The following is a 63,066-nucleotide window of genomic DNA, read 5'->3' on the forward strand; positions in this document are numbered from 1 at the left end:
TTCTGAACTGTTTTCCAAAGTGGCCACAGCATTTTATATTGCCAGCAGCAGTGCAAGAGGGTTGCAATGTCTCCACATCCTGGAGGACACTTGTCTTATCTTTTGGTTTCCAGCTCTAGTAGGTGTGAAGGTTTTGATTTGCATTTCCCTTGGGGGCACTCATTAAAAATGCAGATTCCTAACCCACTCCCAAGGCAGTCTGATTCAGTGAGTCTGGGATGAGGCCCAGGAAAATCAGGGGGGTGGTCTTTCTTTTCTGATAATTAGGTTAACTTCTCATTCAAGCCCCAGTGTCCTCCTGGTGGCACATTTCATCACAACGGAACATGTACAATTAGATGAAGCTGAGGCCAAAGAAGGCAGAAATGGAAGAGCAGCATCTCTGATCCGACGACCATCACTGTAAAAAAGGACTTTCAGTGACCCATGCCAATTAATCATTTGCTGTTTGTGTTGTTTTTCTGTTACTTACAACTGGACACATCCTGGCTGACACACAACCTCAGAGCTGAGAGAGATGAAGCCAGTTATGGGTCCTGAAGCCAAAAAAACTCAGCCTCTGTGTACTGGTGCCGAATTGAATCTCAGAGACAGGGTTTTAAGTGAAGTAGAAGAGAATAGCTTGGGACTTCCCTGGTGGCACAGTGGTTAAGAATCTGCCTGCCAATGCAGGGGACACAGGTTTGAGCCCTGGTCCTGGAAGATCCCACATGCCCCGGAGCAATGAAGCCCGTGCGCCACAACTACTGAGCCTGCGCTCTAGAACAAAGGAGCCACAACTACTGAGCCCACATGCCACAACTACTGAAGCCTGCGCACCCTAGAGCCCATACTTTGCAACAGGAGAAGCCACTGCAATGAGAAGCCCGCGCACTGCAAGGAAGAGTAGCTCCGCTCGCTGCAACCAGAGAAAGCCTGCACACAGCAACGAAGACCCAATACACCCAATAAATAAATATAAATAAATAAATTTTAAAAAAGAAAAGAATAGCTTTATTGCTTTCCCAGGCAAAGGGGAACCCAGTGGGCTCGTGCCCCTCAAAACTGTGTGTCCCTACCTGGGGGGATTTGGTGAGGAGTTTGTTTGAGGTCAGGGTTGCTGATAACAATCAGGGTGTGTGCAGGGCCTGCACTCCTTTAATCTGGCCTCAGGGGGTCTCCAGATGAGCTTCTCAAGGTTAGCAAACAGTGATCTTCTCTGGAATAAAGAATGCTAACATATTCCATTTGTTAGGGGTTTTAATTCTGTAAAGAGCTCAAATATATTGTTATGTGTATCCGTTGAGGGGGAACCAGGACCTGCCCCAAGGCTGCACTAATGTTCTTGGCTGCCCCTCCCTTGTCTCTGCATCACCTCCCTTCCCTGATTAGCAATTGTTCAAATCTGCCCTTTGGAACTCAGGGAAGGTCATGGAGGCTGGAGTCTATCCCTACAAACAAGAAATGGGAAGTCTAGACTTCTAGGGAAGTCTAGAATGCATAGCTTTTGAGGAAAGTGAAAGCAAGAAGGAAGAGAGAAGAGCTCTAATCTATAGCAATTGCATGGTGAAAAGGAACAGAAGCAAAGGGGGGAAATGTAGGGCCTTCAAGACAAAATTGTAGATCTCCCACCTAGAGTAATGAAAATAAAAACAAAAATAAACAAATGGGACCTAATTAAACTTAAAAGCTTGTACACAGCAAAGGAAACAGTAAATAAAAAAGAAAGACAACTCACAGAATGAGAGAAAATATTTGCAAACGAATCAACTGACAAGGGATTAATCTCTAAAATATACAAACAGTTCATGCAGCTTAATATCAAAAACAAACAAACAGGGTCTTCCCTGGTGGTGCAGCGGTTAAGAATCTGCCTGCCAATTCAGGGGACACGGGTTTGAGCCCTGGTCTGGAAGATCCCACATGCCGCGGAGCAACTGGGCCCGTGAGCCACAACTCCTGAGCCTGAGCGTCTGGAGCTTGTGCTCCACAACAAGAGAGGCTGCGACAATGAGAGGCCCGCGCACTGCGATGAAGAGTGGCTCCCTCTCGCCGCAACTAGAGGAAGCCCAAGCGCAGCAATGACAACCCAATGCAGCCCCCCCAACCAAAAAAAAAGATTGAATGGAGACCGTCTAAAGATTCTTAGAGCGCTCTCTATTCAGTTCTCTCTTCTTGGGACACTGTCCATTGAATTCTAGCCTTTTCAGCCTGCCTGAATTCCCAACTCTATCTCCTCAAGCCAGTGAGAACTCAGAGCTCTGCTTGGGTTTACCTTCCCTGCACTGCAAACTGGAAACTCCTTCCAGGCAGTCAGCTGGGCCAATTGTAGGGCTCACCTTGTTTCTCCCCTTTCGAGGACCGCTACATTACACTTATCTCCAGAGACTGAAAATAATTCTTTCATATACTTTGTCCAGTTTTTCACTTACTTCAAGCAGGAGCTGGTACCACATCTTGGCTGGAAATTATCATGGGGATCTCTTAATTCCGTCTTTACAAACACAAGCTAGTAAATAAGAATCGTAATAATTACTGGAGGGATTTTTCTTGAGAAAAGCCATTCCAGCATTCACTGAATGTGGACAGTGTGATTCCTGGATCATTTTTGTTTTCAACACAGTTCAACGGTTTCCATTTTTTCCCCCTTTGTCCCCTTTTATTTCACTGGAATTATTTTTAATAATCAATTATGTTAGCCTCATAGAATGAGCTAGGAAGAGTTCTCTCCTCTACATGCCAGGTGCATGGCTGGGAGCCGAGGTTCTGGAATTCCTCTGTGGACAAGTTAATAAGAATCTGCTACACTATGCCACAAATAGCAAATACACCCCAGCATCTCAGCAATGTAACACAACACAGTCATGGCCAAAACACTTGCAAAACTGTTGCAGATCAGAGAAGCTATCTTGCATCCAAGTTGCAATTGTGGGTTCCAGCGTTGCCGAGGGGAGAGAAGAGTGTGCAGGGAGGTGACCACCGATCGTTCTTAAATGTCCCAGTCTGGAAATGACATGGTCAATCTAGTCTCAGCCCATCTATTTACCAGGCGTGGTTCTGATGCACTGTTTGAAATGAGTCCCATGAGTCCAGCCTGAATTTGGTTCAGTTCCCCCAGACGCAGGCTTTAAGACAAGGATTTCAGTACAAGAGGTTGATTTGTTGTGTCATCCTCAGAGGGCACTAGGAGAGAAGGGAAGGAAGCCATAAGAAAGCATTATTTTTTTTAAATTTTTATTTATTTTTGGCTGCATTGGGTCTTCGTTGCTGCACGGGTTTTCTCTAGTTGCGGCGAGCGGGGGCTATTCTTCGTTGAGGTGCGCGGGCTTCTTATTGCGGTGGCTTCTCTTTTTGCAGAGCACAGGCTCTAGGTGTGCGGGCTTCAGTAGTTGCAGCACACGGGCTCAGTGGTTGCAGCACGCGGGCCCTAGAGCGTGAGGGCTTCAGTAGTTGTGGCTCGCGGGCTCTAGAGCACAGGCTCAGTAGTTGTGGCACACAGGCTTAGTTGCTCCATGGCATATGGAATCTTCCCGGACCAGGGATCGAACCGTGTCCCCTGCATTGGCAGGCGGATTCTTAACCACTGTGCCACTAGGGAAACCCCAAGAAAGCATTATTGGCATTATTGAGCAGGTGGCTTTTTCCTCTTGCTAACTTCTAAGAGCTCTGAAACATGCCTCAGAGTTGTCTAAGTCAAGAGCAGAGAGAGTTGGGGTATTACCCACCAACTCATTGAGATTTACCTCGTAAATCTCATCCATAAGAAGTACAACACGTGGTAGACAGAATAGCATCCCCCCTAAAGATGCCCATGTCCTAATCCCCAGGACTTATGAATACTTTATGCTACATGGAAAAGCAGGAAGTAAGGTTGCAGGTAGACATAAGGCCCCTAATCCGCTGATCTGAAAATTGTGAGATTAGACGGCATTATTCAGGTGGGCCCAATGTAATCACCGAGTCCTTTAAACGTGGAAGAGGGAGGGAATTCCCTGGTGGTCCAGTGGTTAGGGCTCCGTTCTTCCACTTCAGGGGGCACGGGTTCGATCCCTGGTCATGGAACTAAGATCCCACAAGCCGTGCAGCGTGACCAAAAAAAAATTAAATGTGGAAGAGGGAGGAAGAAGAGTCAGTGTTTGAGCAAATGCAGGGTGAGAAACCCTTAGTCCTTGCTGGCTTTGCAGAAGGAGGGAGGGAGCTCCCAGCCAAAGATTGCAGGCAGCTTCTAGAAGCTGGAAAAGACAAGAAAGCAGATTCTCCCTGCTAACCTCCAGAAAGGAAGGCGGCCCTACTGACACCTTGATTTCAGGCCCATGAGACCCATTTTGGACTTCCAACTTCCAGAACTGTAAGATAATACATTTGTGTTGTCTTAAGCTACTAAGATTGTGGTAATTTGCTACAGCATCAATAGGAAACTAATACACATGCCTAGAAATAATGTGTTTGTTTGTTTTAATTTAGGGACTTCCCTGGTGGTCCAGCGGGAACCAACTGGACTGTGGAGTTAAGACTCCACACTCCCAATGCAGGGGGCCCAGGGTTCGATCCCTGGTCAGGGAACTAGATCCCACGTGCTGCCACTAAGACCCAGCGCAGCCAAATAAATAAATAAATATTTAGAAAAAAAAAGTTATATGAAGAAAATCATAAACCTTTACTGAAGGACATTTTTAAAGTACCCGAAGAGGGGAGGGAGGGTGGGGGAGGATGGATTGGGAGTTTGGGGCTAGCAGATGCAAATTATTATATATAGAATGGGTAAACGAGATCCTACTGTAGAGCACAGGAAGCTATATTCAATATCCTGTAATAAACCACAATGGAAAAGAATATGAATAAAAAAATATATATGTATAAAATCACTTTCCTGTACACTGGAAACCAACACCACATTGTAAATCAACTTTACTTCAATAAAATATATTTTGAAAACATAAAGTACCTGAATAAATAATTGGTTCACGAATCAATGAACACATAGATAGCTAGACAGACACACACATACCTATATGTATTGTATATACATACATATATGTATATATGTACTTTCCCAACCAAAATTACAAACTGATTCAAAACTGTATCTGGGAAATAAAATACACAGTAGTAGAGAAAAATATATTGAAAAAAGACAATGTCCTAAGGTACATCAAACAGATTATCAAACTATAGTAACTGAAAAAAAAAAAACCTGTAGTAACTGAAACAGTGGCAAGGAACAAAAATAAGTTCAATGGGACACATGATGCAATGTATGACTTTATTAAGGGGATGTCATGGGGGAGCTGAGGCGGGGCTGAGACCATCAACAGATGAAAAAAGATGGTCTATAGCCTATGGTGGGATGGGTCCTAGAGTCTAAGGCAGTCTCAGAATCTGCCTCAGGATCTCGAAGACCTCCGTACAGGAGGGAGATGGGAATTCACCAAAGGGAAAAACAGAAACGGGTGGGGCCTGAGAGAAACCAGCAGACCGCATGTCTCAGTTGCCTGATCTCTGCAAACTGGGACAGGGTGGGGTGGGGGGGAGGCAGTGACCCTCAGAGGGCTGGGCAGGGAGACGAGGGCTTCTCACAGATCCAGGAGTTTTCTGTGCTACATTTGCCATCATTCCAGCCATCGTTGTACAATTCCACACAGTCCTCATTTTCGTGGTTGTTGGGTTCCCCTTTTTTCCAGAAGCTGTGAACCCCATGAGAGCTCTGAGCCCCCTACTCCTCCCAGAGCCCACCCCCAGGCCCCCCCTTTGGAGGAGCTGGTCCCTGGGCTTTGGCAGCAAATTGCCAAGAACCAGCCAGAGGGTGGTGAGGAGTTTGGAGGCAGGGTTTTGGAAATGTGGGTTAGGGTTAGAATCCACCTCCATTAGCATCAGCTCTGGTAAAGTTAAAATGCAGATTCTTGGGCCATTACCCAGACTTACAGAATCTGAGGCCCCCACCACTACCACTCCCACCCCCAGAATGAAGGCAGGACTCTGCATCTTCACCAAGCTCCTCAGGTGATACTTTCCAGTCCCAGAGTCTGAGCAACCCTGCTTTGAAGGAGGGGCGTCCCTGCCCACACCCTCGGGCCATTGTCACTGGGAGGTCACCTGAGTTGGAGGGGGCTGTTGTCCACCCATTTCCAGGAACCCTCATTGTGGTGGTCACTGAGGCCAATCCAGGTGGGTTTATTATATCTGACATACCAAATCTTCAGGAATTTCTGGGGGTGGGGGTGGGGAGAGGGGTATTAGGAGGAAGATCCCTGAATGCCACGCATCCCATGTCTGCCCACGTTCCCATGGTCCCCTGCCTCCCGTGGAAGTTCCTTTCACAGTCTAGCCTATAGCCCCTACTCCAGTTGTATGTGTTCACGTGTGCGTGGAGGCTGTGGATGTGTGTTAATATACATACATGTGTGGATATGTGTTAACTTGTGTCTCAGTTGACATACATTATGTGTGGTCTCGAGGGTACTCTAAATTCCTTTTCTGTCCAGACATGGGCTCCTCTCAAACATGTTCTTCTCTCACTTGACCTTCCCGAGTCCATTATGCTTCCTCCTCCAGGAAGTCTTCCCTGACTGCCTCTCACCTCTCACCCCCATCTGCTCCCTGGACCCCCATCTCTCAGAGGGCAGAGGAGTGCAGCAGAAAGCTCTTTGTTGACCAGTCATATGGCCCAGCCCCAAGGGGAACCTTGCCCGGCCCACCTGCTCCTCAAGACTTTTGATGATCACCAGCTGGGCCCCAATGTCCTTACAGGAGGAGACAGCAGATTTCCAGTCACTCTGGGTCCAGGAGAATAAGTAGCAGCTCCCCTGGAAGAATTCCCAATTCCAAGGACAGGGACGGCACAGGCCAGCTGGGAAGGAGGAATGGGGTTGGGACAGAGAGGTCACTTGGCTCCTAGGCCCCAGACACCTGCCTCAGACCTTGGGAACCTAGGGCCAGCCCCTGTGTTCAGCTGTCAGCTCAGTCCCCAAGAAATCCATGAGAAAGAACCCAGCTCTGCCCTGCCCTCCTCAGTGTGGCAGCCACAGAAGGTGGGTCCCAGCCCCACCCACAATCCTGTGATTTCCTCTTGACTTTGACATGGGACCCTTACCCAGGGTGGCATTCATCCAGGTCAGGTGCTGCAGGATCTCCTCCAGGTTTGATTGCATCTGGCCCTGTGCAACATCAACTGGAGGGAGAGGACCTCAATTATTAAGCACCTACTGTGTGCTTGGTGCAGAGAGGGCCCCATGAGAACATTATGTATGGATCTCACAGGAACCTGAAGAGCCCATGACACAAAGAAACTGAGGCTTAGAGAGTGACTTGCCCAGCTTCACCAGCCCCCAGGACCTCTTGCAGGGCTCCAATCCACTCCCCCACTCCTGCCCTCTCTCCTTCACCCCTGGTGGTGATGGATGTTCCAAGGTCATGCTCCCTCAGAGCCCCATCCCCTCTCTGACTCCGGAACCCGGCGTCCAGCCCCTCATCCAGGCTGTTGTTCTCCACGTGGTGGTCCCCCAAATCTCTCTGCAGGAACTGGATCCTGGAAACTACAACAGAGCAGAGAATTCTCCCTTTATGAGCTCCAACTCTATCCCTGACCCGGTGCCAAGTCCGGTTTCAAGGTCTCAGGGAAACTAAGCTCCCCATAGAGGAGGATGTACTGCATTTCACGTGAGGAAACAGGATCAGAGAGGGGGAGTAACTGGCCCATGGTCACACAGAAGGTGACACGGAGCCCAAACACCCCAGCCCTAGTAGGTCTGGGGAATGTGGAAAAGGGCAAAGACCATCCCAGAGAGAAAACCCAAAGGGACCCAGGACTCCAAACCCCCAGATGCTGACTCACCTTGAACCAGGGTGGTCAGCTGGAGCATGAAGAAAGCCAGTGAGATGAAGAGCAGCAGGGGAAGCAGAGGGTTCTGGGTCAGACACCCTGCAGGACCAGCAGATGGGCAGAGCTTGGGGCTCAGGGGCAGACCCTGTCCCACGCCACCCCCAACCACCCCCTTCCCCAGTCGCCTGCTCCTGAACCAGCCGCTCTGGTACCTGGTGAACTCCTCAAACTGCGTAGGAGTCCAGGGTGTCTCTCAGCCAATGTCTGGCCCCCAAATGTCTCCTCCTCTGAATAGGACAGAGCACATGCAATTGAACTTGGAAGCCTGCTGAGCCCTCTCTCAGAACTGCAAGCTGAAGGCCAGGCCCCAGCACCTTCAGAACACTGGGGCCCTGTCATCCCCACCATCACCCCAGACTGGGGGTCCAGCCTCACCGGAGCCACCCGGTTCCTTGGGGTTACACATCTCTGCCATCCTCCTTTCCTCTCTGTCCCTCTTTCTAACTCCTCTCTGAACTATGGTTTTTATAACCCCACGTATTTCCCTCTGTAGCCCTTCCTCAGATCTGTTCTTTCTCAACTCAGGAAGAATGAGGAACAGGATGCGGATAACACTTCCCCTCAGAAAAATCCGGGGAGGGATAAAGCGCCTGACACAACTGAGAGGTCAGTTAGGATCGGGTAGAAGCTGTGCAGTCAATTTTGGTGCCAGAAGGCACTGTTCCAACCCCTATCCAGTCCTGGGACCTTCAGCCTCACATTCTCAGAGCCTCAGTTTCCTCAACTGTGAAATGGGACAATTACCCTGCCTCACACTGTAATTGTAAGGTTTAATACAGCGCACTAGTAATGGTTATAAATTGCCTATTCTAATGATGAATACTCAGAAATAACAGCACTTAAGCATGTGCCCACTGTTCCCCTTGGTGTGTGTTCTCCCTCACTGTAGCAAGTAATAAGCCCGGATTTGTTAACCACAGGTGTGTTCCTAGTGGTCTAACAGTTCTCATAACAGCCCTATGAGATAGGTAGTTATTATCCTGCTTTACTGATGAGGAAACTGAGAAACAGAGAGGGCAAGCAGTTGCCTGAGGTCACATAGCTCAAAAGCAGTGGGGCTGGGAGTTGACCCATGAGTCCCTGCTTAACCACTACACAAAGCAGTTACTTTTTTCTCCTTTGTAGTTACTAAGTATTTTGTAGAGTCACTTTGAAACTTTGTGTATTGAGCTTCCAATTTATTTCTGTATGGACCCTGGTCTCCTATCTGATGCAATTGGGTGTATGTTACAATCTTTTTTTTTTTTAATCTAAAGTGAGTTTCTTGGGACTGCTCTGGTGGCACAGTGGTTAAGAATCCGCCTGCCAATGCAGGGGACACAGGTTCAAGCCCTGGTCCAGGAATATGTCACATGCCACAACTAAGCCCGTGTGCCACAACTACTGAGCCTGCGTGCCACAGCTACCGAAGCCTGCCTGCCTAGAGCCCATGCTCTGCAACAAGAGAAGCCACCACAATGAGAAGCCTGTGCACTGCAACCAAGAGTGACCCCCCTCACCACACTAGAGAAAACCTGTGTGCAGCAACATAGACCCAATGCAACTAAAAATAAATAAATAGAACAAATAAATTTATTTTAAAAAATAAATAAATAGAGTCTCTTGTAGACAGCATATAATTGGATCATCTTTTTATTCATTCTGTCAGTCTCTACCTTTTAATTGGAGAATTTAACTCTTTTATATTTAATGTAATTACTGATAAGGTAGGGCTTCTATCTGCCATTTTGCTATTTGTTTTTCATATGTCTTATTTCTTTTTCATTCCTCAGTTCCTTTGTTACTACTTTTTTCATGTTAAATAGATATTTTCTTCTTTTTTTTTAAATTGAAGTATAGTGATTTACAATGTTGTATTAGTTTCTGGTGTACATCAAAGTTATTCAGTACATATATATTCTTTTTTCATATTCTTTTCCATTACAGTTTATTACAAGATATTGAGTGTACTTCCCTGTGCTATACAGTAAATCGTTGTTGTTTATCTATTTTATATATAGTAGTTTTTTATATAGTAGTTCATCGTCTCCAGCATTTTTATTTATTTGTTTGTTTGTTTGTTTGTTTGTTTTTGGCTGCATTGGCTTTTCATTGCTGCACACAAGCTTTCTCTAGTTGTGGTGAGCAGGGGCTACTCTTTGTTGTGGTACACAGGCTTCTCATTGTGGTGGCTTCTCTTGTTGCAGAGCACGGGCTCTAGGATGCTCAGGCTTCACTAGTTGTGGCCCACGGGTCTTGTTGCTCCGTGGCATAAGGGATCTTCCCTGACCAGGGCTCAAACCCATGTCCCCTGCATTGGTAGGCAGATTCTTAACCACTGCACCACCAGGGTAGCCCTCCAGCATATATTTTTTTGTAACTTTTAAAATTTATTTTTTAAATTATTTATTTATTTATTTATTTATTTAATTTATTTATTTTGGCTGCACCAGATCTTAGTTGCAGCATGTGGGATCTTCATTGCGACATGTATTGCAGAATCAGTTCCCCGACCAGGGATTAAATCCGGGCCCCCTGAATTGGGAGCTCAGAGTCTTACCCACTAGACCACTAAGGAGAACCCCTGTAAATTTTTAATGGTGGCTATTCTGACTGGTGTGAGGTGGTACCTCATTGTAGTTTTGATTTGCATTTCTCTAATAACTAGCAATGTTGAGCATATTTTCATGTGCCTATTGGCCATCTGTGCATCTTCTTTGGAGGAATGTCTATTTAGTTCTTCTGCCCATTTTTTTTAATTCTCTTGTTCTTTTATTTAACCAGTTTTTTAAAATAGATCTTTATTAGAGTATAATTGCTTCACAATACTGTGTTAGTTTCTGTTGTACACCAAAGTGAATCAGCCATATGCATACATATGCCTCCATATCCCCTCCCTCTTGAGCTTCCCTCTCATCCTCCCTATCCCACCCCTCTCGGTCATCATCGCAAACACCAGGCTGATCTCCCTGTGCTATGCTGCTGCTTCCAACTAGCTAAATATTTTACATTCAGTAGTGTATATATGTCGATGCTACTCTCACTTTGCCCCAGCTTCCCCCTCCCACCCCGTGTCCTCAAGTCCATTCTCTATGTCTACATCTTTATTCCTGCCCTGCAACTAGTTTCATCAGTACAGTTTTTTTGTTTTTTTTTTTAGATTCCATATATATGCGTTAGCATACAGCATTTGTTTTTCTCTTTCTGACTTACTTCACTCTGTATGACAGACTCTACGTCCATCCACCTCACTACAAATAACTCAAAAATATAGAAAGCTTCACGAATTTTCGTGTCATCCTTGCACAGTGGCCATGCTAATCTTCTCTGTATCATTCTAATTTTAGTACATGTGCTGCCAAAGCGAGCACTTCTGCCCATTTTTTGATTGGGTTGTTTTGTTGTTGTTGTTGTTTTTGAGTTGTATGAGCTGTTTGTATATTTTGGAACTTAAGCCCTTGTTGGTCGTATCATTTACAAATATTTTCTTCCTAGTTGTAGGTTGTATTTTCGTTTTGTTTATGGTTTCCTTAGCTGTGCAAAAGTTTATAAGTTTGATTAGGTCCCATTTGTTTATTTTTGCTTTTATTTCTTTTGCTTTGGTAGACTGACCTACAAAAACATTGGTACAATTTATGTCAGAGAATGTTTTGCCTATGCTCTCTTCTAGGAGTTTTATGGTGTCATGTCTTATATTTACGTTTTTAAGCCATTTTGAGTTCATTTTTGTGTAGGGTGTAAGGGTGTGTTCTAACTTCATTGATTTACATGTGGCTGTCCAGCTTTCCCAACACCACTTGCTGAAGAGACTGTCTTTTCTTCAATGTATATTCTTGCCTCCTTTGTCAAACAGTAATTGACCGTAGGTGTGTGGGTTTATTTCTGGGCTCTCTATTCTGTTCCATTGATCCATTTGTCTGTTTCTGTGCTAATACCATGTTGTTTTGATTACTGTAGCTTTGTAGTATTGTCTGAAGTCTGGAAGGGTTATGCCTCCAGCTTTGTTCTTTTTCCTCAAGATTGCTTTGGCAATTCTGGTTTTTTTAAGGTTTCATATAAAATTTAGGATTATTTGTACTAGTTCTGTGGAAAATGTCATGGGTAATATGAGAGGGATCACACTAAATCTGTAGGTTGCTTTGGGTAGTATGGCCATTTTAATCAATATTAATTCTTCCAATCCAAGAGCATGGGATATCTTTCTACCTCTTTGAATCATTTTCAATTTCCTTTTTCAATGTTTTATAGTTCTCAGCTTATAAGTCTTTCACTTCCTTGGTCAGGTTAATTCCTAAGTACTTCATTTTATTTTGTTGTTGTTGTTGCAGTTTAAAAAGAGATTTTTAAAAATTTTCCTTCTTGATATTTCATTGTTAGTGTAAAGAAATACAACAGATTTCTGTATGTTAATCATGTATCCTGCTATCTTGCTGAATATGTTTATCAGTTCTAGTAGTTTTTGTGTGGAGTCTTTAGGGTTTTCTATTAAATAGATATTTTCTAGTGTATCATTTAAAATCTCTTGTTTCTTTTACTATATATTTTTGACTTATTTTCTTAGTGGTTGCCCTGGGGTTTACTATTAACATTGTTAATTTATAACAATCTAGTTCAGAGTAATATCAACTTAATTTTAATAATATACAAAACTTTGCTCCTATTTAGTTCAATTTCTGCCTCCTTTTGTGCAGCTATTATCACAAATTACATCTTTATACACATGGGCCCATCAACTTAGATTTCTAATGATTGCATTACACAGTTGTCTTTTAAATCAGATGGAGGAAAAAAGGAGTTGCAAACCAAAAATACATGTATACTGTCTTTTATATTTACCTGTGTAGTTACCTTTGTTGGTGCTTTTTATTTCTTCATGTGGATTTGAGTTACTATCTAGTGTTCTTTCATTTCATCCTGAAATACTCCTTTCATTTCTTTTATTGTGGGAAAATACACGTAACATAGATTTTACCATCCAAACCATACAGTTCAGTAGCATTTAGTACATTCATAATGTTGTGAATTTTGTGCAACCATCACCAATATCTAGTTCCAGAACATTTTCATCACCGCAAAAGGAAACCCCATACCCATTAAGCAGTCACTCCCCATTTCCTCCTCCCCCCCCAGAGCCAGAAACCACTAATCTACTTTCTGTCTCTATGGATTTCCCTATTCTGGATTTACCTATTTCATATATATGGAATCATACAACACCCTTTGGTGTCTGGCTTCTTTTGCTTAGCATAATGTTTTCAAAGCTCATGCATGATGTGACATTTATCAGTACTGTATTCCTGTCTATGGTGGAATAAAGTAGTTTTGCTGGATATAGAATCTTTGATTGACAGGTTTTTTTCTTTCAGCATTTCAAATATGTCTTCCCACTGCCTTCTGGCCTCCACAGTTTCTGATGAGAAATACACTGTTAATCTAATTGAGGATCACTTGTACAAAGTGAGACATTTTTCTCTTGCTGTGTTCAAGATTCCCTTTGTCTTTGAACAGTTTGGTTATTATGTGTCTAAGTGTGGATCTCTTTGAATTTATCCTCCTTGGAGTTCATTTAGCTTCTGGATATGTAGCCTAACATTTTCATCAGATGTTGGGTGTTTTCAACTGTTATTTCTTCAAATACTCTTTCTGCCCCTTTCTGTCCTTATTCTCCTTCTGACACTCCCATTATGCATATGTTGGTATGCTTGCTGGTGTTCCACATGTCTCTGATGCTCTGTTAATTTTTTTTCTGTTCCTCAGACTGGATAATCTCAATGGATCCATTTTCATTTTTTGCTGATACTTCCTTCTACCTACTCAAGTCAATAGCAATTTTCCCTCTAGTAAAATTTTCATTTCAGTTATTGTACTTTTATTGATTGATTTTTTGGCTGCATTGGGTCTTCATTGCTGTACGTGGGCTTTCTCTAGTTGCAGCGAGCAGGGGCTACCCTTCCTTGTGGTGCACAGGCTTCTCATTGAGGTGGCTTCTCTTGTTTCAGAGCTCAGGCTCTAGGTACACGGGCTTTGGTAGTTGTGGCACCCAAGCTCAGTAGTTGTGGTGCACGGGCTTAGTTGCTCTGTGGTATGTGGGATCTTCCCATACCAGAGCTCAAACCCATGTCCCCTGCATTGGCAGGTGGATTCTTAACCAGTGTGCCACAAGGGAAGTCCCTGTACTTTTTAACCCCAGAATGGTCTACATTGTTCCTTTTTATAATTTCTATCTCTGATATCCTCTAGTTAGTGATACATTATTCTCATACTTCTCTAGTTTATTAAATATGATTTACTTTTGCTCATTGATCACTTTAAAAACAGCTGATTTGAAGTCTTTGTCTAGTAACCAATATCTGGACTTTCTCAGGGACAGTTTCTATTCACTTTTTTCATGTGTACGGGTAATATTTTCTTGTTTCTTTGTATGTCTCATAACTTTTTGTTGAAAACTGGACCTTTCAAATGCAAGCATGCCTCAGTTTATGGTGCTTCACTTTATTAGGCTTTGCAATAATGCATTTTTTGACCATTGAAGGTTTTGGGCAACTCTAAGTTGTCAGATGATGATTAGTAATTTTTAGCAATAAAGTATTTTTTTTCATTTTAACATCTTTATTGGAGTATAATTGCTTTACAATGGAATGAAGTATTTTTAATTAAGGTATGTACAGTGTTTTTTTAGACATAATGCTATTGCACACTTAATAGACTACAATATAGTGTAAACATAACTTTTATATGCACTGGGAAACCAAAAAAGTTATGTGGCTTGCTTTATTTCAATATTTGCTTTATTGTGCTAGTCTGGAACCAAACCCAAAATGTCTCTGAGGTACGCCTTGTAATATAACATGGCAACTATGGAAAGCAGATTCTACCTCCTCCTGAAGGTTTGTTACCATTGCTGTTTTTCCATAGTAGTTGTTTTTTTGTTTATTTAATGACTTTTCTGAACTAATTCTGCAAAGTCTCTATTCTCTGTCATGTACGGTGACTAAAATCTCTACTTAGTTTGGTGCTGAGCTAATGACTGAACAGACTTCCCTGAAAACCTGAAACTAAAAGTCCCCCATTCTTCACCCAAGATCTCTGTGTGCTTAAGACACAACTTCAACACTCAGCCAGGAAGATTAAAACTCTGCTTTCCCCTCCCCTTCCTGCCTTCTCAGAGCCTCAAAGTCGGCCAGAATTAAGAGCTTAGCACCTTTTCAGGTATTTCCTGGGTGTGCACACAACCCTCCACATACATGTGGCCTTCCAGATTCCCGGGGTATGTTGGAACTTGTCAAAGTCCCTAAGGACATCTCATTCCTTAACGTTTCCTTTTAAGACTTTTTGGTTAAGCTATTATTTACCCCCAACTGTTACCCGTCACCTCAGGCAGCTGTGTTGTTAAAGCATTTGACAGGTGTTCCCTGCTGAGAGGATTTTAGCATTGGGCAAGTTCAAGTGAGGTCAATTAAAGACAAGCTTTTTGAGTGTGGTCTTCTGGGGAACCACTAGACAGATCAGATAATTTGCTCTTCCTTGGGAATGAGGCTTTGTAAGAGCTCCCGCTCTATTCTTTTCCTTCAGTACCAGGAATGTGGGCTGTTATTTTTTAAGGCTATTTCTTTTTTAAAAAATATTTTTCTCTTTCTTTCTTTCTTTCTTTCTTTCTGGCTGCGTTGGGTCTTCGTTGCTGTGTGCGGGCTTTCTCTAGTTGCGGTGAATGGGGGCAACTCTTCATTGTGGTGCGAGGGCTTCTCATTGCGGTGGCTTCTCTTGTTGCAGAGCACGGGCTCTAGGCACGCGGGCTTCAGTAGTCGCGGCACACGGGCTCAGTAGTTGTGGCTCAAGAGCTCTAGACCACAGGCTCAGTAGTTGTGGCACACGGGCTTAGTTGCTCTGCAGCATGTGGGATCTTCCTGGACCAGGGCTCGAACCTGTGTCCCCTGCACTGGCAGGCGGATTCTTTACCACTGTGCCACCAGGGAAGTCCCAAGGCTATTTCTTTTCTTTTTAATTTATTTTATTGAAGTATACTTGATTTACAATGTTGTGTTAATTTCTACTGTACAGCAAAGTGATTCAATTATACATATATATACATTCTTTTTCATATTCTTTTCCATTATGGTTTATCACAGGATATTGAATATAGTTCCCTGTGCTATACAGTAGGACCTTGTTGTTTACCCATTTTATATATGATAGTTTGCATCTGCTAACCCCAAACTCCCAATCCATTCCCCCCGAACCCCACCCCTTGGCAACCACAAGTCAGTTTTCTATGTCTGTGAGTCTGTAAGGCTATTTCTGAGTTGGAGAGTGGGGAATGGGACTAGGGTACGTTAAAATTCCACCAAGCTCGTTGTTCTTTACTGAGATTCAGTCATTTCTCTTTACTCCCTGAATTACTGTAAGCTTTTGGTTGATTGCCAGAGTTCAAAAAGTGTTGATTCTGACAAATTCAGCGGTTTTTTCATTGTTTTTATGGAAAGGCAAATTTTACTCTGCCGTTTTTGCTGACGTTCCTTTTTTCTCTTTCTGTTTTTTGATGCTTCAATTTTCTTTGATTTGGCCAGTGGAAGCCTTTCATGCTGGCTTCTGTATCCTTTTGACATGTGCCTATCAGTTTTTTGCTGAGTAGACTTTCCTTGTCTGAACCCTGGAATCAACCATTTTTCCAAAGAGCACTGATTGCTTTTAAGCAGAGAATGGCATTAGAAACCAAGACCTGAGTATTAAGTATGCTCATTATTATTGGGGTGTCACTGATCCCAGGACTTCTGAGTAGGCAGATGAGAAAACACACACAGACACACACACACATTTATTTCTCTATATATTTTGAAAACCATGAATTCACACAAACATCTCCGATTAAATACAATAAGGTTCATTCTCACTTTCCCTTCATTCACTTTTTTTTTTTTTTTTGCCACACAGCTTGCGGCATCTCAGTTCCCCAAGCAGGGATTGAACCCTGGGCATGGCAGTGAAAGCCTGTAATCCTAACCACTAGCCCACCGGAGGACTCCCACTCCATTCATCTTTGTAACACTCTTTTCTGATGGTGGGAAACCTGGTTCCCATTATCCTTCATGATTTATTTATTTCATCAATCCCCCTATATATAACCAATCTCATTTTCCCATCACTATCCCCTATGGCAGCGGTCCCCAATCTTTTTTTGGCACCGGGGACCAGTTTTGTGGAAGATGATTTTTCTACGGACCGGGGTGGGGGTCGGGGGATGGTTCAGGTGGTAATGCAAGCAATGGGGAGCGGCAGATGAAGATTGTCTCACTGGCCTGCCACTCACCTCCTGTCGTGCAGCCCAGTTCCTCACAGGCCATGAACGGGGTGTTGGGGGCCCCTGCCCTATGCTATGTAGATGCCCTCCTCACTGCCCTTGGACACTGACCCTCTCCCTCCAGCTAGACAGACCCCCATGTTGTTGTCCTGCTTACATCACTTGGGCTCTGACATCATCCCATACCAGCCATCCCTCCACGAGGATGCTCTCCTCACCAAGTCTGGACTCCAGCACTCTGGTGCCCACCATTTGGAATGCTTATTCTCGTCATCTAAGAACTGTATGATTTACCCTGTCCCCTAAACACCTCTCCATCTATGCAAACCTATCCACACCCAGAGCTGATGTCTGCCTGCCCCCTTGGTACAGAAGCTAAAACTGCTCTTGCCTCACCTATGAAGGGCTCTTTTTTTTAAAAATTGTTTCTTAATTTTTTGGTCACGCCACTTGGCAGGTGGGAACTTTGTTCCCCGACCAGGGATCGAACCTGTGCCCCCTGCAGTGGAAGCTCAGAGTCTTAACCACTGGACCACCAGGGAAGTCCCTGAAGGGCTCATTTTTATGTCTGAAACCCAGCTCATCAAGGCTTCCTTGCATTCATTCTTGACTAGTCCTATTGAAAAGAGGTTTTTCTAGTTATCACCATGGAAGGGAGGGTCTTTGGGGGACTTCTACATTCTCAACAGAAATGGAAATCCTGCCAGCACTCCTTCACCACTTACTTTGTGCTAAAGCCAGGAGGGTGTGGAGTGGGAACTGGTAGTTTTGCATCTCTTAATTAGGAAGTCCGACAGAGAGGGGGGGGGGGCCAGATTAAGGTTCAAAATTTTATCTGTCTACCAGCTGTCTCACCCTGAATGTAACCTTCTAGACCAAGAATTGGCAAATGTTTTCTGAAAAGGGACAGATAGCAAGTATTTTTCGGCCCTGTGGGTCGATCAGTCTCTGACACCGCTCCTCCGCTCTGCCCCTGTAACATGAAAGCACCCGGACAATATGTCAGTGAATGGGTGGGGCTGAGTTTCACTAAACTATTTATAAAAACAACTGGGAGCCAGCTGTTCACAGGGAGGAGACTGAATCTATTTTCTTCACTGCTACATCCCCAAAGTCAAGAACACTGCCTGGCAGGTAGTGGGCACTCCAACAATGATAATAAACGAGTTATTATCACTTGTATATTCTTTTTTTTCTCTCTCTTTTTTTTAAAGTTTTTTCGGCCACGCCAGGCAGCTTGTGGGATCTTAATTCCCCGACCAGGGATTGAACCCACTCCCCCTACAGTGGAAGCATGGAGCCTTAACCCCTGGACCACCAGGGAAATCCCTCCCTTGTATATTCTTTTTTTTTTTTTTTTGCGTTACGCGGGCCTCTCACTGTTGTGGCCTCTCCCGTTGCAGAGCACAGGCTCCGGACGCGCAGGCTCAGCGGCCATGGCTCACGGGCCCAGCCGCTCCGCGGCATGTGGGATCTTCCCGGACCGGGTCACGAACCCGCGTCCCCTGCATCGGCAGGTGGACTCTCAATCACTGCGCCACCAGGGAAGCCCCCTTGTATATTCTTGATGGAAAAGTAATGACACAACCAGAGTGACTAGTGCTGGTGGATGGTTGAACAGAGAATGGGAGATCCAACTGTGCGGCATGTTCAAGGTCTTTCGGAGGGGGTTTTGTTCCTTAAAGAAAGGAGGAGGGGGCTTCCCTGGTGGCGCAGTGGTTGAGAGTCCGCCTGCCGGTGCAGGGGACACGGGTTTGTGCCCTGGTCCGGGAGGATCCCGCATACCGCGGAGCGGCTGGGCCCGTGAGCTATGGCCGCTGAGCCTGCGCGTCCGGAGCCTGTGCTCCGACACGGGAGAGGCCACAACAGTGAGAGGCCCGCGTACCGCAAAAAAAAAAAAAAAAAGAAAGAAAGAAAGAAAGAAAGGAGGAGGGGGACTTCCCTGGCAATCTAGTGGTTAAGACTCCGTGCTTCCCGTGCAGGGGGTGAGGGTTCGATCCCTGGTCAGGGAAGTAGATCCCACCTGCCGCCTGCCCAGCACGGCCAAAAAAATAAAAGAAGAAGAAGACAAAAAAAGAAAGGAGGAGGGAAAGAACTTTTATCGGGCATCTGTTTGGTGCCAAGAGACCCGACTCTTCTCATGACAGCCCTGTGCAGTGGGTTTGTATCATCGACGGGATGTTTGTGTCCCCCTCCGCCACATTCCTATCTTGAAACCTAATCCCTAAGGGGATGATATTCTGAAGTGGGCATTTGGGAAGTGATTAGCTCGTGAATGGCATTAGTGCTCTTATAAAAGAGACCCCAGAGAGGTCTCTCACCCCTTCTGCCATGTGAAGACACAGCCAGAATATGGTCTTCTGTGAATCAGGAGGCGGGTCCTCACCAGACACCAAATCTCCCCACACGTTGACCTTAGACTTCCAGCCTCCAGAACTGTGAGAAATAAATGTTGGTTGTTTAAACCCCCCTGTCTATGGCATTGTGTTATCGCAGCCTGAAAGGACTAAGACGCTCTGTGTCCCCATTTCACATATGGGGAAAACTGAGGCTCAGGAGTTGAGGAGACACGCTCACGGCCTCACAACTGGAGGCAGATCTGGGGAGGTGGTGGCTTTCCCACCTCCAAGACACATCAACAGAGCTGGAACACCAACCCCTCAGGAAGATGAAACAAAGATACTTTCTCTTGGATGGGCTGTTCCTACTACTGTTCTTTATAAACCCCTCTGCCTGGTGTTCAATACTTCATGATTGGATCCTGGACCGGCCATCCCATTTTTCCTCCTGGGGCTCTAAAGTCCTGCTGAAAAACTTTCAGTTCCTCTAGGAAGGAAGCCACATTCTCTTTCACTTCCTGACCTTTGCACGTGTGGATCACTTGAACTGAAAACGCCCTTTCTCCTACCACCCTGTTCCATCTCCTCTCAAACAACTCATCCTTCAGCATGTAACCTTTCCCCTAGAATGTGACCATCAGAAAGCTCTGGAGTATTTTCCAACATCACCAAGCCACTCTCTCAGTCTCACCCGAATCTGACTGGATGTCCTACAGATTGAACGCAGTCCTGACACTATCCACCTGGAGACAGCATCAGATCTGTTAAAAAAAAAAAAAAAAAAGCAACTGTGTACATGTTAAAGATCTTATTGGCTTTATTCAATGATTCAAGAATTGGGCAGCATCCAGTCTAGCAGGTAGAAAGGAGCCCTGAAGAGCTGTACAAAGCTAGAGGTTTCTTGGTTTGGGGTTTTTTTGTTTTTTATTTTCTATCTTTTGGCCGCACCGCACGGCATGCAGGATCTTAGTTCCCCAATCAGGGATCGAACCCATGCCCCCTGCAATGGAAGCGCAGTCTCTTAACCACTGCACCGCCAGGGAAGTCCCAAGCTAGAGGTTTTATATAGGCAGAAGGGAGTAGGATCAAGGAAGTGGTACCGGCAAAAAAGTGGGTGGGTCATTGTAAGATTATTTTCCTGCAGGGGATGGCAGGGGTCTATCAGACGATTCCTTATTGGCTGGTTTAAGATTCCATTTCTGAGAGAGCTCTAACTGTCGTTAAGCCTGAGTTTGGTGATGTGAGACTCACTATAAGTGACTCCATTTTGGCTCTGTTTTCTTGTTTTTAACAGATCCCACAGGTTAAGGGGTCAGTCCCACAAAACTGTCCTCAACTTCAGACACCAAGTGTAGATCCAGGTCATGCGTACTTCTGACCCACCCACTACAAATCAGGGTTTCCCATGACTCCCTCCTCAAGTCTGATAATTTGTTAGAACTCACAAATCTTAGGGAAACATTTACTTACCAAAACATTTACTGGTTTGTTATAAAGGATATTATAAAGGAGACAGATGAGCAACCAGATGGAGTACATAAAGCAAGGTCCAGAAGGATCCTGCATGGAGGAGCTTCTGTCCCCGTGGAACTGGTGTGCGCCACCCTTACCAACCGCGAAGCTCATCAGATCTCAACAAATGTCTGGTAAACAGATGAGATGAGTGAGGAAATACTGTCTAACTCCATTGCCTAGTTCATCTTCTGTACCACACAGACATATGTAGCTGCCCAGTCCTACATTCCCGCCTGGATTCTCATCTCTCTCTTCCACCGACAAATCGCATCATCTTTTAATACCACCTCCCCCAGGAAGTCTTCCTTGCCTACCCACGTGGAGCCCCCTCCCAAACGAGTTGAGCTGCACAGACTCTGTCTACCTTATAAACTTTGATCTGACAGCAGAAGGACTTCCCCAAAGATCTGCCCCAGGTTATACCCCACCTTCCTCCCTGATTCTCAGACAAGTGCCACCTGCTGCTTTAGAGGTGTCATTGAAATGGGACCCAGGCTGGGCTGGCCTCACAGAAACCTGCCAGCACCAGAATTCCAGAACCTCAGCTAACATACACAGACCAGGAGGAGACCACTGTGGGCTGTGGGCAGGAATCAGGCAATGGACAGCTGGACAGCACCACCCAGTGGTCAAGGAGGCTTCAACACAGGTTTACAGAACAGATACCTTCCTGCCTCCTTGCCTTTGCATTAGCTGGTCCCTCTGCCTGGCATGCTGCCCTTCCTCCTTCTCTCAAGATTTTACCTATTCTTGAGAGTGACTTCACAGTCCTCTGGGTTTGCTCATTTCCTCACCTTGAGCCTTAGCCCCTCCTAGGCACTGCTGCCCTCCAGAGCCCCAGGAAGGAAGGTGTGCCCCATCACACATTCTGCCCTGCAGTAAAGGGTCCTGGGTCAGCCGTTGCTCCAGCCTCATAGACTCCATTCCTGGTGATGTGGATGAGTTGTGCCTCACGTCTTGGAGCAGGAAGACTTCCAGGAACAGAGGCATGCTTCATCCATCTTTGTGGAAAAACCTCTAGGTGTCACCACACTTCTTAGAAAAGGGCTGTTCTCACTCCTGCCTTCACCCCTCCCAAAACCACCAATGGCAGTATCTACTTTTCCTTTGAGAACAGCAGCAGACCCATTACTGTCTTGGCCTCACCCTTGATAAAGGTGGCCACTCCCCACTTCCTGCTTGAACCCTGCTTTCCTGGGACTCCCCTGATGGCTTCACCTGCTGGGTCTCCTCCTTCCTCCCAGCCCGCTATTGCTCCATCTCCTTCCTCTTCTTTTGCCTGACCTTGCAATTTGCCTGTCATTTATGAACCTTTGCAATCCAAATCCCCTTCTGCTGTTGGAAGGACAAGAAAGGAAGAGAACCAGGGATGGACTGATTGTCCAGTTTCTCCAGGATTGCAGCCAGCCTGAGGCTGCAGAGGGCAGCAAAGTCAGAGGGAGACACCGAGACAAGAACTGAGTGAGAAACCACCCAAGATCCAATAGGTCAAAAGTGAAAGCCCGAAGTGGTTATAAATACCAAATGGCCACAAGCTAGGGTACAGGGAGACAAGGGTGAGGCTATAAAACAATCTTGTTCTGATGTTGTTTTAGGTACTAGATCTTGAATTACTTTCCTTTCTAGTGTCTTGTATGATATTTAGTCTGCTCAGGTTTTTGTTTGTTTGTTTTTTGTTTGTTTATTTAGTCTGCGCTGGGTCTTTTTTTTGATATAAATTTATTTATTTTATTTTTGACTCTGTTAGGTCTTCATTTCTGCGTACAGGCTTTCTCCAGTTGCGGTGAGCAGGGGCTACTCTTCATTGCGGTGCGCGGGCTTCTCATTTCGGTGGCTTCTCTTCTTGTGAAGCACGGGCTCTAGGCGTGCGGGTTTCAGTAGTTATGGCACGCAGGCTCAGTAGTTGTGGCGCATGGGCTTAGTTGCTCCGTGGCATGTGGGGTCTTCCCGGATCAGGGCTCGAACCCATGTCCCCTGCATTAGCAGGCATATTCTTAAACACTGCGCCACCAGGGAAGCCCCTGCATGGGTTTTAGTTGCAGCGTGCTGGATCTTTTAATTGCAGCATGCAGACTCTTAGTTGCAGCATGCATGCAGGATCTAGTTCCCCGACCAAGGATCGAACACGGGTCCCCTGCATTGGGAGCACGGACTCTTACTCACTGGACTTCCATGGAAGCCCCAGTTGGCTCGGATTTCAAGCTTCTTCTTGGGTCCCTTTGGATATCTTGTATCACTCTGTGATCTATCTCCAAATTGTTCACTGATTTGCTTGTTTCACCTCTGGCTCCCCTACATAGAAGTTACCTGTTTCTATATAACAAATTGCCACAAACTGAATGGATTAAAACAACACACATTTGTTATCCCAGGTTTTTGCAGGTCAGGAATCTAGCCATGACTTAGTGGATCGTTTGCCTGGGATCTCTCTTGAGGCTGCAATTAGGGGGATGGCCAGGAGGACTAGGGTTTCATCTGAAAGTTGGATAGGGGAAGGATTCACTTCTAACCTCACTCATGTGGGTTTGGGTCAGATTTGTTTCCTGTGGGATGTTGGACTGAGTCTCAGTTCCTAGCTATCTGTTGGTCAAAGGATGCCTTTAGTTATTTACCACATGAGTTTCTCCAACAAGGCAACTTCATCAAAGCCAGCAAGGAAGAGAGTGCCAGCAAGACAGGAGTCAGAATCTTTTGTAACCTAGTTTCCGAATTGGCATTTCTTCATGATGAGATATTCTACTGGAAGTAATTAGAAGCAAATTACTCTTTAGTAGAGGATTACACAAGGCCATGAATACCAAGAGGTAGGGACCATTTTAGAAACGGCTTACCATATCCCACCAGACTATAATTCTGTTAGTGCTGGGACCCTTTTGTTCACATTAACTATCATGTCTCCAGTGTTTTCGAGTGAATGGCATATAGTAGATGCTCAATTAATATCTGTAAAATGAGAGACTAAATGGAGTAAGCTGTATAGTCTAAGAGTAGAATAGCTAAGGAGTGCTTCAACATTTCTTTTATTATGTTCACGGGTTGTTGAAACTAATCAAGGAGCAGTGGGATGGGTGGAATTGTCATGGCAGGTAAAACAAAGGGCAGTGGACTGTAGGGTGAACACAGACAGGGAGAAGTCATTGAACTACAGAAGCCATGGGTCTTCTCATTTACATCACCTTGCAGGGCTCCAGGAAGTGATCAGCAGATATTAGGCTTGGTGAGTGCTATGTACCTGCCAAGATGTATCAGTTAGCATTTGCTGCATAACAAACTTCCCCTCTCCAAAAATTAATGATTCAAAATAAAAACTAGGGCTTCCCTGGTGGTGCAGTGGTTGAGAGTCCGCCTGCTGATGCAGGGGACACGGGTTCATGCCCCGGTTTGGGAAGATCCCACATGCTGTGGAGCAGCTGGGCCCGTGAGCCATCGCCGTTGAGCCTGCGCATCCGGAGCCTGTGCTCCGCAACAGGAGAGGCCACAACAGTAAGAGGCCCACGTACCACAAAATAAATAAATAAATAAATAAAAAGAAAAGCTATTTAGTTCATAATTGTGTGGTTCAGAAATTTGAGTCTGGCTCTGTTGGAAAGTTCTGCTGAGCACAGGTGAGCTCATTCATGAATCTGTGGTCAGCTGGTGGGTCGATTAAGTCTGGCTACTTAGCCAGTGCAGTTTTACAAGATAAGTGAAAATACTTTGACAATGCTCGCATCAAGAGAGGAGGTCTTGATCCCCCTGAATCTGGGTGGGCTTGGACTGCTTCAACAAATAGAGTATAGCAGAAACAATATTATATGAGCTCCAACACTAGATCATAAAAGACCATGCAAGCTGCTTCCTTGTTTGCTGGAAGACTCACTCCCAGAGACTTGAGACGTCATGTAAGGAGTCCAACTACCCTGAAGCTGCCATGTTAGAGATGCCATGTGGAGGGACTACATGGAGACACCCTGAGACTACAGAAAAAAAGAGGGATTCCCCCCCCAAGAGACCCCAATCATTTGAGTGATCCAGCCCAGAAACCAGACATGTGAATAGAAATGCCAGCTCCCAGCCACTCTAGGCACCCCCCAGCCCTTCAAGTCTTCCCAGCTTAAGTCCTAGATGCCATGGAGCAGAACAAGCCATCCTGTTGTGCCCTGTCCAGGCTCCTGACCCACAGAACCCATGAATATATTTTAAATGGTTGTTATTTTATGTTACACAGCAATAGAAAATGGGAACAGATGGACTTACTCATGGCTGGAGGTTGATTGGTTGGTGACTGAGGCCGCAGGGGTGACTGAGTCATGTGCCTCTCATCACCCAGGTTACTGGGCTAAATGGCAGGGTAGGCAGCTCTCTCATCAACCCCCAACAGAAACATCAAAAAACAAGCAGAAACTGTCATAACCAAATTTCTCAACAGTCAAAGGTTTATAGCAACCCTACCCAGTAAAGAGTTTAAGGTATTGATCACAATGGTGCTCAAAGAACTAAGGAGGAAAATGGATGAACAGAGTGAGAAGTTAGGCTTTTTTTTTTTTTTTTTTTTTTAGCTGTGCCACACAGCTTACAGGATCTTAGTTCCCTGACCAGGGATTGAACCTGAGCCTTCAGCAGTGAAAGCGCAGAGTCCTAACCACTGGACTGCCAGGGAATTCCCAGAAGTTAGGCATTAAAAAAAAAAGTTGGAAAATATAAAGAAAAAACAAAGAGAGCTGAAGAGTACAATAACTGAAATTAAAAATACACTTGAGGGGCCTTCCCTGGTGGTGCAGTGGTTGAGAGTCCGCCTGCCGATGCAGGGGACACGGGTTCGTGCCCTGGTCCGGGAAGATCCCACATGCCACGGAGCGGCTGGGCCCGTGAGCCATGGCCACTGAGCCTGCGCGTCCGGAGCCTGTGCTCCGCAACGTGAGAGGCCACAACAGTGAGAAGCCCACGTACCGCAAAAAAAAAAAAAAAAAAAAAAAAAAAATACACTTGAGGGACTTCCCTGGTGGTCCAAGGGTTAAGACTCTGCACTCCTAATGCAGGGGGTCGGGGTTCGATCCCTGGTCATGGAACTAGATCCCATATGCCACAACCAAAAGATCCTGCACACCGCAACGAAGATCCTGCCTGCCGCAAATAAGACCCAGGGCAGCCAAATAAATAAATATTTTTTTAAATACACTTGAAGGAATCAACAGTAGATTAGATGATACAGAAGAATGGATCGGTGAACTGGAAGAAAGAATAGCGGAAATCACTCAATCTGAACAGAAAAAAAGAAAAAAGAATTTTTAAAAATGAGGCCAGTTTAAGAGACCTCTGGAACAACATCAAGCAAACTGACATTCACATTATAGGGGTCCCAGAAGGAGATGAGAGAGAGAGAAAGGGGCGAAGAACATATTCGAAGACATAATAGCTGAAAACTTCCGTAACCTGGGAAAGGAAACAAACATCCAGGTCCAGGAATCACAGAGCGTCCCAATCAGGATCAACCCAAAGAGGACCATAACAAGATATGTTGTAATTAAGATGGCAAAGATTAAAGACAAAGGGAGAATATTAAAAGCAGCAATAGAAAAGCAAGACGTTATGTACAAGAGAACTCCCATAAGGCTATCAGCTGACTCTTCAGCAGAAACTCTGCAGGTCAGAAGAGAGTGGCATGATATATTTTAAGCGATGAAGTGGAAAAACCTACAACCAAGAATACTCTACCCAGCAAGGTTCTCATTCACATTTGAAGGAGAGATCAAAAGTTTTACAGACAGGCAAAACTAAAAAGACTTCAGCACCACCAAACCAGCTTTACAAGAAATGTTAAAGGGACTTCTCTAAGCAGAAAAGAAAAGACCATAACTAAAACTGTGAAATTATGAAAGGAAAAAATCTCATTGTTAAAGGCAAATATACAGTAAACGTAGTAGATCAACCATTTAGAAAGCTAGTAGGGGGTTTCCCTGGTGGCGCAGTGGTTAAGAATCCGCTTGCCAATGCAGGGGACACGGGTTCAAGCCCTGGCCCGGGAAGATCCCACATGCCGCGGAGAAACTAAGCCGGTGCACCGCAAAAAAAAAAAAAAAAAAAAAAGGCAAATGTTAGGTTCTATATATTTTACCACAATTAAAAATTCTCCAAAAAAAAAAAAAGAGCAGACGCTGCTAAGCCTCTTAAGATCTGGGCTCAGAACTAGCCCAGCATCACTTCTGATGCATTCTGTTGGTCAGAATAAGTGATAAAGCCAGCTCAAATTCAAGTGATGGGGAAACAGACTCTACTTCTTTATAGGAGGAGCTACATATATTGTCCCCTTTTTCGTTCTTTATAAGACAGTATCAAGTCTGAGACCATATTAGTCAATATTCCCATCAAACAAATTTTGAGTCCAAAGCTTAGTCCAGAAAAAAATTTTTGATTGTGCTAAAACTTATCCGCTAAATACTGAGAAGGGTCTTTTAATAAATTTAAATATGCAAAATCTGACTCTGAAGAAATGACAACCACCCCCCCAAAAAAAAATCACAGAGGTAGAATTGACAGCTGGTAAAAACTGGACAAAAAGAGTCCAATTAATGAATCAAATGTTTACTGCAAAAATCACATGGAAAAAAATGTTCCTGATAGAAAGGATTTCAATCAAGTAAAAATGAACACTGAAAAAAAATTGGGAACGGTTTAAGTGCACTGAATAGCAAAGTGATCCAGCAATCTAATTGGCTAGATTCAGCTTAGGATTCAAAAGTCTTTTCCAACAGAAATGTGTTGGATTTTTTTTTCCCACTGTGCTTATAAAAATGGAATCAAAGCGTCCCCAGAATAAAACCATCCTTTGTGTGAATACGGCAGAGTAAGGATGAGAGGGTCAGATGCCCTGTGCATCTTCCTAGTGTTTAACTTTATTCCCCAGACACCAGATGCCACTTGTCTCCTAGGCAAGGTCCCAGAAACGATCTGGTCATGACCTCTATCTGGGTGGCCTTGGACCCCACCCAGGTTTGTGCCTCTGCAGACCCCTCTGTCCCCCACCTCCTGTACCAGTCCAGGTTCTCCTGTTCCTTGGAAGTTGTGGGTCACACCAAACTGTTCTTTTCTGAAGGCAAACTCCAAGATTTGTCCTTTATGACGGCTCCTCACTCCTCCGCATGAGGGACCATGGGCAGCCAGCTCAGAGATTGTCCTTTGGTGACTACTTGACCCTCACCACATCCTGGTGTCACTCTTGCCCTCCCGACTTACCCTGCATCCTATCTCTAACATGCCCATAGGGGTCCTCCCCCCGCCTCCCAAGTCCACCCAGGAATCAGAGGACAATGTCTAAGATTCTTTTCAGCTTCATACTCTGCAAATCCAAGGTCACCTTGGATTTGTCAAGGACTATGAAATGGCCAGCACATAAGCTTTAAAAGAAGGAAGGCAAATAGGGACTTCCCTGGCGGTCCAGTGGTTAAGACTCCACCCTTCCACTGCAATAGGGCATGGGTTCGATCCCTGGCCTGGGAACTAAGATCCCACCAAAAAAAAAAAAAAGGGAGGGGGAGGCAAAGATATGCTTTTCTTTTCTTTTTTTTTGGCCCTGCGGCACGTGGGATCTTAGTTCCCCAACCAGGAATGGAACCTGGGCCCTCGGCAGTGAAAGCATGGAGTCCTAACCACTGGACAGCCAGGGAATCAAAGTTATGTTCTTTTTTATATATATATAATTTCATTTTTTTATTTTTGGCTGCATTGGGTCTTTGTTGCTGTGCGTGGGCTTTCTCTAGTTGCGGCGAGCAGGGGCTACTCTTCCTTACGGTGCACGTGCTTCTCATTGCAGTGGCTTCTCTAGTTGCAGAGCATGGGCTTTAGGCACGTGGGCTTCAGGAGTTGTGGCACACAGGCTTAGTTGCTCCGCGGCATGTGGGATCTTCCCGGACCAGGGCTCAAACCCATGTCCCCTGCACTGACAGGCAGATTCTTAACCACTGCGCCACCAGGAAAGTCACAAAGATACGTTCTTTTTTAAAGAATGGGGTATGGGGGTATATGGGCGTGTGGGGGAGAAGGAATTCATTATAACTATTTTTACCACAGAGTTTTTAGAAATACGCTTGGAAGCTTTTCTTAACAGTTCCAAAATTTTAATAGATGCAATGTACAATAGATAGTAAGAGAGAGGGAAGACACAGAGAAGGAGTATAGACAGCGGCAGAGAGGGTGTAGACAGATTCAGAGTAGAGACAGAGACAAAGAGAGAACAGACAGAGGCAAAATGTAGATGGGACAGAGTGTAGACAGAGGCGGAGACGGATGGACAGGGGCAGAAAGCGTGGCTGTATGGCATTCACCGCTCCCCAAACCAGAAGGAGCCCCCTACCTACCTACTATTTAGAAGGTGGAGATCTCAAACCTCAGAAGGTCCTGACACTCCCCACTCTGGGTGCCAGCCTTCCCCGGTTCCATTTCTGTCTCTCCATTTTGAACTTGGGCGGAAGTTGTCCTTTTCTCTAAGTCTTGCCCCCTATCCATAACTGCCTCTACATCTCCCTCCCCAGCCTGAGCGATACCCCCACCCTTCCCTTCCCTGTTAATAACCTTGGGCCCGCCATTCATTCACCCATCAAACATTTATAAGCAGTTCCCATGTGCTGGGCCCCTGCTCAGCAATGCCGGGGAACCCCTGACCTAGGCCCTGCCTTCCCCCGCCCCCATCTATCTAGGAGGGGTGGGGGATGGGAGGGCCATGTAAGCAGTGATAACAGCGTGCTCTGAGTTTGATGGGGGAACATAAGACACTGTCAGCCTCAGACAAGATACCTAACCCGGCCTAGACTAGAGAATGCGACAGGCCTGAGTCTCCGGTGTGACACCCCGACCACCCAAAGCCCCGCCCTCAGCACAGAGCCGGGCTCAAAGAAGATGTGGTTCCGCAGCCTAAGGGATTTCTGGCAACGCCCCTTCTCAGACCCAACCCATTAGCCTCTACCTGATCTGCCCCCGCCCCATCACTGATCTAGGCCACGCCCTTCTCAGCCCCTCCCGTACTTCATTCACTCCACCAGGCCTCAAGCCCCACCGCCCGGGAGGCTAACCTCACATGATCTCGTTGGCCAGAGAGCGTCACTTCACCGCCCTCCTTCAGTGTCATTGGCTCTCTAGGTGTCAATCTTCTTTATAGAGGCCCAAGAGTTACCATGGCCGAGGTTTGAGGGGCAGATAATAATGGCCGTCCCAGGAAGTCTCGTTATTGGGCAAAAAGCCCGGCTCTGGGCGGGGCTTAGAGCCAAACGCTGGCCTGCCTCTGTCTGGGGTTCCTCAGGGACGCAGCCTTCCCTCAGAGACACACCCCTCTCTCCTTTCTATTGGTCCTTCCAAGTGTTGCTCAACAGGACTCCACATTCCGATAGGCAAAGCACCCCGTCCTTCACTGCTTCCCTAATTTCAATTCGCTTCTCTCCTTAAAGGCGGCAACCTTCTGGCCGTAGCCAGGGCCCTCGCCCTCCTTACGGAGTGACCATGGATTGGCCAGACACCCCGTCATTCCTGGCCAGTGGGCGGAGCCATAGCGCCTGGGGGCGGTGAATTGGCTGACTGGGCCTCGGGGGCGGGGCAGCGGCTCCTGTCAGCGGGTGAAATGGCAGCGACAGAGCCGGCGGCGGCCGCGGTCCCGGGGGGCGGCTGAGGGGGCCGGGCCGGGCTGCGGGGCGAGCGACGCGGCGGGGCCCGGGACGGCGGCGCGGCCCGGGACGGCGAGGCTCGGCATGGCTGTGGCAGCGCGCTCTTCGCAGGTAGGTAGGCGGTGCGGGCCGGGCCTCCCGGGCGCCTTCTCAGGCCCGCGACTCCGCGCTGCGGCCCACGGGGGCCGGGCAAGACTGGGACTCGGGCCCCCTCGCCCCGGAACCCGCGCCGGGAGCCCTCGGCACTCCCGGCACGGACCCTGGCCGTCAGCCTCGGGCCCTGGCCCCTGCCCATCCTCGCTCCGACGCTTCCCGACCCCTCAGGGCCCCTCCCACGACTCCTCCGGGCGCCCTCCTCCCCCACGCCGCCCCCTCCCCGGGAGGGCCCCTCAGGCCCGTGACCCCCGCTCACCCTCTTTACTGACCCTCAGGACCCCTTCCCGGACCCTTCAGGGCTCCCCCAGTCCCCACCCCGCAGACCCGGCCCCTACGAGCGCCCCCGCAAGCCCAGGACCTCGCCCTCTCTCTGTCCCGATCCCTCAAGACCCCTTTCGTCTGTAGACCCCTTGCCACACCATCCCTCCCCTCACTTCACATCCTGTCTCTGGGCCCAGACCTGCCCCCGCCCCCAAGGATACCCGTCTTAGAGCCATACCCCTCCCTTCTGACCGCACAGGACCCCTCCCCAGCCTCTGTAGATCCGGATTCCTGCCCGCAGGCCCCACCTCAGCCTGCTGGGCCATCTCCCACCCCCAGCAGCCCCATGCCCAAGGGCACCCCTGAAAGCCACTCCTCAGGGTCATCATCGCACACACTCCCTGATCCTGACCCGTCTTGATCCCTACTTCCTGAAAATCCACCCTCACCTCATGCTCAGGACCTCCCAACAGATGTTCTGAACCCCACTCCTCACCTAAGGGACACCCACCTCTGTGAGGGCCCCACTCACACGCACAAACACACACACACACACACACACACACACACACACACATCCGGGAGGCAACAGAGCAAAACCCATGAACCCCCAACAACTCATACTGATAGACACCCTGGGCCCCTCACACACATTCAGGAGCCCTTCACACACACGCACGGACAGACACCTGGATCCCCAACACACGCAGAAAAACTTAAGACCTCCAACACAGGGCCAGGCAGTTGGGACCTGCCCCCGTCAACGCGCGCGCGCGCGCGCACACACACACACACACACACACACACACACACACAGGGCTCCTCAGCACTTTGGCACCCCTCCTTGGAATTCACCTGCCCAGGTCCTCCTGGAGGCCCCCGCAGCTCCCAGCTCAGGCAGAGACTCAGAGACATGAGCTACCTGCCCGGCCCCAGGCAGCCAGCCTTCCCATCCACACCAGCCTCCCTGAGCCTGTGCCCCTATTGGGGCCCTGGAGGTGGCGGGGTGACCCAGAATCTCCCAGGCCTCTTCCCCTTTATTCATCTCCCTCGCTTTACCCTTCTTCAAAGGGAAGGATGCTCCCTCTCTCGCCTACACCAGTCTCCCCAAAAGAACCACTGGCTGCCCCCTGATTTCTGCCACCCCTGGCAGAGGGGTAGGGGTACCGCCTGCTCCTGGCCCTGGTCCTGAAGCCTGACCAGACTGGTAGGACCAGCATCCTGACCCCACCACGCCCGCTGGCCTCAGATGGCAGGAGCAGCCCCTGACAGCCCCGAGAACTCTTTCACCCACGACCGGCATGTCATGCCAAAATGAAACAGCTTCCTTCGATCCTGGCATTTGAGACCCAGTGGGGCTGGGTTTGGGCCTGCCAGAAGCAGACAGCTCTTTGTTAAGGAATATTTTCAGAAGGGAAAAATGTGCTGAAGAGGCTCGGGTGGAACACGAGTGAGGAGTCGGCTTGGTTTTTTTCCCCTCAGCTGGGCTGGGATGGATCTGGGGGACCCATGTCATCGTGTCTTTCCAGGTGTACTCGCTCTTCCCGCCCTACAGCCCACATCCTCGGGTCCAGCCTGTGTGTTCCCTTGGGCTTCTGTGGTCGACTGCAGGTGGTTTGGTTTGACTGCAGGTTGGGATGAGGCAAGTCAAAGAGGAGGGCAGATCACAGAACTGGCGAGACAGGGCAGCCAGGACCGCAGGGACTGCAAAGGAGCCCCAGGTCCTGCCTGAGGGGAATCCAGATCAGGCCGGCGCTGCCTGTCTGACATAAGCACGCCTGGAAAGCCCCAGAGGAGCAAGCCCAGGCTTCCTTGTGGATATTTACCAGCGGATTCTGGATGGCTCTGGGGAAAAGCGCATCTAGGCTTGGGGCCTCGACTTACCCATCTAGAAAATGGGGAGAGAAATCCCGAAACCAGGACTTTGTACTGCAGGGGAGCCAGAGGAGTTAGGGTGTGGCCCTGAATGTCCCCTGGGCACCAGGTGGAAGGGGTCAGTGGGGTCCAGGAGGGCAGTCGCCCACCTGTGGGTGCTGGCAGAGTCACTGAGCATCCTGGGCCCCTGGTTGGAATTAGCTGATGCCTCAGGGGATAATGGCTGTCTTTCCATGGCTGAGCCAGTTTACATCAGGGCTAAGAGACAGTTGGTTGTGGGATTTGTGGCCCCACAGGGACCTCCCAGGGGGGCAGAGGGCAGTCGGGTGCCTGCTTGCTGGCAGTGCCCACACCCCACGTAGACCTCTGACGCTTTGCAGGGAGAGGTTTGTTCTGCCCACGTGCTGAAGGGAGGACTGAATGAGGAGACTTCTGAAGGTCACAAGGCACACAGGAAACAAAGTCCACGGCCTCCCCAGGGGGGACTTTGTGCACATGCAGTGGGCTCAGAAGCCTCCCCGGGATAGACTGTGGACTCCTTAGGAAAACACGGGAAGGTTCCCGGGAAGGGCTGGTGAAAGACATCAGTGCCCTTTACCCTAGACTGGGGGGCGGGGGCCGGGTCTTTGTGCATGTGCTTTTGATGGGTGCAGGGGGAACGGAGGATTGTGCTCTAGTTTCCTCTTGCAGAATATGGGTGCTGGTTGTTCCGGATGAGGCCTCCACCACGTACTGGGAATCGAGTCAGGGGCTGGGGTGTGAAGGAACGGCAGGGGTGGCTCCTGCCCTGCATCTAAAGACCCTCTCCACGTCAGCAGGCAAGAGCTGAAACCAGGAACGCACACTGATCAGGCCGTGCTGCGCACCAGGCCCTGTATCAAGCCCCATTGATATACTACCTCATTTAATCCCCCCAAACCACCCGGAGGAACCAGCATTCCAGCCCGTGCCCGTACCATCCCATCCTGTGTGGAAGCAGGAGACAGATTAACGGACAGCATGCTGTGGAGCAGAGAAAAGGGCCCGGTGCATCCCCGGGGCATCAGGGAAGGTGGAGCAGAGATGATATACGAGTTGGGAGAGGAGCTCTCTGGGCAGGCATGGCACGGAGGGGTGTTCCAGGCAGCCTAAGTGCTTGGAAGAGGGCCAGGTGGCAGGAGCAAGCATGGTGCACGCAGGGAAGCGTGCCTTGTTTGGTGGGTTTCATCCTGTAGGCCTTCGTGTCCCAAATGCCATCCAAGGGGCACACACCATGGGACACTCCCTGGTCAAAGGGACCAGTATTTGAGGGCTTCCCTGGTGGCGCAGTGGTTGAGAGTCCGCCTGCCGATGTAGGGGACACGGGTTCGTGCCCCGGTCCGGGAGGATCCCGCATGCCGCGGAGCGGCTGGGCCTGTGAGCCATAGCCGCTGAGCCTGCACGTCCGGAGCCTGTGCTCCGCAACGGGAGAGGCCACGACAGTGAGAGGCCCGCGTACCGCAAAAAAAAAAAAAAGGGACCAGTATTTGGAATTGAACTTGGAAAGGCAGCAAACCACCCCACCCCACCCCTCCCCGCCCAGGGACGTCTGCTGCACACATGTTCTAGAAGCCAAACAGAGGGCAAGAGGAAGGTTACTTAGGAGAACTAACAACTCACCGGGGCTGGGGAAGAGATTGATCCCTTCCAGGGAAATTTCAAGAGCCCCACTGGCACTTTTCTTTCATTTCTCAGCGCACCGTGATGTGTTTGTGAGATTGTTCTTTGTTGTTGTTGTTGTTTTTTATCTTTTGGCCACGCCACGCGGCCTGTGGGATCTTAGTTCCCCAACCGAGGACGGAACCCGTGCCCCCTGCATTGGAAGCATGGAGTCTTAACCACTGGACTGCCAGGGAAGTCCCTGTGAGATTGTTTCATTGAGGGCTATCTCCCAGCCCAAGAGTCCCACGAGGGCAGGGCACGTCTCTGTCTGTTCATGGTTGAGTCCTAGGCGAGAACAGGGCACGTAGCAGATGCTCAGTAGACACTTGGTTGATTTTAGGAGCTGACAGCCCTCCCTACTCACCCACTTCTGAAAGAGGGCCTGGATCTCTTCTGTAGAAAGAGGTCAGATCCATCTGCTTGGAGAGCCCCCAAAGGCAGGGCCGACCCACCTCACCCTGGGCCCTGGCCCAGCCAGCCTTTGCAGCAGGAAAGATACCATCTTGGCTTTGAAGAGCCGAGATCCTTTACAAGATGCCACTTCTCTTATCCACCTGTCCCTGGAAGGCTTATGAGGGCTTTAAATTGTTTCCTTTGTCATTCTCAGGGATACTGAAATATAGAGAAATCAGGGATTTGCCAGGAAGGAACCTGTGATGGTGGCAGAAAGTAGCTGCTGACATGCAAGGTAGTAAACTTTTTTTTTTAGGTCAGAAGGGATTCCACAGGTCCTAGGTCAGAAGGGATTCCACAGGTCCTAAGGGATTCCACAGGTCCTTCCACAGCTGATTTTAGCCTGAAGGTACTTGCTGCTGCTGCTGTTACTACCAATAACAATGATTTTAGTTTTATTGCGTTTAATATTTAAACAGGGCCGCCACATAAGGGGTGGGCCTGCTGAGGAGGGGAAGTTTGTTTATTCAGTCCACAAATACCAGATGCCTAATGGTACACTAGACTCTGGGGATCCACTAGTGGGCTAGCCAGCCCCTGCCCTCAGGGAACTTTCCACCCAGGGGGAGATAAATATCATGGGCCAGCTCCTGAACTAAGTACTTGACAGGCTTTAGCTCATCTACTCCTCCCAACAAAACCTGTGAGGTCGGTACTATCATCAGCCCTGTTTTCAGATGAGGAAACTGAGACAAAGCACATTGTACCCAGATCAGAAAGATAGAAAAGTAGGTGAGGAGGGATTTGAACCCAGGCTGCTGGCCCTGAAGTCCTCCCGGGAGGCCAAGAGATCTGGGATCATTTATCCACACATACAGCCATGGAGGAAGGTACATGGATGTGGAAACATCACGAGTGGCACGGAGGAGCGGCTAGAACTGGGGACAAGAGGAGGGCCGGCAGTGACTGCTGAATTCCAGCAGCCGTTCTTGTTACCTGAGGGGCAGCTCGCCCATCAAATGCCCACCCCATGGCCAAGGAAAAGACCCGGAGATGTCAGGCCGTCTCCCCAGGAGTCGGGGTGGTCTGAGTGGCCCAGCTGATTGTCTGGGCAGATGGGGTCACGTGGCATCTTTCAAGGCTTCAGATTTAGAAATGACTCTGGGTCCCCATAATCATTAGAGGTAGAGGATCAGGAGCTGGGCTGGTAGGGGGTGAGGTATGGAGGCGGGGTAGGTAGGAAAGCAAAATTAAAGGAGTCTTGGGGTCTTCTGCCTGCCTCTGAAAGATGGCACACACACACTCACTCACTCTCCCTGTTGAAAAAGAGTAAGTCGTTTACTGAGCGCTCACTGCATTCAGTGTTTTACATAGGTTGTTTCTAAAGTCATTGAATGCAGAGTGACAGCTCAGCTGATCAACTTGGGGCAAAGGCTCTGGAGTCAGAAATCCAAGTGCAGGGAATTCCCTGATGGTCCAGTGGTTAGGACTCTGCACTTTCACTGCTGAGGGCGCGGGTTCAGTCCCTGGTCGGGGAACTAAGATCCTGCAAGCCGCTCAGTGAAAATGAAATGATTTTTTAAAAATACTTTGGTCAGTACTTAAAGAAAAAAAGAAAAAGAAAGAGAAAAGAAATCCAAATGCAAACCTTTCTTCCTCTACGGCCTCGTCAGGAGACCCAGTGAGCAACTCTCTACTCGCTAGGGCACCTCTCACATGTTATAAAACTGTCCTTTACTTTTCTGTCTACCCTGGTACAGAATCTTTTTTTTTTTAATTTTAAAAATAGACTTTAGTTTTCAAAACAGTTTTAGCTTTACAGAAAAATTGAGAAGATCAGGACTTCCCTGGTGGCGCAGTGGTTAAGAATCTGCCTGCCAGTGTAGGGGACACAGGTTCAAGCCTTGGTCCAGGAAGATCCCACATGCCACAGAGCAACTAAGCCTATGCTTCACAACTACTGAGCCTGCGAGCCACAACTACTGAGCCTGCGTGCCAAGAACCTGGTCTCTGCAGCAAGAAAAGCCACCCCAATGAGAGGCCTGCACACCGCCATGAAGGGTAGCCCCCGCTCGCCGCAACTAAAGAAAGCCCACGCATAGCAACGAAGACCCAATGCAGCCAAAAATAAATAAATAGATGTAATCTCTCATCATTTCTTAAAAAAAAAAAGAAAAATTGAGAAGATAGTACAAAACATTCCCACAGACCCCACACTCACAGCCAGTTTCCCCATATTAGTAACATCATCTGGTAAGTTTGTTATAATTAATGGACCAATATTGATACATTATTATTAACTAAAGTCCATACTTTATGCAGATCTCCTTAGTTTTTCCCTAATTTCCTTTTTCTTTCCCAGGGCCCCTTCCTGGATCCCGTAGGACATTTTGTCAAGTCTCCTGAGGCTCCTCTTATCTGGGACAGTTTTCTTAGGCTTTCCTTGTTTTTGATGACTGACAGTTTTGAGGAGGACTAGTCAGGGACTTTCTAAAGTGTCTCCTGATCTGGATTGGTCACATGTTTTTCTCATAGTCTTGGGGAGAAAGGCCCAGAGATGAAGTGCCCTTCTCAGGTCAGCGTATCAAGTGCACATGCTCTCAACATGACTTATCACTGATGGTGTTGACCTTGATCACCTGGCTGAGCAGCACAGGGGTTTTTCTCTTCCTTCATCCAGCAGACATTGATTGAGCACCTGCTATTGGCCAGATGCTGCATTAGGGACTTGGAGTAGAAAATTAAGAAGATAGGCCTTTGCCCCCAGAAGGTTCATGACCCAGTAGGGCAGGCAGGTGTGTATGGTAGGAATTGCCATAGAATGTGCCTTGGGCTGGGGTATAGCGGTAGGTATTTTTGGGGAGAGGGGAGAGAAGTGAGCCAGAACCCTGGAGGTGGTCGGGGGCAGGGTGGTTTGCCAGGAAAGAGTTCACCGAAAAAAATCAGTTTCCTTCTTTTTGATGGTTGAATACCATTCCATTGTCTGGATGGACCACATTTCATTTATCCATTCATCCATCGACATCTGGGTTGCTTCCACTTTCTGGCTATTGTGAATCGTGCTGCTATGAACCATCATGTACAGGTGGGACTTCCCTGCAGGTCCAGTGGTTAAGACTCCATGCTTCCAATGCAGGGCGCGCTGGTTCTATCCCTGGTTGAGGAACTAAGATCCCACGTGCCGTGCGGCCCGGCCAGGAAAAGAATTAAAAAAAGAATTGTGTACAGGTTTTCCTGTGAATGTACGTTTTCCATATTCTCAGGTAGATAACCTAGAAGCGGAATTGCTGGGTCATATTGGCAATTCTTTGTCTACCTTTTTGAGGAACTGCCAGACTGTTTTCCACTCTACCTCATCTTTTATTCCATGCGTTTCTCTCAATCTGTAATAGAAAGCACAGGTGATCATCTCTTGGTCTCTGCCTGCCCCCCACCCCTGTATGCTCTGGGCGTGCAGGGGCTGCTTCTGTCTTTGCCCAGCAGTGTTCAGCCCTCATCATGGTGCCCAGGACCTGACTGGCACTAAGGAAATACTGGTGGGTGGGCAGGCAGGTTCTATTCCTCCAATATTTCTCAACTCTCAGGTTGTACCAGGCTCAGTGCAGGTTGCAGAAGTAGCAGGGACCCAGACAGTCGTGATTCCTACCCCGGTGGTGGATCTGATTGAGCCATTCTGGAGCCAGCTGGCAATCTTGGCTGGTGCTCAGGAGAAAGGAAAAGCTGCGGACGAGGGTGTCACAATCACCGACATGTATCTGGTCATTTAAGTCCTGAAAGTGAACTCACCGAGGGCATGAAGGGATAAGGACCAAAGCAGGGCCTGTGGAGGAAGGGGTGCCAGGCTGGGCCGAGGCAGGAGGAGCCTCAGGACCCTGGCCTCTTGGAAACTAGATGGGAGAGTACTTCAAGAAGGAGGAAGCATGACTGGCAGTGTCCAAACGCCCCTGCGAGGGAGAGGAAACGGGAGGTGGAGGGTCCCCAGCATCTGGACCTTTCTGCCCCCCGACCCCACCCCCAGCTCACCGGCAGTCTTCTCCCACCCCTCTGGCTTGACTGAGCTTCCGAAGCCATGGGCCACCTTATAAGGGCGTGGCGGGCGGTGGTGCCAGCAGGGACGGCATTAGGTGGCCCACTGCCCACTCCGCAGGAGCCAGGAACCCCCTTCGGGTGGCTGCAGTGAAGCAGAAACAAAGGGCATTCAAATGGGGCCGTTGAGAGGCTGGGACCCCAGACCTGGAGGGCCTGTGTGTGGATCTCAGAGGCCAGTGGCCCCTCAGCACTCGAGGGGACCTGGCTTGTCTCTGCGTCTCTGTGCCCATCCAGCAAGGGTAGGGCGGCCGCGTGCCCTGGGAGATGGGGGCTCATTCGCCTCGTTCCACTCCACATCCCTGTCCTTAGAACAGTACCTTGCCCTCAGATGACCCCCAGTAAGCGCCAGGGAAGGAGGGACTGAGGCAGTAAGAGTCCGGGCGCTCTGGAGAAGGGACAGGGCTGCTCACAGAGCTAGGAGGGCAGTGAGCCCATGTCCATCCGTATGTACTCGGTTCCAGGTGTGGCGAGACCTGGTCAGTGCAGGAAGCGTGCGTGTGTGTGTGTACATGTGCACGTATGGTCAAAGGGGTGTGTGGGTGTGAAATAGTGTGTGATTGTGTATCTGAGCGCGTAGGTCTGCGACTGTGTGTGAGTGTATGTCAGAGCGTGTGTGCATGTGCATGCAAGACTGTGTGTGAGGTGGTTTGTGAGTGTGAATGTATCTGAGTGTGTGGGGTGTGAGGTTGTGGGTAAGTGTGTGTGTGTGGATGTATCTGAGTGTGTGGGGTGTGAGGTTGTGGGTAAGTGTGAGTGTGTGAGTGTGAAGGAGTATGTGTCTCTGTGCGTGCATCAGGAGGATGGCTTCTGGGGCTGCGCAGCATTTAGAGAGTATGGGGATGAGTCAAGAGAAAGTTCCTGAGGGACCAGAAGCTTCTGCCTCTCAGACTGCAAATTTAAGCCCTGGGTATTGAATACATTTTATTTCTTGTATGAAATACACATTAATTTGTGATAAGTATCTGAGCAAACTCTGCTAGTGGATTGCCCTAGTAGTTTCTTTTAATCGGAAACCCAGAGCTGAACCATTCTCTTGGGCTCTTTGCAGGCCAGGGTTGGGGTTGGCGGGGGAAGGCAATGTGCTTCTGAGGCTGGGGTCCCCTGGGCTCAGCACAGAGACAGTGGACCCCAGCCCCAGCCCTGGCCACGTGTGGTCTTTGTCTCTGAGGCCCCCACTACTCCCCAAATCCAGCTGTGCTTATGGGGCTCCAATCCTCGCCTCCACCACCTACTCCCCTCTCCCAGCTCTGAAGTTGGGAAACCCACGCAGCCTTCCCAGCCTCTCCCTGCCCAGAGAGATCCTTCCAAGTCAGCACTCCTTGTCCATGGCCCGTCTCCGCCCCAGACCAGCCACAGACTTTGCGGGACGCCCCAGAGTGGCCCCCACTGTCCCTCTCTCAGGAATGATTAACTCCTGGCTTGGTGGCACACCGTGGCTTGGTCTTTGGGGCAGGTTGTCCCTGGCCAGCTGGGCAACAGGAGGAAAAGGTCTTCTGCTTCTGATGGGAGCCATCGTCTAGAGTTTGTACCACTCACCAAAAGCTAGAGCCCTCAGTGCCTGACAAACTCGGGGGGCCCTCAGGGGCCAGAAGCAGAACCAGTAGCCTTGGGGAGCCACAGAGTCCTGGGGTGGGAGGGTTATGAGCCCCCCATGAGGTGAAAGAAAAATGGTGCCCCCTGCCCCTTGACAGGGGAGCACAAGGGAAGGAGACTAGAATCAAGTGCATGGCCAGGATCAAGTCCAGCTGACCTGTGGACCCTCAGGTGCTGGTTGGGGGCTGAGCTTGGGCTGTGGGGAGGTGCTCAGTGACCTGAGGGTGCCAGACAGGTGCAAAATGGGCTGCTTTTGTCCTGTGACTGTCCTCCTGCTGCCTGGAGACCAGATGCCCCCTCTCCAGGAACTGGGCGAGGGCCCCTCTGTGGCTGAGCTGTCAGAGCCAGGTCAGGTGAGGTCCAAGGAGAGCCACACTTCAGACGCTGTTCCATTTGAGACCAGAGCCTTTGCTTTCGGCACAGTGCTGAGCTGGAGCCAGTGTCCCTGAGGCTCCCAGGAGGGTGGGGCTGGACCATCCCCAGGAGGAGTAGGAGAGATGGGCCGGCACCCACCTGGCACATGACAGGCCAAGAGCAGGATACTGATCAGAGCCTGTAGCTCTCACTCTGACGCCATCAGAGCACAGATTCCTAGCACTTTGACATGTCCCTGGCTTCCCAGCCCAAGGGGAGTTGACTCTTCTGGCCATTGGCAGCACCAGACAATTAACAGTAGAGAATAATTGCTTCTGGCTGTGCCAGCAGCCCACTTTGGTTGATGAGACAGGGAGGGTCAGATGCTGAGGCAGGGCTCCCAGGACAGGCCACAGCTGGGGACAGGGACCAAAGCTGTCAGGAACAGCCACCAAAGCAGGGGCATCGGCACCCCCAAGGTTGCAGCAGGGACCCTGAGTGTGATGGGGAGCCTTGGCCCCTGGCCCTGCTGAAGACTCAAGGGTGTCAGCTGAGACTTGGTGTTCATGCGCAGGGACAGCAGGACAGCTCAGGCGCTGGCCGTTGCCCTCCTGATTCCATCCAGGCGCTGGACTACAAAGGCAGGGATCCCAGTAGCCAGCCCCCGGGGCAGAAGGAGCCGGCCAGGCCGTCAGCTAGACTGGGGTGCATGGGGATGAGGAGTGACCAAGTGGACAGACCAGAGATGGGAAGCCCGGGGCGAGGAAATGTCTCTGGGTGACCAGCAGGCTCACTGGTCCAGAGCCGGCAGGACAGGGTGGGCACCCTGCCCAAAGCTGACCACACGTTTCTGGTCCCCAGACAGAGCTGTGACCTGGCCCTGCTCGCAGCTGAGGAGCCTGCCCACCATGGCGAGCCCCACTCTGAGCCCCGACTCCTCGTCCCAGGAGGCCTTGTCGGCCCCCACCTGCTCCCCCACCTCTGACTCCGAGAACCTCAGCCCCGATGAGCTAGAGCTACTGGCCAAACTCGAAGAGCAGAACAGGTGAGTTGGGACCTGAGGGAAAGGGAGAGGCCCCAGGGGTATAGCCTGGGCCCCAAACAGAAGTTGCTGGTGCCACCTCACACTCAGAGCTAGACCTGGCCCTGGGCCAAGTGACAGCTCCAACAGAGGCTTGACAAGGATGTTTGCCGTCACCTCCCACCAGACGGTTCTCCGATTCAGATGAGGAGGCCACAGTATCAGGGGGCCCAGTGGACCTGGCCTTCACTTCTCTAGCCTTTGTTGAAGGGAAGAGTAAATCCTCTGACTCTGGTGTTGGCCCTTCCCACTTCTCCTCTGGCCCACCCCCTGTTTTAAAGTGTAGGTTTTATTATTATGCCAGTATGGCGAGGCCAGCAGATCAGGAGATGACTGCCATTAAAAAGACAGTTTGGGGAATTCCCTGGTGGTCCAGTGGTTAAGACTCCATGCTTCCACTGCAGGGGGCACGGGTTCGATCCCTGGTCAGGGAACTAAGATCCCACATGGCGCGTGGCATGGCCAAAAAAAAAAAAAAACCCACAGTTTGTTACGCACAGATTCCAAGATGAGGGGCACAACACACCATGCACCATGCAGGGCCACCCGGGGAAGTACCAGGGTCAGTCAGGAGGCAGAGGGAATGAGAAAAATGTGGGCAAGAGCCTTTATTGTGGTTTCTGCCAGAAGGAATGGTGAGGCAATGTAATCAGGCTTAGGACTGGCTAGTCTGAATACCTTCAGCAAGCTGGGGGCATAGGGGCTGGGCCTATTTGTCTAGTACCCGGCCCTGGGGTGATTAGGGCAGAGGGATAGTGGCCCTGAGTGCAAGAGCCTAACAGAGGTGGGTGGTTCGTGCGTTCTGGGTTGGTTGGTTTGCATATGAAAAGTGCACTAGCAGGCAAGTCGTTAATTATCTCTAGGAATCTGCTAGGCCTGGGAGGGGCAGTCCCTCCTGCGTCAGGGAGGCCCCAGATGTCAAAGCCTCAGAAATAGGTGGTTCATGCAACCCCTTGCTAGTTGGGTGCCCCCAGCCAGCATCTCACCCTCTCTGTACCTCGTCTGTAAACAAATCTTTACAAAACCCGCCCCACAGGATTGGTACAAGACTAAATGAGCTACTCCCCATGCTTCTCAGCCCAGGGCCGGGCACAGAATGGGACACATGAATGGCAGCCTCTCCAGGGCTCCCGGGATCAGGACCAGGGCTCAGAGAGGTTAGGGCACTGGCGAAAGTCACTCAGCAAGTGCCGCTCAGGAAAAACAACTTAGACCCAATCCCTGGTATCCTCTGGGACCCCAGGGAGGGGGGGCCAGGCTCTTTGGGACCCAGGGGCCAGGGTGGGAAGCTCCTGCAGCCTCCACCCTCCCCCCCTGCCATACCCAGGCTCCTGGAAGCCGACTCCAAGTCCATGCGCTCCATGAATGGCTCCCGGCGGAACAGCGGCTCCTCGCTGGTGTCCAGCTCCTCAGCCTCCTCCAACCTGAGCCACCTGGAGGAGGACACATGGATCCTGTGGGGCCGGATCGCCAACGAGTGGGAGGAGTGGCGGCGCAGGAAGGAGAAGCTGCTCAAGGTGGCCCAGGCGGCGGGGCTGGCCAGGCGGCCGGGGGGTGGGGAACGTCTGCCAGGGGCCCCAGCACGAGCAAAGGGCAGGACTGTAGGTGTGTGGGCACTTTCGGGGTGCCTTGCCAGGGCCGGGGGGATGGGTGTGGAGATCAGGGCTGGCACCCCAGGCACCCTCCTGCTTCCCGCCCGTGAGTTCCGTGATGGGCTGGGGCAGCACATTCAGCCTCATGGACGCCGCGTGCCGTGCAGTGGCTCGGCCGAGCTCTGGGCCCCGGGTGAGGCGTGGGTGGAGGCCGGGCTGGGCGGCCATGGGGAGGCTGCTCTGGGATGGGGTCCAGCCCAGCCTCCCGATCCCACCCCCCGACCCCCCACCCCCACTCTGACCCTGTCGCCAGGAGCTGATCCGCAAGGGCATCCCACACCATTTCCGGGCCATCGTGTGGCAGCTCCTGTGCAGCGCCACGGACATGCCAGTCAAGAACCAGTACTCGGAGCTGCTCAAGATGTCCTCACCTTGCGAGAAGCTGATCCGCAGGGACATTGCCCGCACCTACCCAGAGCACGAGTTCTTCAAGGGCCAGGACAGCCTGGGCCAGGAAGTGCTCTTCAACGTCATGAAGGTGAGGCCCCCTGGCCCCACGGAGAACCGCTGCGGTCATCAGGCCTGGCAGGACCCTGCCCTGACTCGCATGTGTTCCCTCGCAGGCCTACTCCCTGGTGGACCGGGAGGTGGGCTACTGCCAGGGCAGCGCCTTCATCGTGGGCCTGCTCCTCATGCAGGTAGGTGGCCTGGGCCCGGCCCATCCCGGCTCTGTCTGCCCCCAGGAGGTAGACAAAAGGAGAGTGTTCCCTCCATCAGGTGTCCTCCTAGGTCAGAACCTCCGTGTCCACCTGTGACCTCTGACAGTCTCCCAGCCAGGCCCCCAGGGGGTGAGCACAGAAGGTTGGCCACCTGTTCTGTCCCCTATCCCTTCCTAAGATTGGAGGGAGGGGTACGCCGTCCTACTCAGTCACCCCTCAGGGTTGGGTGGGACATTCAGGCTTAGGTCAGCCAGTGTTATGTTTATGGGGCTCGGGGTTTCCTCCAGAGAATCCAGCAGGCTTAGGAGGGGGAGAATGGAGATGGCTGGGAATGGACCAGAGGATGCCTCTACCGTGGGCTCTGGAGGTGGCCAGACCTGGGGTTCAAGTCCCAGCTCCACTGTTTCCTGCCAGGAGGCCTTGGGCAGGTGACTTCAGCCTCAGGAGGCTTCCTGTCATTGAAACAGGGTGATGATATTTACCAGAGAGGTTTGCTGTGTGGGTCCGGGCAGCCCGGCACTGTCCACGTTCAATAAAAGTAAATGGAGCAGAGACAAGCGAAGCCATAAGAAGAGCAGTGGGCGCCCCCGCCCCCCCACCCCCACTCACAGCCCCCTGCCCGCCCACCCCCAGATGCCCGAGGAGGAGGCCTTCTGTGTGTTCGTGCGGCTGATGCAGGAGTACCGCCTGCGGGAGCTCTTCAAGCCCAGCATGGCAGAGCTGGGGCTCTGCATCTACCAGTTCGAGTACATGCTACAGGTGAGTGGGCCCAGGGGCGGTCCCGCCTGCCCCCTCCCCTCCACCAGCCCACACCTACGGGTGCTAACGTCGGCCGTCCCGGCGAGTCTCTTTGACTGAAAATTCCACGCCTGAGAAATCACATCCAGACGTTCCAGCTCAGAGAGGGGCTCTACTCCCCAAGGTGCCATAAAGCACTGCCCTGAAGGATGCTTTGAGGGACCAGGTAGGGGCCAGCCCTTTCCAGTGGGGGCTCCTCAGAGCTCGGGGCTCCCAGAGCCATTACGGCCAGGGTGGAGGGGTCAGCCTGGCTCAGACACACACACACGGCACCCTCCTGTCTGCTCCCTGGTGTGGCAGAAGGAGGGAAGGTGTCGTCTGCCTGCCTTTGCTGATTACTGGAGAAGCGCAGCCGCCTCTGTTTATAAATAGCAGCCCCACAGGGCCCGCTCCTGGCTGGCAGAGAGAGCCGGTATATGTGTGTACACACACACACACACACACACACACACACACACACGCCTGCTCTGCCACAGTGGGCAGGACGCACCCAGTAGTGAAAGCCCCCTTCCTCAGGCCCAGAGGATGGAGAGGTGCTGTCGGTCAAGGGGACCAGTAGTGCCAGCTAGCAGGTGTTCCAGGGCCACAGAGAAGGAGCAATCCCACCCCAGGCTGGGGAGCTGAGAGCTCCCGTGGTGAAGGAGCTGGCCGCCACCAGAGAGCTCCTGAGTCAGGAAGCCCAGGGCAGGCCGGGGGACAGCCCGAGGGTGTGTTCTCCCAGTGAAGGACCTCCAGGGGGTCCTACCGCCTTCTCCAGCCTCAGTTCCCCCAGTTTCTGTCGCTTTCCAGCAGTCTGAAGTTCAGACCAGTCAGGCAGGCATCCCTTGAGCGTTGCTGGGCGCAAAGCACAGAGCATTGTGGGAGGCGGTGGTGAGCGTCCCACGGGCAGCTGGGCCTCCTGCCATCCCTGTCCATGTCCCCTTCTAGTGCTACTCAGAGCTCTGGGGTACTGCCACCCCACCCAGAGACAGTGCAGGGTGCTGCCCAGGGCAGGTCAAGGAAGGCTCCCTGGAGGTGCAGGCACTGAGGCCTAGCACTTCCGGGTGGAGGGAGCCTGTGGTGCCGACAGCTGTGCCCAACACCCTCCTCATGGCGCCTGGCCTCCTCCCCCCACCCCAGGAGCAGCTCCCGGACCTGAACACCCACTTCCGCTCCCAGAGCTTCCACACGTCCATGTATGCCTCCTCCTGGTTCCTCACGCTCTTCCTGACCACCTTCCCACTGCCCGTCGCCACGCGTGTCTTTGACATCTTCATGTACGAGGTGAGGACCACATGCCCCTTCCTCTCCTGGTCACTCTGGATGGAGTGGAAACGATTGCAGGGCTCAGGGAGGGGTCGGAGGGCTCCCAGGAGAGCATGACCAGAGATGCACTACCCCCGCCTCCTTCGCAGGGCCTGGAGATCGTGTTCCGGGTGGGCCTTGCCCTGCTGCAGGTGAACCAGATGGAGCTGATGCAGCTGGACATGGAGGGGATGTCCCAGGTGGGCCAGGAGGGCCAGGGCGGGCAGGCTTGCCCCCCAGCAGGGGCACCTGGGCAGGTGGAGCCCTTCTGAGAGATGGGGAGGCCCTGGACTTCCTGAGCGCCCTGATCCTTTCCCATCACCTCTGCGCCCCCCCAGGTCTCCATGGAGGACCGGGGTGGGGGGGTGCCTGAGGAGCCCCAGGCTCTGCCAGACACATCCCAGGGCCAGCAGCCTGGCAGCAGGGAGAGAGGAAGGCCCAGGCCGAGCCCTGGGAGTCCCCCCGCTTCACCTGCCCCCAGCTCTGTGTCCCCAGAGCCTAACATGGCAAATAGTAATACTGGCCAAACCAGGAGACCTTGGGTGTGGTTTTGGCCCCAGCAACCAGGCCGGGCGAGGGCACAGGAGGGAGTGAGGGGTCTGGGGCAGACTCTCGCCCTGCCTCACCACAGCCTACCCCAGCTGCCCTGCCTGCTGAGAAGAGGCCAGCCTGCATCTCACCGCCATGTCCGCATCATGCAGGCCCCCGCCCCCTCCCAGCGTCCTCCAGCTGGTGCTTCAGGGAAGAATGCACAAAGGCCACAGTTGTGTCCACGAACACGGGCATCCATTGTCCGCAGCTGCCAGAGGGGCCAGCTGGGCTAGGGCGCGGGAGCCAGCCTGGCCCCGAACTTCAGCAAGCTGTGTCCACCCGGCAGCTTGCACTTAACTCTTTGCGGAGGTTCCCGGGGCCCCAGGCGAGCAGGCAGACCACTGAGGGGCCCTCCCTCTGGCTTCCTCCACACCACCCCGATCCTTCGGCCTCTTCCGTCTCCTCTCACTGCCCCTGGGGCAGCGGCATGTCTCCCCCTTCCTCCGTGAAGGTCTTCTGTGCTCGGACCCCACCCACACCCACACCTGGCCTTCGCCCTCAGGAGCTCCCGAAGCCGCTTTCCCTGCACACAGAGGTCCTGGCCGCAGGCAGCTCCTTCTCATGATTCCTGCTTCTCACACTCACTCACTCAACCCACACAACAGGCCAGGTGATGGCGAGGGCCCAGGCCGACCGGCTCTGGCCATCCCTCCTGGTGTACCCAGGCCCTCCTCCAGGGGAGCAGGGTGCCACAGGGGCTCAGGTGGCCCCAGGTGGTCAGGGCCCGTGTGTCCGTGACCGCCCGTGTCCCCACAGTACTTCCAGAGGGTAATCCCCCATCAGTTCGACAGCTGCCCGGACAAGCTGATCCTCAAGGCTTACCAGGTCAAGTACAACCCCAAGAAGATGAAGAGGTCAGTACCAGGAGGCCAGGGTGCTGGCAGAAGCGGGGTCCCCGAGGGTGGGACAGTGAGCACGTCGGCCCTTTCCTCTGCAGGCTGGAGAAGGAGTACGCAGCCATGAAGAGCAAGGAGATGGAGGAGCAGATCGAGATCAAAGTGAGTCCCCGGTTGGCCTGGGCAGTGTTGGCGGGAAAGGGGGGGATGGTGGTGGTGGTGGTGGATATGCCCTTGGGAGCCCCCTCGATGGCCGCTAGAGGGCAGCCCACCCAGCGCGGGCCACACAGCAGGGGGTCCTTAGGCTCTGAGAGGTGGTCCCTCGGCCTGCCTTTCACTCACCACCAGGCCGGCATGGGAGCAAGGCCCGCACCCCCCCCCCACCAGCACTGGGGACACGGTGGTGAACAGGGCCACTGAGATTCAACCTCCAGCCCTTTCCCCTCCCGGTGGTCTCAGGCTGGGACTGAAAGGTCCAACCCTCTCATCACAGGACTGGGTCCCCTGGCAAGCAGCACCATCCTTAGGGTGGGTGGGAGTGGGGCTTTCCAAAAGTCATCTCATTAACATAACAAAGACACATTTATTCCTCTCCTCACTTAGGAAATTCCCAGGGTTTTAGGAGCCTGTGCCAGGACCAGGGACAAAGACCAAGTATATATTCCTTGTAAATCACAATATCGTAGAGGGTTTTCTGGGTGTGCAGAGCCTCTGAACCCAGACGTCCCTCCATCTCCTTCCCTCTGCTGTCATCCCTCCAGACGTGATTTTGGTTATTCCCTCAAGAGGCGTTTAGTGAGCACTGTGTGTCAGAGTCACAGCAGGACTGAGGGCCCCCAGTCCAGTGGAGGTGGGGGACAGACACAAACACAAACACCAGCACAGCCTGGCTCTGTCCTCTTCAGGGGCACAGTCCCACAGTGGCTGGGACTGGAGTTCCACAGACCAGAGTTCAAATCCCAGCTCTCCTACAGAGCAGCTGTGTGACCTGCGAGGAAGGTGAATTCACCTCTCTGAGCCTAAGTGTTCCCTTCTGCAAAATAGGGATGACGCTCTCCTGTTCAAATAATTATTATTATTAACCACCACCATCATCGTCATCCCTACCTCCTCTAGAAAGGCAGAGACAGAACCTAGATTAGAATCCAGGTCACCTGCCACCCATACCTGAGTGGCGAAAAAGGGCATCATTGTCCTGGCCCTGTTTGTAAGTTTTTGAGAAATAGTCTTGTGTCCTGAATTTTTAAGCATCTCCCTTTCTCAGGAATGGCAGCTTTACTGATGCACCAGTCCAAACGTGTGTGTGTTTTGCTCATGCACGGACAAGGGCCTGCTGCCATATGGTGACCATGATGGCTCAGCAGTAGGGAGGGACACAGCGGATCCTTAAACCACATTCCCAGCCTGGAATATTATCACTAGAGGAGACTGCGTGCCCCAAGGGCAGGGCAGATGCCTTCTCCCCTGACCCTGCCCTGTGCCCTTTCACCTTTCGCCTGTTTAAAAATGTACCTGGGATTTGTTTTAATCAGGTATGGTGAGGTGACAGACACAGAGACAACTGCCTTCAAAAGAAGAGTTTTTTGCTTACAGGAGGAGGCACACTTCTGCACGCAGGGCCACATGAGGAAGCACCAGGGTGGGTCAGGAGGCAGAAGGAGAAAAGCATGGGCCAGAGCCCTTATTGTGGTTTCCACAGGAAGGGATGGGCGAGGCAGGGTAGGCAAGTTCAAGAGAGTTCAGGATTGGCTAGTTTGAATAATTTCCAGGCTCTGGGCTATAGGGGTGGTCCCTAGCTGTCCTGGAACAATTGAGAGCAGGGGAAATACTAGCTTGGTGTGCGAGAGTTAGATAAGGGAGGTGGGTGAGGGCAAGGGCTCTGGATTGGCTGGTTTGCCTGTGGAAGGCAAGCTAGCAGGCAGGTTGTCTACTCTCCCTAGGAATTAGCTAGCCCTGGGAGGGGCAGTGCCTCCAGGATTAGCAAGGCCACAGGATGTCAAAACATCAAAAATACAGAAAAAAAGGGACTTCCCCGGCAGTCCAGTGGTTAAGACTGCGCCCCCACTGCAGGGGCCACAGGTTCAATCCCTGGTTGGGGAACTAAGATCCTGCATGCCGCATGGCAAAAAAAAGAAAAAAAAAATTTAATAGTGTGATTAGTACATAGGCCCCCATAGTCCTTGTTCACTCCCTGTCTGGTTTTCCCTTGGGAGGAAGAGGAGAGAGGCGAGTTGTTGGTCGGCACATCCAGCTCTTCCAGGGATGGCTGAGCTTGTGGCATCAATGCATTGAGGCCAGAAAGGGGGCAGACATTCCAGGGGTCAGGGGTCAGGACTCTGGTTCTGGATCCCTATGAGCAACAGAGACCTGTGCCGGCAACAGCTCTGACCCCAGCGAGCCGGGAGGCTCGGGCAAGACACTGCCTGCCTCTGACTCAGTTTCCCCTCCCATGACATGAGTCAGTGCCTGCCCATCAGTCAAGTCTGCAATCCTCTCTGACCAGAGTTGCTTCCTGGGAGTGCTCTGGGTGTTTCCATCGCCTGTTTCTCCCCGGTAGAAACCAGGCAGTGTTCTGTGTGATCCACAGGGAAGCAGGACCCTCACTAATCCGCCGATCAAAACTATTTCTGTACCCACTGCTTAAGGGGTACGTAGTTAGAAACTAGGTGCAAGGCAGATGTGAACCTCCCCTGCTTCCCAAAAGGCTGTGAGGGAACCTAAAACCACAAATATGTAACCAAGACTACCAGCACAGGATGGAAGGTGGAAGCAAGGAGACCATCTCCAGAACCCCAGCCGGGGGAAACTGACCACTCTTGGGTACAGCTGGCTCTCAGTGGGTTGCAGAAATGTAGTTGTCAAACTGAAAGAAGCATGTGTTCAGCAAGACCTCTTCCCCTGGACCCAGACTCTGAGTTTGTCCTCTGAGAATTCAACCCTGGCGCTCCAAGTGAAGCAGTGAGGGGGTGGGGCCTGTCTGCGAGCAGTTTCCCCCAAAACACAGAGGCCTTTGCCCTGTGGGAGGCGTCACATTGGCCCTTGACAGGCTCAAATGTTGGGTAGAAACAGACTCCGGAGGAGGGACCACCCCCCCCAACGCCCCCCACCCCCTGCACACACACTGCATAGCCATCAAAGTGATCACATTATTTTTACTGAACCAGAGTTTGTTTTTAAAAATAACACCTGGTGGACCATTCCAACGGGAATTGGCCTTGACTGGTTTCTGGAATCACTGACCCAGAGCGAGAGACACTGGCGCTGTCCTGCCGGGAGGTGGCCTAGCCCTGCAGGGACAGCCGTCTGTGTGTACAGAAGCAGGCGGCGGGCTCTGACGTGCTCTCCCCTCTCCCCGCATAGAGGCTTCGGACAGAGAACCGGCTCCTCAAGCAGCGGATTGAGACCCTGGAGAAGGTGAGGGGTGTGGCCACCAGCCTGTGGCACCGAACCCTCCCAGTCCCGAGCAGGACCCAGCAGCCAGAGGGCCAGCCAGCCTCCTGCCCCGGGCGCCGCGCCCCACCCCCACCGAAGCCTGTGGCGTAAATCCCAGAGACCCCACCACAAGCCTCATTGAGATTTGGGCCGCTGTATAAATTTGGGACTGTGGCGAAACTTTGCTTGAGGAGGGATTGAGTTATAACCCTGCTAACTGCAAACACGGAAATCCATTTGTGCCCGGTGCCCTCCTGGGCTGCCTGGGTGCGGGCTGCTCGGACAAAAGAAAGGAGACAGGGTGGGGGAGAAGGGGGCGGCCTTGCACTGTTGAGGGGCTGCCATAGCCTTGACCCTGGCCCCCAACCTGTTTTTAAAGATGGGAGTAGAGACGGGGATCCTCTATTTCCAGCTCCCCACTCAGTCTTGCTTGACCCTCCACTGACCACACGGAGTAGGTGGAATTTGTTGCCCTTGCCCCAAAGCCTCGATTCTTGCTTTGCCTCCAAATTAAAATGCACCCACCGGGCCCAGTGCTTCCCTCCCCTGCCCCCTCCCCGGACGGCACCTCCTCACTTATGAGTGAGGCCCCCGCCTGGCGGCCCCCATGAGTGGCACCGCCCTCCCCACTCACACGCAGACCCCTCTCCAGGACAGAGCTGGCTCTGGCTTTGGTCTTCCTCTGGGTCCTCTCCTGCTGGTTCTCTGGTTCTCTGGTCTCACTCCTCTCTCCCTGCTTCTAGAGACAGTCCACTGCGTTAGTGACAAGTGGTTCTTGTCTGTCTCTCCCTCTCTCCTGTCCCCGCGCCTTCTGCTCTGCCTCTTCCCCCTGTCGCTCGGAACCCCTCCACCGGGTAGGAGAGCGCTGCTCTGGCTGATAGGCTAATCCAGGTACTGTAGCTTTTCGTCTCCCGTTCCCACTTCTTCCTGGTCCCCACACATGACCACCACACCACCTCTTCCCTGGCCGCTGCCATCCCCCGGGGGGTGAGGGGGGCAGGCCTGGAGCTGCGCATGGGGGTGACTGGGGACCGCTTCTCCCGGGAGACAGAGGCTTCCCTCTGGGGGAGGGGCGTGCGTGTGAACGCGTGGTGCGTGTGGGTGCATCTGTGAGTGTACCCACACGCACATGCACAGGTTTCCTCCCTCCAGGGGACACAGGTGGGGACCCAGGAGGGCTCGGGGACCCTGAGGCTGCATCAGCAACAGGCCCTGGTGTGTGCACGGCTGAGCCTCCCCAATACACACACACACACACACACACACACACACACACACACACACACACACACACCCCTTCCGGCCCCTCACGCTCTTCTCTGCTCCCACCTGCAAGGCCTGCCATCTTCTTTCACTCACCTGCTTCTGCTGCTGCCTCATCTTGAATGGCTTTATCTGGAAGCTTCTGCCCACTACCTAGTGGCTCTGAGCCTGGAACGGGGGGCCTAAATTGGGTGGGCTGAAGGGATGAGGCTGGGGGGGCCTTGGGCAGGTGGAAGTCCCGGGCTCCAGGACTGGAGAAGGCCCCGCGAGAGCTGTATCCCACCCCCCGACCTGGCTCTAAGGAGCCAGCCTCTGGGCCCTTGGCTACCCCCACATCCTCAGCGTCACCAGCAGAGCCCAGCCTCTGCTGTGCCATGTGCCCTGGATAAGGACTTCTTTCTCCTCACCTGGGACAGAGGCTGAGAGCCAGAGCCTGGGCCCCAGGCGGCTGTGTTCCTCCAGGTTCCTCCCAGAGTGTCCTGTTCCTGCTGGTCCCCCCATCCCCAGGCCCCGTGGGGCGCCCCATCCCAGGCTCTGAGTGTGGGAGGCCTCACCCCTCTCCCTTCCGCCCCACCTCCACCCTCTCTGGGCTTCGCCTGGGGTGTGAGCAGAGGGTCACGGCCCCCTGTCCTCGCTGTGCTCAGGGGCAGGTGACACGAGCGCAGGAGGCTGAGGAGAATTACGTCATCAAGCGGGAGCTGGCAGTGGTGCGGCAGCAGTGCAGCTCAGCGGCCCAGGACCTGCAGAAGGCACAGAGCACCATCAGGCAATTGCAGGAGCAGCAGGTAGCAGGCTGGGTGGGCGGGGCCACCAGGGCCAGGCCACGCCCCATGCCCAGCTGCCTGCAGGGCTCTTGAGCAAATGGCTCCAAATCAGCCCTGCCTCAGTCCCTGGCCCGCCTGTTCCTTGCTGGGGGGCAGGGGACCCACAGCAGAGTGCAGATTCTTCCCCATCCTCAGCAGCGAACAGCCCCACACCCAGGGGTATCCCGTGTTTTCCGTTTCCCACCCCCCAATAGGGTGTCTGGCCTTCCACACTGAGAGCAAGGCAGTCACCCTCCCCGGGCCCCAGCCTCAGCACAAGAGCCCCTGGGAACCAGCTGTCCCTGCTGGGACCCCTCCTTCCACCGATGGGGCTGTGATTCCTTGGGGCAGCCCTGGTGTCTCCCCAGGGTCTGAAGGGCTGTTGGGCTGTTATCGAACTAAACCCGGGTCCGCTCACCTGACATGTAGCAAAGCCAATCTACCAACACTGGATTGTGGCGAAGGAAAGTAAAGCATCTATTGCAAACAAGGAGAACAGGCAGCTCATGCTCAAAAGAACCCATAAAGTCCCCAATGGCTTTTAGGCAGGGGTTTGTAAAGACGGTGTTGGGGGAGAGGGTCCTAGGATGCATGACCAGCTCATGGACCTCCTTCTGGCTGGTTGGTGTGGAGGTAACAGGGTGATGTTTCAGGAATCTCCGTCATCAGCCTTCTGGTTCCAACCAGGCGGGGGTGCGTGCTTGTGTTCAGCATGTAGTCACCATCCTCCACCTGGCTGGGGGTCCCAGTTCCTGCAGAACAGCTCAGAGATCCATGTCAGATGGTTATATCTGTGTCCCTTCAGGAGGACCTAGGCGTCCTGTGACCTGCTGTCCTCATTAACTGCTTGCTGCGTTCTGGAACTCAGGGAAGGCCTAGGAGACTAAAGCCTTTTTCTACAAACAAGCAATGGGGACACCAAAGGGTTTTTGTACTTGGGAAGGCCCCACAGGGTCCTGCTCGGTTTCAATCCCCCGTTTTCTTCGAAACTTGCCAATCCTGATGGGGGGAGGGGTGGCACAGAAAGGCAGTAAAGTTTTGGATGGAGAGGTTAATCCTAAGCTTGGCATGGGAGCTCAGCTTTAGGGGGACTCAGTTTCAGGGCTTCCCCAGCGGGGCCAGCCATGCAGGGCAGGACCTGGGACAAGGGAAAGGGTAACTCCTTCCAGCGCCCAGCACTTTGCCCTCGGAAGAGGGTCTGGCCTGTGCCCACCAGTCTGAGCCGGTGAGATGGGGGTGAGGGGGCAGCCCAAGTCTGTTGTGGGGTCATGAACTTCGGATGGGTAGTGGGAGGACCCATGGGCTGGAACACTGCAGAGTCCGCTTCTCCCAGAGAGGGCTTTCAGAACTTTCCTCCAGCCGTACCCAGCAGGCTTCCTGCCTCATGTGGCAACCCACCAGCAGCTGCAGCCTGCAAACTCAGCATGCGTGCCCCAGCGCAGGTCCCAGAGGGGCAGGGAAGGATGCTGTAGGCTCCCTGCGATCCAGGGCTGAACCCAGCAGGGCCTGGCAGTGAGCTGGGGGCAGGGGTGTTTGGGGGGTCCCTGATTTGAAGAAACCACAGGGTGCTCAAGAAACAGTGGGTGGAGACAGAAGGGTCATTCGCTGAGGAGGGCCCCCTCACCCAGGCCTGGAGACCTGGCCTGAGGGGTGCAAGCTGATTCTTCGCTCCCAGGTCCAGGGGGGTGGAACTTCACTGTTGTTGCTCACCTGCATCCACCTCCCGCCCCGCAACTTCGAGTGCTGTAGCCCCACCTGGCTCTGAAGCAGCCAGGCCAGTGGGGAAACTGAGGCTGGGCTAACCCCACCCATGGCATGATGCCCCCTCTCAGGCCAGTCAGAGAGGCATTCACCTGCCACCTCTGAGCTCTGGCCTTTAGGGCCTGATCAGAGCTGGGTGAGGCAGGGAGGCCGCTGCAGGCAGAGGGAGGGAGTGCGGGAGGTGCCAGTGCAGCCCCTGAGCACCGTCTCCAGAGGCTCCTGGAGGAGGTGCAGCCTGGCAAGAGGTTGGCATGGGGCCCAGAGCCCATCTGAGCCAAGGGAGAGCCACTGGTACCCATGGGCCTCAGAGACCCCCAGTGGTCAAGGGCAGCGAGCAGACCTGGGCAGCTAGACAGGTGGGGGAAGAGGGTGGCAGCTGCCCTGCCAGGCTCCCCGGGCAGCAAGATGCAGGCCCCGCTCTGACCCCAGGGGCTGCCCTCCCCCACTGGCCAGGTTTGTTTTGTTTTGGCCATGCCACGCGGCATGCGGGATCCTATTTCCCCGACCAGGGATCGAACCTGTGCCCCCTGCAGTGGAAGTGCGGAGTCCTAACCACAGGACCGTCAGGGAAGTCCCACGGCCAGGTCTTCTTTATTGGGCCCACCCATCACCCCTGGGACTCCTAGGGTACCTTTGAGAAGCCCCTGGGCACTGACCAAGAAAGGAGTCTCAGCAAACTCTTTCCCCATCTGCCCCATGCTACCCTCACCCTGTGGTTAGGCCACGGGCCACACAGCAGGAAGGGGTCCCCGGAGAACTCACCCTCCGTCCTCATCCCAGTGATCCTGGGAACCAGTCACTGGTGTCCCTTTCCATGGCATCCTGAGGCCATGGAAAGTCCCCTCTGTTCCCAGGACCCCTAGACACAGAGCATCAGGGCCCCCATGGCATCCGGCCCCTCTGGCAGATCCGGAATTTCTCCTCACCCCCCTCTCCACCCACAGCCCGGCCCTGGAGGTGGACGGGGTGGGGCCAGGCCTGGGCCCACAGCCGGCTGGCAGGAAGGCTGCCCCCCTCTGGCCACAGCCTGGGGCCCAACGCAGCCCTCTGCCCGCCCCCAGGATAACCCGCGCCTCACCGAGGACTTTGTGGCCCACCTGGAGACAGAGCTGGAGCAGTCACGGCTGCGGGAGACCGAGACCCTGGGGGCCCTGCGGGAGATGCAGGACAAGGTTCTAGACATGGAGAAGGTGCGACTGGGCAGGTGCTGGGGGAACCCTGGGGAAGGGGAGATGACAAGAGGCCCTAGCCAAGGAGAAGGGGCGGCCAGGGGGACCAGTGGGACAGGCCCTGGAGTCAGAGCCCCCTGCCCCAGCAGCCCCCAAGGAGCTCAGGGCACCTCCCTCAGCCCCTGCCTCCTTCTCCTTGGTCTCCACACCAGGGTCAGGGCAGATGGGAAGTTGGGCCCCTCACCCTCAGACCCTCTCAAGCCCTGGAGGTACATAGGTGTGTGTGCGCGCGCACACACACACACACACACACACACACGAGCATACAAAAAGCAACACGACTCCACAAGGGGTGTGCCCACCCTCATGTGCCAGGCACCAGGCCACCAGTGCGGTGGCCTTCATGGGCTCCCTGGGCTGTATGTGTCCCCTTCAGGCCCTGGGTTCCAGGATGGAGAGGGGGAAGGGAAGGCCAAGGCCCAGGCCCATCAGGGCTGCTCCCCTCCATGGAGGCACCACCCAGGGGGCCATCCTCTCCCACCTGCAGCCCTGCAGGGAGCACCAGGCCTCTTGGTCCCTTCCCAGCTCCTTCCACACCGGTTGTCTCAATTCCCAAGGCGCTGCCAGAAGGGAGGTGCCCCGGCCACCAGAGGGCAGCACTCACCCACTGGCAGGAGCCATGCCCCCCACCTCCAAGCTGCGCTATTTTGGGTGCCCTCCCACGTGGGGTGTCTCTGCCACAGCCTTGCATGGGGCCATCGGCCTCTCGGTCCCCAACTGCCCGCCTGCCCAGAGCTAGGCTTTCCGCCCCCTCCCTCCACATCAGAGGGAAATGTGGGCCCAGTAGGTCTGCCACCCCCCCACACCCCAACTCCCAGACTCAAACGAGGGTCAGGGAGAACATCATGCAGCAAGTTGGCTTTTGGTCCAAGAGCCTGGAGCACGAATCTCTCATCACTGAGCCCTTGGGAGGCCAGGATAGGGCCTCCTCAGTCCGGCCCTCAGTCCATCCCCAGGGAGACGGTGCTGAAATCCACGGTCTTCTCTGCTCCAGCTGGGCCAGGTCCCGGGTCTGGGCCCAGAGGGTGTGGATCTCAGATTCCCAGGCGGGTAGCACCCATCCTGTCCCAGCTAGTGTTACTAGCAGTCACATGTTGTAAGGGGGTTGCCCTAGGCCAGTTGTGCCAGAGAGCAGGTGCTGTTATTACACCGATTTTACAGACCACGATGTCCAGCTGGGGCGGCAAGGGCGGGGTCTCCCCGCCTCGGGCCTGGTCCTTGTTCCCCCGGCGCATCCTGGGGTCCAGGGTGCACCCTCTCGCAGCCGGGCCGCCCAAGGCGGAGCGCAGAGGAGAGGAGAGCGGGGGCGTGGGGCCTACGGGAAGGGCCGCGTGGCCGCGCAGCTCCCCTGGGCTCTGACTGCTCCTCTCCCCGCAGAGGAACAGCTCGCTGCCCGACGAGAACAACGTGGCGCAGCTGCAGGAGGAGCTGAAGGCGCTCAAGGTGCGGGAGGGTGAGGCCGTGGCCTCGGCGCGGGAACTGAAACTGCAGCTGCAGGAGCTCTCGGACACCTGGCAGGTGAGGGAGGGCCTCGGCCGACGCGCACGAAGCGGCTTCGGGGCTCCCAGGCGGAGGACGACCGCCGACCTCTCCCCGCAGGCCCATCTGTCCCGCGGCGGCCGCTGGAAGGAGTCCCCGCGGAAGCTGGTCCTGGGCGAGCTGCAGGACGAGCTGATGAGCGTGCGGCTGCGCGAGGCCCAGGCTGTGGCCGAGGGCCGCGAGCTGCGGCAGCGCGTGGTGGAGCTCGAGACGCAGGTGGGCCGCTGCCCGCCTGGGGAGGGGACCCGGAGCCCGGGGTCGGCCCCGCGGCGAGGCCGTGACCCCCGCCTGTCCGCCCCCAGGACCACATCCACCGCAACCTGCTGAACCGCGTGGAGGCGGAGCGAGCGGCGCTGCAGGAGAAGCTGCAGTACCTGGCGGCGCAGAACAAGGGGCTGCAGACGCAGCTCAGCGAGAGCCGCCGCAAGCAGGCCGAGGCCGAGTGCAAGGTGCCGCACCCCCCACACACACCGCGCCCGCGCCCCCGCCCGTCCCGCAGCGCCCCTTGACCGCTTGTTCCACCGCCCCCAGAGCAAGGAGGAGGTGATGGCCGTGCGCCTGAGGGAGGCGGACAGCATGGCGGCGGTGGCCGAGATGCGGCAGCGCATCGCCGAGCTGGAAATCCAGGTAAGCGGCGGGGCCGGGGCTGGGGCCGGGCTGCGGGGCGGGACCCCGCGCTGAAGTCCGGCGACCTGGCCCGCCCGCAGAGGGAGGAGGGCCGCATCCAGGGCCAGCTGAACCACTCGGATTCGTCGCAGTACATCCGCGAGCTCAAGGACCAGATCGAGGAGCTGAAAGCCGAGGTGAGCGCGGGAGGGGCGTAAGAGCCCCGGTGTCCTCGGCCGGTGACGGGCCGGGAGTCGGCGCCTCGGGGAGCGGGAGAGGAGGGGGCCAGGCGGCCGGACTCCGTCCGTGGGTACGTCGGTCCACGCCTCCAGCGCGCGGGTCCCCCGCCCCAGGTGCGGCTTCTGAAGGGCCCGCCGCCCTTCGAGGACCCACTGGCCTTCGACGGGCTCGGCCTGGCACGGCACCTGGATGAAGACTCGCTGCCGTCGTCGGACGAGGAGCTGCTCAGCGTGGGCGTGGGCGCGGCGCTGCAGGACGCGCTCTACCCGCTGTCCCCGCGCGACGCGCGCTTCTTCCGCCGTCTGGAGCGGCCGGCCAAGGACAGTGAGGGCAGCTCAGACAGCGATGCCGACGAGCTGGCCGCGCCCTACAGCCAGGGCCTGGACAACTAAGGCAGTGCCCCGCGTGCTCGGAGCCCGGGGCCGCCGCCTGCCCGCTCCTTGGCCGCCGCCCGCACTTAACAAACTCCAGGCCCTCGGTGGTCCCGCCCACCCCGAGGGCCAGGACCAGCGCGGCAGGGCGCGGAGGGTAGGACCGAAGTCTGGGGATCCTGAGTCCCCTGGCAGGCCCACTCTCCCCAGCAGTGTTTACCCATCTTGGTCCGTAGCCCTCTGGGCCCAGTTACCTGGAGGGTCTGCCCCTCTTAACAGCCAGGGCAGGGGCGGACCCAGGGGTCCCAGGACTGGAGGAGCAGGAACCTCCCCCCTCCTAGCTGGCCTCCTTCTGGGACAAGGGTGGCCCGGCTGGGAAGGACCCAGGAGCTAGAGGAGGCCTGAGGAAGAAGAGGCCGCTCTAGGCCTGTCGTTACAACCCCGTGCCACCCTCGGGACCCTTGGCCTCTGGGGACAGATGGCCAGGCTGGGTTTTCCTGCCTGGGGCAGGCACTGTGGCCCCTGCGACAGAAACCAAAGCCCCCCCGACTGTGTGCAGGGCCACGCAGGGTGTGGTGGCCAGCCGGAACCAGCCAGGGCCTGGGTAGTGTCTGTCCCTGCTTCTTGGGGGCCAGAGCAGCTGTAAGGAAGTGAAGAGACCCCCCTCTCCCCAGCACACCACGTCTCCCTCTGTGACAGTCCCATCACCCCAGCCTGGCCAGTGATGAAGGGGCTCCCCGACCCAGGCTAGCCTCCTCTCCAGGGGGTCCCCAGCCTCCACTTCCGTTCCTTCTCAGTATCCCCGGCCCCACTCTCTGGCCAGAGCCAGGCCCCAGGGGAGGAGACCTCCCAGTTGAGTTGCCTCCCAGCGCCTGCTCATGGTGGTCCCGTGGTCTCTGCTGAGTCAGAACCAAGAACGGTGCCAAAATCCAACGATGCCCCCAGACCCCTGCCCCCTGGGGCCTCACGACCCTCAGGCTGACCCTCTCGGTGCTCCTGGAGCCTAGAGCAGCATCACAAGCAGTCTCCCCGGCACTTCCTGGGGTGGGGATCCATGCTCAGTACCCCCTTCCCGGTCGCCCACTCCTCAGTGTTACAAAGCCTGGGGACCAGGGTGGGCATCCGAGGGGCTCTCCCATGTGCCCCCCACACTGCCCCCCACCATTTTGCACACTGCCTGTTCACACTCCACATGTCGCCCAGGCGGGAAAGATGGAAAATAAAGTGTATTTACACAGTAATGGACAAGGGATGCTGAGTGGGGCAGGCCTTGGGGTAGGGGAATCACCAGCAGCCATGGGTCCCCGGCCCCTTGTCCAGTGAAGCAGCGGGGAAGGGAGCAGGCTGTCCTTGCCCTTGGGAGCCTCCCACCATCTAAGAGAACCAGAGGTGGAGGTCATAGCACGCCAGTGCGGGCGGGGGTGGGGGGGCAAAGAGGCTGTCCAGGTCGGGTGCATCATGGAAGAGGAAAGGACATTCACACGTACAGTGTGAGCATAAGTGTGGGCGTCAGAAGAGATGGTTAGTATTGTAGGAACGAGTCACCAAGGACCTGGGACGTCAGGCGTAGGGACAGACCCTTAGAGCAGGGCATTTTCAGGAGGGTGTCTCTGGAGATGGGGAGGGAGGATGGGCCATAATTTCCCATCATGGGTGACTGGGTGGCTCAGCTAGGGCCTCCCCTGAGAGACACAGAGGAATGAAGAGTCTTAGGGCCTCAGGAAGATTCAGTATCTGGTTTATTCAGCACCCACTTCCCAAGGCCTTCCGGGTGCTCCACTGTGCCTGGTTCTGAGGGGTCCCAAGTGTGGTGGAGCAGACAGACATTGGGGTGGGGGCGGGGACTTAGCCTGCACAGTAGTGTGGCAAGTGCCTAGACGAATGTGTAAGGAGATCAGGGAAGGCTTCCTGGAGGGGGGGGGGGATCTGCAAGGGCATAAGCATAATGGTGAGACGTGGCAGGGACCAGCAGGAGGCACATGAGGTCTGTGAAGAAGGAACAGGAGAGAGTGGGCATGGCCAGACCGGGAAGGGGTTTTTCTAGTCAAGAGAAAGAGTTTGCACTGTGAACTAAGGGCGCTGGGGAGCCATGGAGGGCTTAGGTGAGAGGGGCACCATCAGGTAGACTACAGTGTTGGGGGGCAGTGCAGAGGCAAAACAGCCAGGCAGTGGGGGTTCCCCTGGGGGAAGAAGGCCCGGAGAGGCAGCATCCTTTGTGGGGTTGCCCATGGAGCTGAGACGGAGTCCCAGTTAGCGGGTAACACAGCCAGGAGCAAAGGAAGACTTCCTAGGAGGAGACATTTAATTGGGTCCAGCTAGGTGCCAGCCAGGCCCTACCCTCTACACCCAGTGTGGACCCACCAAGTGTCCCCCACTCTGCTGCCTGATACCTGCCAAGCGGCAGGGCAGGACACTGGTTATGCACCAGGACAGCCGAACCCCAGCTCTATTCCCTCCCACGACAGCTCCTGTGGGCCCATGCGTCATTCCCATCACACAGATTTAACACTGAGACCCTGACAGTTGCTGTCTGCCTCTCCTGTTGCCACCGGGTAGCTGGTGGCTCCAGCTGGCTGGCTCCCAGGAGGGGGCATGGCCTTGGGGGAAGTGTCTGAGGTTCTGCCCTGCTCCCTCACAGGGGGCCTTGGAGCCCTGGCTGCCCAGCATGTCAAGAGTCAGCCCCTACCCTTGGGCTTGTCTCAGCATCTGGAAACAAGGACACCTGGGTTCTCACCAGGGCCCAGCTTAAAAAAGAGACCTCTGTGGACTTCCCTGGCAGTCCAGTGGTTAAGACTCTGCACTTCCAATGCAGGGTGCATGGGTTCGATCCCTGGTCAGGAGAACTAAGATCCCACATGCCACTAGGTGTGGCAAAAAAAAAAAAAAAAAAAGGAACTTCTGTAGTTTGCCACCTAACTGATTGGCTCCCAGGGGTGGAGGTGGCAGTGTCCCACTGCGACAGTGCCAATGTCTCTTCAGACCCCAGGTTGGGAGGCAGCCGCTTCTGGGGTGGGGGACAGGCAGGACTTGGTGATTCCTGTCTGACAGGAACCTGGCTTCAGGGACTGGGTCTAGGAGCAGAGATAGGGCTGAGGGCCCAACACAGGGTCCCACTCTGTCCTTCTACCTGCCCTGGGGATTGTGGTTCCCCTCGGGCCTCCATCATTCTTGGTATGAAGCAGGACACCCTCAGGGAGGGAAGGCGTAAGGGATGCATTTCCGGCAGGGGCACTTGGAAAGGAGAGCCTGGGCTGGGGTTTAAAGGGTCCAGGGTCAGGGTGACTGCACTGTGGGAGAGCAAGGAATTCTGACTGGGGGAGACAAGTGAAGACATTGGTTGGCTCTGGTGAGGACCCTTGACTCTGGAACACGGGCAAGAATGCCTGGCTGGAGGGGCTTGGGGAGGACGCCCGAAGTTGGGATGAAAGGCGAGGCCCATGGTTGGGAGGCACAGAGGGGCATGATGAGGGCACCTGGAGAGGAGTGGGCATTGTGAGGACTCCCTGATCTCCCACCCAGCCTTGGGAGAGGCTGCTCCTTCCCTGCAGGCCCTCCTAGTGCGGTCCACCCAGGAGGCAGGGAATGCCCTTCACGAGCCCTGGACCCAGCTGCAGGCCCGCCTTTTGCACTGCAGCCTCCTCGGTGAGCAGAGGGCAGTGTGCGCGCTTGAGAGGCCCTGGAGGGACCCGAGATGACCATGGGTCTCAGGCCACCCGTCCCCCTCCTACACCCCAGGGTGTGCAAAGTAGGGCGGTTCACACTGTGAGGAGGGACCTCAGGAAGGGCCCCCCCCCCCGTTGGATCCAAGCAAGCCTTTCCCACGTCTTTCCCCTCCCCCCAGGAGTGCGCGCTCCCCTGGCCGAGCGTGGGAAGAGCTTGGTCAACTGGCCACACGGCCCACGCCT

General features: G+C 53.0%; 2 protein-coding genes across 2 annotated transcripts; one reads left to right on the top strand and one right to left on the bottom strand.

Annotated features, from left to right (window-relative positions):
- Positions 1-5,310: 5,310 nt before the first annotated feature.
- Positions 5,311-8,297, bottom strand: CD209 (CD209 molecule). The gene is made up of 8 exons (XM_082835095.1): positions 8,234-8,297; positions 8,011-8,085; positions 7,811-7,897; positions 7,362-7,511; positions 7,070-7,147; positions 6,675-6,826; positions 6,073-6,185; positions 5,311-5,663 (listed from the first exon to the last, which is right to left on the bottom strand). The coding sequence occupies exons 1-8, from the start codon at positions 8,271-8,273 to the stop codon at positions 5,522-5,524; spliced, it is 837 nt and encodes a 278-aa protein (XP_082691221.1). The 5' UTR covers positions 8,274-8,297; the 3' UTR covers positions 5,311-5,521.
- Positions 8,298-30,667: 22,370 nt separating this feature from the next.
- Positions 30,668-59,281, top strand: EVI5L (ecotropic viral integration site 5 like). Its single transcript, XM_082836266.1, has 20 exons — positions 30,668-30,726; positions 41,878-42,061; positions 43,425-43,614; positions 44,003-44,227; positions 44,313-44,387; positions 45,042-45,167; positions 46,326-46,469; positions 46,601-46,690; positions 47,838-47,935; positions 48,019-48,079; positions 51,278-51,331; positions 52,208-52,240; positions 53,257-53,397; positions 56,238-56,366; positions 57,783-57,923; positions 58,005-58,160; positions 58,247-58,393; positions 58,476-58,571; positions 58,652-58,747; positions 58,883-59,281. The coding sequence occupies exons 2-20, from the start codon at positions 41,925-41,927 to the stop codon at positions 59,180-59,182; spliced, it is 2,439 nt and encodes an 812-aa protein (XP_082692392.1). The 5' UTR covers positions 30,668-30,726; positions 41,878-41,924; the 3' UTR covers positions 59,183-59,281.
- Positions 59,282-63,066: the final 3,785 nt, after the last annotated feature.

The sequence above is a fragment of the Leucopleurus acutus genome (genome assembly GCF_964270905.1).
Source record: "Leucopleurus acutus genome assembly, chromosome: 3".
NCBI lineage: Eukaryota > Metazoa > Chordata > Mammalia > Artiodactyla > Delphinidae > Leucopleurus > Leucopleurus acutus.

What these genes read in the sequence shown, in the direction of transcription:
- CD209 (XM_082835095.1), bottom strand. Translation starts at nt 8,273, where the DNA reads ATGGCAGAGATGTGTAACCCCAAGGAACCGGGTGGCTCCG. An exon ending in CAAGGAACCGGGTGGCTCCG is followed by an intron (nt 8,086 to 8,233) that starts GTGAGGCTGGAC and finishes TGTCCTATTCAG; the next exon opens with AGGAGGAGACATTTGGGGGC. An exon ending in CAGTTTGAGGAGTTCACCAG is followed by an intron (nt 7,898 to 8,010) that starts GTACCAGAGCGG and finishes CTGGTCCTGCAG; the next exon opens with GGTGTCTGACCCAGAACCCT.
- EVI5L (XM_082836266.1), top strand. Translation starts at nt 41,925, where the DNA reads ATGGCGAGCCCCACTCTGAGCCCCGACTCCTCGTCCCAGGAGGCCTTG. An exon ending in TGGTGGAGCTCGAGACGCAG is followed by an intron (nt 58,161 to 58,246) that starts GTGGGCCGCTGC and finishes GTCCGCCCCCAG; the next exon opens with GACCACATCCACCGCAACCT. An exon ending in TCGAGGAGCTGAAAGCCGAG is followed by an intron (nt 58,748 to 58,882) that starts GTGAGCGCGGGA and finishes CCACGCCTCCAG; the next exon opens with CGCGCGGGTCCCCCGCCCCA.